This window comes from Lolium rigidum, chromosome 2 (genome assembly GCF_022539505.1).
Source record: "Lolium rigidum isolate FL_2022 chromosome 2, APGP_CSIRO_Lrig_0.1, whole genome shotgun sequence".
Classification (NCBI taxonomy): domain Eukaryota; kingdom Viridiplantae; phylum Streptophyta; class Magnoliopsida; order Poales; family Poaceae; genus Lolium; species Lolium rigidum.
Genome location: NC_061509.1, coordinates 45,356,530 through 45,427,432, shown reverse-complemented (window position 1 = coordinate 45,427,432; position 70,903 = coordinate 45,356,530). Strand labels below are relative to the sequence as shown.

The 70,903-nt window shown below is 46.5% G+C and overlaps 4 protein-coding genes across 4 annotated transcripts in view; 2 read left to right on the top strand and 2 right to left on the bottom strand.

The window, feature by feature from the left end:
- The window catches only part of LOC124686346, a 4,483-nt gene extending 1,452 nt beyond the window's left edge, over positions 1 to 3,031 (bottom strand). Inside the window, exon 1 of the mRNA XM_047220311.1 lies at positions 2,688 to 3,031. Coding sequence (XP_047076267.1) covers positions 2,688 to 2,939 — 252 coding nt within the window. The 5' untranslated portion in view covers positions 2,940 to 3,031. The remainder of the gene's footprint in view (positions 1 to 2,687) is intronic.
- A 17,310-nt stretch (positions 3,032 to 20,341) lies between these two features.
- On the bottom strand, positions 20,342 to 20,977 carry LOC124686345 (18.9 kDa heat shock protein-like). Its single transcript, XM_047220309.1, has one exon. The coding sequence runs from the start codon at positions 20,935 to 20,937 to the stop codon at positions 20,389 to 20,391; it is 549 nt and encodes a 182-aa protein (XP_047076265.1). The 5' UTR covers positions 20,938 to 20,977; the 3' UTR covers positions 20,342 to 20,388.
- A 24,296-nt stretch (positions 20,978 to 45,273) lies between these two features.
- Positions 45,274 to 46,381, top strand: LOC124689643 (probable xyloglucan endotransglucosylase/hydrolase protein 30). Its single transcript, XM_047223139.1, has 2 exons — positions 45,274 to 45,469; positions 45,585 to 46,381. Exons 1-2 carry the CDS (start codon positions 45,274 to 45,276, stop codon positions 46,379 to 46,381), a joined length of 993 nt encoding a protein of 330 aa, XP_047079095.1.
- Positions 46,382 to 48,920: 2,539 nt separating this feature from the next.
- LOC124686344 lies at positions 48,921 to 51,627 on the top strand. The gene is made up of 2 exons (XM_047220308.1): positions 48,921 to 49,191; positions 50,986 to 51,627. Exons 1-2 carry the CDS (start codon positions 49,061 to 49,063, stop codon positions 51,434 to 51,436), a joined length of 582 nt encoding a protein of 193 aa, XP_047076264.1. The 5' UTR covers positions 48,921 to 49,060; the 3' UTR covers positions 51,437 to 51,627.
- The last annotated feature ends 19,276 nt before the right edge of the window (positions 51,628 to 70,903 follow it).

Sequence of the window (70,903 nt, the reverse complement as noted above, 5' to 3'; positions counted from 1 at the left end):
TTTGCAGGCATTATTAACAATCAACAGTAGAAATAGCAGCCAGGTGCCAGATATGCAAACTCTACTATGCATCAAACTTTGGAGAGGTGTCTAGGCTGCAAACTCCAATATGTATCAAACTTCGGAGAGGTGTCCAGGCACTGTCTGTAATGCATTTCGAAATTATGTACATTACACAAATATCCAGGCCAGATTTCCATGGAGTGTGGTACAATAGGAGTGCACTATCCAGGCCTAGTGCTAGGTCTTCAAATTCATCGTGTAATTGGTAACAGTAAGAGTAGTGCATATGCCTACCTAAAACTGACCATGACGTAACTTACACCCAATAAAAACCAATGTTCGGGAATTCAGTAACTGGTAACGGCTCGCCACTGAGTAGCGATTAATCGGTGAATCGGCCGATTAACTGGAGTAATCGGTTGACCATTAATCGGTTGAGAAATCAGGGCTGCTGTAGGTAGAGGCGCAGATCGGGGCTGCTGCAGGTCTGGGCGGCAGGTCAGGGATGGAGGGCGACGGGGAGCAGCTGAATGGGAGGGAATGGGAAGGGAGAAGGGAGGGTGGCGGTGGCTGGAGCTGCCGGAGATGGCTGGCGGTGGCTGGAGCTGCTGGAGATGCCAGCCGCCAAGGGCAACGTAAGGGGCGGGAGGAGAGCCCCAAACCCTAGAGATTTGGGAGTGTCGAGTGGGAGGTACTCGGTGGGGGTCCCGGGCCAGATATTGGCCTCGCCCATACCCTTTCAGTTAAATGGTCTTGCTAGTCTGACAGCCGATTAACTGCCAGTTAGTCGGGGTGACCTCACCGAATACATGCTATTCGCTTCAGTAAGCCTCCGAGTAGCGATTAACTGCCCATTAATCGGTGAATCGGCCGAATTCCCGAACAATGATAAAAACAAACTCTTATTTTATGATAGAGTAGGCTAAGTGATAATACTACTAGATTTAATAAGACAAAGGATTTGCATCCCGAAGTGACTCTTCAAAGATAAAGTAGAACCAATACATACTCTCTCCGTTTTTACTTACTTCGCGTTTTTGGTTTAGTCAAAGTCAAACTTTGCAAAATTTGACCAAGAATATAAAAAATATCAATATCCTTAATCCCAAATACTTCTAATATAAAGATCTACTTATGAAGGTTCTAATAAAATAGATTTAATGTCTTGGTAGATGGAAAGATTCCTTTCTCTCTCCTTTTATCTGAATCTCAAAACAAAACGGACACCCACACCCATGCGTGTAAGTACAAAAGTATTTCCCTTTGTATTGTAGATGTCGATATTTTTTTCATAAATATTTGATCAAAGATTGACTTTGACTAAGCCCAGATCACAAAGTAATTGTGAACGGAGGGAGTACAGCAAAAATTTATACATGCAGCAAACTTTAATGTGCTTCTTGGCAAACTCACACCAATACTAAAAATGACAATAGTAAACCCATCATGACTTAATTACTCCACAAAGTATATGTGCAATAACAATAACATAATACCTACAGAGACAAGAAGAATGCCTAAAGAAACAAGCCAACAGGCACCGCCAAGTGAGCATTTTCAACAAAATAGCACATAGAGCTGGTAATTCTGAATGGCTACGAATCCAACGAATTTCGACGGTACTCAGCACATCAAGATTCAGGTTCTTAAAACATGTAAGAGAGTGGGTACACAATGAAGAAATAACAATGAGAATTAGATGGTGCAAAATATGCTTTGCCAATCAAATGAATTTTCATTATAAAGAAATAGATGGTGCCTTAGTATCTTACTTGCTCAGTTTCAGAGAATAAGGCGCCCTCGTTTTGCGTGTTTTTTCTTTGACTAAAAATTACTCTAAATATACAAATATTTTTGGTTTAAAATTAGCATCATTATGAAGTGTTTTTCAATATGAATCCAACAATATCAATTACGTACAATACAATTAAGATTTTTTTGCTCAATTTGTTTGGTCAAAGTTCGTCTTGAAATGCGTGTGCGCCTTATTCATTGAAACGGAGGTAGTATGCACTATCCGCATCTCAACTACTTTATTTTCCAGTGACGAGGCCATATAGCTCCTCACCCATCCATCAAGGGCACAATATCCTATGATTCCTACTTTATAAAATCTTGGTGCTAAAACCCATGAACCATCTATCGAAAACACTACATGGTCCAAAATGTAAATCATATAAGTTCTAACACATGTGATCCACATCACTTACTGTTCAGGAGAGCTCCTATCCCACCCTCCATAACTGTTAGGAACAGAGTTCACCACTATATGGTAGCAACTCCCATTCTCCACCTAGCAATGCACTAGGTGGAGCATTCTTTCCTACTCTGTTGCAGCTTCCCTCTATTGCTCTAACAACATCAATGTGCAAAACCAACTAACTCGATGTTCGACTAGATTCAATAACGGCACGACCATCTAATCGCAGCGTATGTGACACTGTGATGGTCAAGATCCTCAGGGGGGACTAAAATCTCCATTCCTCGAACCATACATCTCAATCCAGTGAGCAACTACACCAGGATCGAGACATTTCAGGAAGCAAAACAGTACAAGAGAACTAGGAGTGAGAGCTTCTCCCAAGATCTCACTCGCTAGTGAATCTTAGACCTAGAAGGAGAAGCGACACTAGAGCTGCAGCACACGCATCACTGTGTATAGAGGTGAGAAGCAATCGGATTACCTGGACGCCGCCGTCCCCCGGATGGCAGGGCACCAGCACGGGCCCGGGTGCCGGCCGGTCGACGGGGACGGGCACCTGGACGCTGAAACCGCGCCTCGTGGCGTGGCCGGCGGCCGCCGCCGCCGCCGCCGCAGCGGCAACCTTTTCGTGCGGGACGTCGCCGCCGCCGCTGTAGCCGCCGGCGGCGTCGGGGTGGTCGGCGTCGTCCCTGGAGCCGCCGAAGATGCCGGCGATCCGGCGGAAGAAACCCATCGGCGGCGGGATCCCCTCGGAGAAGAGCAAGGGGCGGGGGAGGGCGAGCGGTTGATCCGACGGCGGCCGGGCGCGAATGTCAATGGCTGGGCTTGGGTCGGTGAAAGATGGGGATATGCCTCCTTTTGCTGCTCGCAAGTTTGGGACTCTTCGCTCACCACGTGGGGAAGCAACCTTTTCTCTTCTTCTTCGACAAGTTCAAAAGAAACTCCTTTCTCTTCTTGTTGTATATATACAATAGAGAAAAAACATTTTCTTGTTCTATGCTTTAATGGTTTGCCTACTTCCACATCTCACTTTTCAATATCTACTTGGTTTCATGTTAATTTCTCGCCGCCTCCTTCTACCCTACTGGCCTTGAACCTAGTTTCAAATATTAGCTACCAAAATCTTGTGGTATTCAAATTTAGGGTACATTTGGTTCATGACATGGTAGGTCCTACCAAAATTTGGAAGCCGTTGGCGGAAATTCCTTGGCCAAAAAGTTGGTATGTTTCTTAAAGAGAATGTGAGAAAAGTTGCCAAGATCCACATACAACCAAAATTTTAGGGCAACCAACCAAAGTAAAACCTGTTAGATGTATATATCTCGTCTATTGTAGTTTCCCCATATGTTAGGGGGCTTTCGCATATGTGCACTCGTACATGTACTATATATTGTGGCTTTTGGCCTCCCGATAATACAACAAGCATATTACTCTAACATGGTATCGAAGCAAAATTGATTCTCTAGTCCCGGCCCGACGTTGCTTGTCCGTCGTCCAGTCCTCCGGCCGATCTCCTCCGTGGTCACGCTCGCCCGATCTCGGTTGATCTGGTTGATCTCCTCTGCTCGGTGCGCCGATTCGCCCCGATTCGCGGCCCGCCTCGTCCCCGCTCGGTGCGCCGATTCACCTCTGCGCCGATTCGCCTCGATCTCCTCGATCTCTCCCGATTTGCCCTTCGGGCCGCGGGACTTCGCCGGGATCCCGCCCGACTTAGCTGCGCTTCGATCCGCCCAAGCCGCCCGACTTCTTACCGTGCTTCGATCCGCCGGGACGCTCTCGCTCTTCGGTCTACTTGGAATTCGGCCGGGAGCTCGCCCGCCCGCTCTGCTCTTTGGCCCGCTCTGCTCTCCCCGATGCTTCGATCCGCCCGGCGCCGCCCGCCTGCTTTCTGCTCTTTGGCCTGATTTGTTCCGTGCTACGGTTGACTTAGTTCCAAAAAAAAAAAAAAAAAAAAAAAAAAAAAATCAAAAAAAAAAAAAAAAAAAGCTGTTGTTACCCGATGTCTTCTTCCGCTGATCGTCCTCGTCCTCGCCCAGCTCCTTCGGTACTTGGTATTTGTCCGCCGCCTCCGTGTATGACGGCTACCCATTCTTCGTCGCCGTTTGCGGCCTCTTCACGCGGCTCTGCCCGCGCTTCACCGACTCCGTCTACGTCGGCTCGCCGCTCTATACCGACTTTCGCGGTCTCTTCCCGCGGCTCTGGCCGTGCTTCGCCGACTTTGTCTCCCTCGGCCTGCCGCTCTACATCGACTTTTGCGGCCTCTTCACGCGGCTCTGCCCGCGCTTCGCCGACTCCGTCTATGTCGGCCTGCCGCTATACATCGACTTTTGCGGCCTCTTCACGCGACTCGTCCGCGCTTCGCCGACTTCGTCTATGTCGGCCTGCCGCTCTACATCGACTTTCGCGGCCTCTTCACGCGGCTCTGCGCCGCGCTTCGCCGACTTCGTCTGTGTCGGCCTGCCGCTCTTCATCGACTTTCGCGGCCCCTTCACGTGGTTATGATCGCGCTTTGCCGATTCTTTCTTCATCGGCGTGTTGCTCTCCGTCGCCCCCTTTGGTGGCCTCTGTGCGTGTGGGTGATAGCTCCTCGTCGGCACCTGATTGTACGTCGACCTCTCCAGTCGCGCCTCTCTCTGCGCATGAGATAGCGCAGCTTCACCGCGTGCTTGATGCTTGGGATTCCAGTTTACGTCAGCAGCCTCGCGGTTCGAGTCTCCGCCCTCGTCCTCATTGCACCTACTGTGGCAAGGTTGGCCACACTTCCTCCACCTCGCCGGACGCGGGATCCCGGCTTACGTCGGCCAGTTCCAGGATCGTCGGCAGGCTGGCTCTTCGAGATCTTCTCGCGGTTGCACTCTCTCGATCGGGACATTCTCGGGGGTCTTCGTGGTCTCGCTCGCTACTACGGACTCTTCCTCGCCGGGCGCCGCCGGTTACGTGACCGGCTCTTCGGCACTGCGCGACCACCACTTTCTACACGATCGGTACGTCCCCGTGGTATCCGGATTCGGAGCTTCCTTTCATATGACCTCCGAGTCTTCTATTCCGTCTCGCTCTTCGGTCTCTTATTTCTCCTGTCCGTGTTGTCACGGCTGATGGTACCTCTATTCCTCGTTTCTAGTACGATGCACCCTTTCTACTCCCTCTTTCTCTCGTCCCCGATGTTTCTCATGTTCCTCGCCTTCGGATGAACCTTTTCTCTCGCTAGCCAGCTCACCGATTCTGGTTGTCGCGTCATTCTTGACGCCGAGTCTTGTGCGGTTCAGGATCGTCGCACACGAGCCCTGGTTGGAGCTGGCCCTCGTAGCCGTCGGTCTCCGGGGCTTTGGGAGTTAGACCGGCTTTGTGTTCCTTCCGTTGCCACTTCATCCGCCAGCTTCTCCTCCGGTTGTTGCCTCTGTCACCGGCTCTTTTCAGCAGTGGCATCATCGTCTTGGTCACCTTTGTGACTCTCGCCTGTCGTCTTTGGTTCATCGTGGCCTTCTAGGGTCCGTCTCTCGGAGATGGGTCATTACACTTGTCGGGGTTGTAGGTTAGGCAAACAGATTCAGCTTCCCTATCCTACTAGTGTGTCCGTCTCTCGGCGACCGTTCGATTTAGTCCATTCGAGATGTTTGGGGTCCGGCTCCCTTCGCTTCGAAAGGGGGCCATCGATACTATATCTTATTCATTGATGATTTTTCACGGTACACCCGGGTGTTTTTCATGCACTCTCGCAGTGAGGTGCTCTCTATTTATCGGCGTTTTGCGGCCATGGTCCGCACTCGGTATTCCTCACCCATTCGCGTGTTCCGTGCTGATTCTCGCTGGTGAGTATATCTCTCAGAGCACCTTCGTGGTGTCCTTGGCCGAGGAGGGCACCCTCGCTCGATTTTCTTGTCCCGGCGCGCATGCTCAAAATGGTGTCGCCGAGCGTAAGCATCGTCATCTTCTTGAGACCACCCGTGCTCTGATGATTGCCTCTTCTCTTCCGCCACATTTCTGGGCTGAGGCTGTCGCTACGTCGGCCCACCTCATTAACATTCAGCCTTCCGCTGCTCTACAGGGTGGCATTCCTCTCGAGCGTCTCTCTGGTGTTTCTCCAGACTACTCGACTCTCCGTTCATTTGGTTGCGTCTGCTATGTCCTTCTGCCTCCTCGCGAACGCACCAAACTGACCGCTCAGTCTGTTGAGTGTGTTTTTCTCGGATACAGTGATGAGCATAAGGGCTATCGCTCGTTGGGACCCCGTTGGTCGTCGGATGCGCATCTCTCGTGACGTCACATTTGATGAGACGCGTCCCTTCTATCCTCGCCCCACCTCGGGTACTTACCCGGTGGATGATATCTCTTTTCTTCTTTTTCCGGATGCACCCCCTGCTGTCCCTCCTCCCCTCCCTCCTACTTATGATGCGCCCCCTTCGGCGCCATCCTCTCGTTCGTCTAGTCCACCTAGTACTCCCCGTTCTCCGGCTTCGGCTCCTTCCGATGTTGTCCCTTCTTCCTCTTCTTCTGATGACTTGTCTTCTGCAGATGAGCTTCCCCCTTCCCGGCCTGTTCGTCAGCGTCGTGCTCCAGTTCGTTACTCTCCTAGTCAGTATGGTCTCTCTGTTGTTTCCGAGCCGACTTCTTATCGGGATGCCGAGCGTCATCCTGAATGGCAGCTTGCCATGGCCGAGGAGATCGCTGCGCTTGAGCGCACTGGCACTTGGGATCTTGTTTCTCCCCCTTCTGGTGTTCGTCCCATCACGTGTAAGTGGGTCTATAAAATCAAGACTCGCTCGATGGATCTCTTGAGCGCTATAAAGCGCGTCTTGTGGCTCGTGGTTTTCAGCGGGAGCACGGCCGTGACTATGATGAGACTTTTGCCCCTGTGGCTCATATGACTACTGTGCGTACCCTTCTTGCTTGTTGCTTCGTTCGCTCGCTGGTCCGTCTCCCGGCTTGATGTTCGAATGCTTTTCTTAATGGTGAGTTGAGTGAGGAGGTTTACATGCGGCCTCCTCCCGGGTATTCTGTTCCCGGATGGGATGGTTTGTCGTCTTCGACGTTCTCTCTATGGTCTCAAACGGGCCCCTCGTGCCTGGTTTGAGCGCTTCGCCTCTGTCGTGACCGCTGCTGGTTTCTCTCCCAGTCTTCATGATCCAGCACTTTTCGTTCACACTTCTCCTCGTGGACGTACTCTTCTTCTTCTCTATGTTGATGATATGATCATTACCGGTGATGATCCCGAGTATATTGCCTTTGTCAAGGCTCGTCTTCGTGATCGGTTTCTTATGGCTGATCTTGGTCCTCTTCGCTATTTTCTTGGCATTGAGGTTTCCTCCACTTCGATGGTTTTTCTATCTCTCAAGAAAAGTACATTCGGGATCTTCTTGCTCGTCGTTGCTCTTGGGGATGAGCGCACGGTTGATACTCCTATGGAGCTTAATGTTAAGCTTCGTCCTACCGATGGTGATCCTCTTCCCGATCCCACCCGTTATCGCCATCTTGTTGGGAGTCTTGTTTATCTTGCTCGTCACTCGTCCTGATATTTCTTATCCTGTTCATATTCTCGAGTCGGTTTGTCTCAGCTCCTACCACTTGTTCACTATAGTCATCTTCTCCGTGTTCTTCGTTATCTTCGCGGCACGATCACTCGTCGCCTTTTCTTTCCCCGTTCCAGCTCTCTCCAGCTCCAGTGCTATTCGGATGCTACATGGGCGAGTGATCCTACAGATCGTCGTTCGCTTTACGCTTACTTGTGTGTTTCTTGGTGGTTCGCTTGTTGCTTGGAAGACGAAGAAACAGGTCGCAGATTTCCGTTCGAGTGTTGAGGCTGAGTTGCGGGCTATGGCTTTGTTGATTGCTGAGGTGACTTGGTTACGGTGGTTGCTTGCAGATTTTGGGGTCTCGTTACGACACCCACTCCACTTTTTCCGACGAGTACAGGTGCTATCGGTATTGCACGTGATCCGGTCAAGCATGAGCTGACCAAGCATATCGGTGTTGATGCTTTTTACACACGTGCACGAGTACGGGATGATGTTGTTGCGGTTCATTATGTGCCTTCAGATTTGCGGTTGGCGGATTTCTTTACGAAGGCACGGACTCGAGTGCGAGCATGATTTCTTACTCTCCAAACTCGGTGTTGTCGATCCACCATGAGTTTGAGGGGGGTGTTAGATGTATATATCTGTCTATTGTAGTTTCCCCATATGTTAGGGGGCTTTCTGCATATGTGCACCTGTACATGTACTATATATTGTGGCTTTTGGCCCCCTGATAATACAACAAGCATATTACTCTAACAAAACCCAAGATGTCATATGCTGCCAAAAATTGGCAGGGAAAAGTTAGGCACCAACCAAAAACACCATTAATCTCATTGTCTCATACATCATTTTCAGCTCTGGATTGTACACGAGAACCTAGGGAACAAGGGGAATTATTGTTTCGCCGTATAATACAAGCCTATTTGAGTGTACTACAAAAAAAAACACAAGAATTTTCATATACACTTTTTTCATGTAATTTTGAAGTTCTTTTACTGGGTCCAACCTCACATAAATTTTCTTATGTCTCTATAACTATTATGACAAAGCCTAATTTGTTGACACCATTTTCTCATATGGTGAACCAAACAAGTTCTATTGCATATTCGTGAATTTTGATTTTTTTTTTGTAAGTCAAACATAACACTAGATCTAACTTTTATACTTCTCCTAATATTTTCATCTTTGGAATCATGTGAATCAAATAGGCCATATAACTTGTTTATTATTTGCATCGCCAAACTTGGAAACCAAACTTGGTGGCGAAGGTATCGTAAATTCGTAACAAACATGATGACCATGGTGGATGAATGCATTTGATGCAAATTCCATGTTTGGGGCCGATTTATTTGGTCCACTCATAAATTTTACTAGATGATACCCCGAGCGTTGCGGCGGGATTTGAAGGTTAAAAATATTTGAAAGACAAATAAGAAATATTTTAAAACAGTTAATTTACGACACCTTCAAAATAAACCAATTTTATGATATCAATAAATTCATGATCGATGAGAACATGTCAAAAATTGTAAGCGGAGTATAAAACAACTCATTACAAATGAAAGGTACTTATACACATCAAGTAAGAATAGTACCACATTGGATGTTAAAAATGTTTGTAATACTATATCGGCTGCAATATTTTACACAATGGTTGGTCAATTTGTTTCAACCATTTTGAAAAGACACACGTACGATTCAATTGCAGTTAACATAATATAAATTTCAAGGCACGGGAAAGTAGTTTGTCCAAAGCTAATTGTTTATCTGTATCCTTACAACTACTATGATATGAAGGCTGACAGTAAAAAAAAACAAATTTGCAAACAAAAAAAGTTAGACTGAAGCAATTCTACATTAATCAAAGGTAGACAATTTATAACGATAATTACATGGGAACCTGTTACATATTCTATAATTTTAGATTTCGAAATTTCAAATGACTTTCACGTTTTTGAAAGAAAGAGACTGCCATTGCAGAGCACAGACAAAAAGCGTGCGCCTCGATCTTCCTCTAGATATATGCCCGCATGTTGTGCAATCGTGCGCCTCTCTGCTCACAAATACAACACAAACCTGCATTAGAAGATATGCCAGGGAGGGAAGCATGAGTAATAAAGGTACGGGGCTGGGGAAAAAACTCTATAAACCATACCAAAATAATAACCTGAATGTATAGATATTGGTGAGTTACAACAATAGAAACAGCGGATGGGTAGGTAGATGCTGACCGAGCGATTTATCTGATCTAGTGCTAGCTCTTGCCACTTGGGCACATCCATCATCTTCAGTTTTCGGCAACATCTAATGAAACATTGAGAATTAGAATTTTGTAGATCAAATCGAAACAAATATTAGTAAGACATGTTGGAGCAATAATCTATGTTCAAAATCAATCAACTTAAGTTGCAGCAGCACCAATCATTCACCAATTAGGAGCGGTAATTGAGAAAAAATGAGTTCAGGCATCCACTTACCTCATGTATATTAAGGAAGATCAGGGCCAAGGATTTAAAGGGACGACATAGTAGAAGCTATCTAGGAGGTCTTGCACAAATATATGCCAGATCTGATTCCCCGGCCAGGTTGGGGATTCTGAAAGCTATCCATCTTTGCAAACGGACATACGCAAATTGCAAAGAAACAACTACTATTGTTGTGGTCTGTAGCCAATAATATGTTCGAACATATGCATTTCACGGAAGGTAAGCAATAAATTAGTATAACATTATTACGAAAATAAAAAAGTGCATGCGCTCTTGACGGAATGTAACCAATAAATTAGTATAACATGATTGCGAAAATAGAAAGTGCATGCGCTAAGGCAATCAACGGAAATTTGAGAGGAGGTTAGAGGATGCGTACCAACCGAATAAGGCGCTATGTATTGTGGATGATTATCAGCAGATGGAGAAGCCAATCAACGGAAATTAACACCCATCGACCAGACTGAGAAGGCAAGAAATCCCAAGTAACCTGAAAGAAATCCCAAGAAATCCGGAGCGCGTGAGGTAGCAGCAGCCAAAATCTTGCAGGTGTAGTTGCAGCGGGATTTTTTTGCCATTTGCAAATAATAATGCCGAATATGCAAATCACATGAAACTGAAAATAGAAAAAAGGAGTCATGGGCAGACATCAGATATTTCTGAGCATTCAAGGTCATCTTTAATTCTTTATAGATAATCTATATAACAAATAGGAACCATATGAAGGTTCACCCGATTTGTACATGTTGAAAAGTAGCAGCATGATCCACACAATAAAAAAGTAGCAACATGCTTGGTAGCTCTATGCTTTGATCTTTATTTGAAATCATGTTAACATCACCTACGTTACTGTAAAGGATAGAGGGGGGTAGTCTGAACCTTCATATAGAACAAAAAAATGCCACCAATAGAAAGGGTATAATGATCGGGTCACATATACAATCTTTGGTATATGAAAAACTCTTATAATTTTAAGCTTCCTGGATGTACGCATTGAACTGAACAGGAGTACTATAACAAACTATGTGTTAGGTCCAGTAGAGATCAAAGAGTGTTAGAAGATAACCCCGGAATAAAATAGCATAGAATGGAAAAAAACATGATTTGAGAAAAGAAAACGTTATATAGGCAGGGCCATGACATCTTTTGTATGCATTTTTTAAGATGTTGGCTGATGGGTTAAGCAAGTAATCAGTTATCACCCTTGTGATCTGCAATGTATACTCAACCGTTGGCTATTTATATCTGAAACGGAATATATGATTTACAAAGATATCATGTATAAAATTAGAATTATCAGTTACCTTCACATTTGATGAACATCAACTTGCAAGAATTAATTGTAGCACAACAACAACAACCTTTCCAGAGAACAACGATCATCGTTCGATAACTGCATGTTTTTGTGTTGTTTAAATTATCTCCATACACCATACTGCATATCCTCGAGTGGTGTTCTTAGAAATCCATAAATATGGTCCAAACATGAACTCCGGTCATATGGGAAAATGCAGAGAACTATGGATAATTTTTTTTGGAACCAATGACTGATGAAAACACCTAAAGAGTTGCATATTCAACCTGATCAAGCATGGTATTGAACAAAAGTGTGGCATGGAACCATCAAGAGTTAGGACTTCACTTGCAGTTCATTAAACATTTCAGGTTCACCTGAAGACAGTACATACCAGTGACATTCGGCAGTTAAAGGAAGTAGATACCACCGAAGAAGAGGTTCACAGCTCAAAGTCTAACCTCATTGAGCTCGTAGATGAAGTCAAACATGCAGCAGGTGCGGATACACAATAGGTATTGGTATCCAAGTTGTGGTGTACTTTATAGCCATGACGCGTCTTAGGTTCAGCTTCCATCCCTACACTTTACATTTAAGAGAAAAAAAGGAGTTGATAAATTAGACCATATATAGAAGCATAGTGCAATCAATAGGTTCTGTATGTTTGCGCACATACTGCAAGTTTTCGGTGTGACCCATAAAAATATCCATGACCATGGCTACTAAAGGTAAAATACGATTTCGTTCTTGATCTAAAGGAAGAAAAATTTCCCTCATTTTATAAATGGGAGAAGAACCACAGCCAGAAAAGATGGATCCCAGAAGCAATAACGAAATATACTTTATACTTACCTGCCCAAATTTGACCAGTTATCATAATCTCATGGCCTCGTTCGCATTTCATCAAAGAGTTTGGCTGCACGCTGTAGACCCTAGAAAAGAAGCAAATGACGTGTACAGAGTAGTCATCAAGGGAGAGTGCGTCCAACGACAACATCATGGACGGGTTTGTAGAAAATCTCCAATAATCTGGGAAAACCAATCGAGCAAGGATAGAGAACAAACTTAACCCAGCGACCACAAATACTAAGATATACCTTACCCGGCCAGGAGGTGTTGATTGTTTTGATGGCGGAAAGGGATTGATATACCGCAGATGCAATAATTAATAAGACATCGCAGAAACTGATCCGCTGCCGGCGGCGTCCTGCTTGCTTGCTGGATGAAGCCGGAGGTGGAGCTGGGCGGCAAAGTCGAGCTGGAGGATCCGGGGACGGGAGAGGAGGCGGTTGACGACGCAGACGTTGGGATGTGCTGCAGATCGATCGGGCGGTGGCCGGAGGCGAGCGGCGGCGGTGAAGCGGATCTCGCCGGGATAAGGCGGAGAGGCAGCGGCGGCGGAATAAGTTGGAGCGGAGGCGACAACCGTTTCGTGGAACGGAAGAAATTGCGGGGCAACGCTCCCATGTTTATTGATTCGCGGGGAGGAGCAGGGATTGCTAATTGGAGTGGCGTGGCTTCACAGGAGGACAGGAAAATGGGGTCAGCTATTTAGAAAGAGAAGATTTTGTGTTCACCAAACTATACCACAATTTTGGCCAAGTTAACTATTGCAAGTTGGTGAGACTTGGCAATATGGCATATTGCATCCAACCACACTCAACCATCAAGCTTTTAATAACCATATAGATATGATATGTTTTTACCATAGCTACTGCTACACGCATATATAGGTTTTCTACAAATTCTCTTGTAGCTATAGTTTTTTTTTTTTAAACGAAAGGCCAACGGCCCGGCTTTAATTATATATAAATTCACACACGGCAAGATAATATCTTGTACAAGCAGGTCTAAAACTAGTTACACACACTACAACCATACAAGACTATAAGGTTCCAAGCACAGCACCAAAAATACCCACAAGATAGTCAAAATGCGTATGTGCACTCCTAAGCCCTTATCCTACCTTGTAGACTCTGAACCTCTTCCAGCATCGCATCCAACAACTTCCTGTCCCTCGATCTGACTAGTATCCTCCAGCTCTGCATATAGATAGACATTTTGAACATTCCGTCAGTTAGGATGCTGATAACTTTCCTGTCAATAGTTATCTTATTATGTGTACTCCAAAGCGTCCAACTTTGTGCCGCAAATGTGAAACAAGCACTTCTACGAAGGGGTCCCGAGGACGGTGATAAAAAAGTCCCTAGCCCCCTAATGGGTTCCAATTCCACTTTAGGAGCTCCCACACTCCCATATGAATTTTCGTAAGTGACAGTGAAAATATATGTGGTTTCAATCCTCAAGATCTCTAGAGAGCACAACTTCCGTCCGGGGGCGTTCCGTGTGGCCGCCTGTTCGCACGACGAAAGTCTACCCCTAATCAGGTGCCACAAAAAGACTTTGATTTTAGGGTGCACCTTTGTGCGCCACACTTCCTTAAAGTGTGTGACAGCCGCCTCTTGTGACAATCTAAGGTACACAGATTTTGTAGAGTAGCCACCCGAGACTTCGAGGGCCCATGAGACCACGTCTTCATCTATGGAGTAGATAAAAAAATTCTACAGAGATTGTCCCATTCGACCGTCTCTGCCAACCCAAAGGCACGTCTAAACCGGATACGTTGTCCCTCATTGTTCGAACCCAGGAAACGGTCATTAAAGGGTTATCGCAGTAGACGAACAAGCTTGTCGCGGAGAGGGTCCAACCCTATCCACCAGTCAAGCAAAAAATAGGTCACTCTCCCATTGTGGACATGATGCACTCCCCACTATGAACTGCCACTTATTTTTCTAGATGGTATTCTAAAATTGAGAGCCCTGTGTCGGAACTACCTAGGAGAACAAGTCATTATTTCCTAAATATCGGAACCGAATAAGGCATGCCCATAGACCAAGGTTTTAAATAGCGCGCAATTTCGCCGGTTTTAGCGCGCAATAGCGAATTTGGACTCTCCATGCTACATTTGACGAGAAAATGGTCGCTACAGCGCTAAACACGAAATAACATGCTAAATCGCGCTAAAACACATAACATATAGCGGCGCTAAAACCTTTGGCTGCAAAAAACAAAGATCCAAAACTGCAGGCTAACCTATCGGCCCAAAAGTCCAATTTCCCCACCAAATATCTTAAGCACATATACCTCATACGGCAAAATCTAGCCTAAATCCCAGTTTAGCAGTTTCTAGCGTGACGTCGGCGTCCGTTGCTTCCTCCCACAGGGTGCCGTCGGCTACTTCCTCCGGCTCGAATGTCGGAGACGCCGCAGGCAAATCATCCACCAGGTTAGAGATGACTAGAATCTCCTCCTCATCCTGATTTGTAGATGCGTAGATGTATTGAACTATTGATCCGTAGATGACTAGATTGGTAGTGCACAAGCTATAATCCAATTTGTAGATGAAGCCATGCATTCTTCTTTTCGATTGAGTGCTTTCACCTCTTGTTGCCTCCTTGTCTCTTAAATCATAATATTAGTATATCTTAAAATATGGTGTCTTTAATTTGGTCCTGGGAATCTACTTTGAACGATGTTGGACAAGGTTTTAATTGCTAAAATCCTTAACAATTGCATGTCTTTTTGCAAAACGCGATATAGCGCGCTATAACGTGCATAGCGTTTGGAGAAGGTCCTCGCTAAATGAAATAGCGCGCTATTTAAAACCTTGCCATAGACTCTCAATGTTTCGATGTGGTTTCCAAACCCATTTGATCAAGAAATATTCATGTACTTTGTATTAAGAATTCTCAGCCCACAAACTCCCCGTGGCTTACATATCGTGGCTCATTCCACCATATGGTATTTCCTCTTGGCACCCACTCTTCCCAAAAGGAGCCGGGTCACGATTTGCTTAGCGCCCATGTGTAGTGTCGTGTAGCAGGTAGAGTACCATATCAAACATCGGAAGGCTCGAGAGACAGGAGTTAGTCAGCGCCAGTCTACCGACAGCCACAAGAATAGTCCCTGCCAGGAGTCAACCCTATGCCCTACCTTGTATGTCAAGAAGTTCCAGATCAACATTGTTTTCTCACTAATTAGTAAGCCTAGAGACGACATAGGTAGGCTTCCAAGTTTGCAACTCAACCAATTAGCTCCGCTAAGTTTTCCTAGCTCAGTGACCCTAGTCAGCACTGCTTCACACTTCGTGAAATTGATCTCCAGACACGATATGCCCTCGAAACACAAAAAGGATCGACTTGAGGTTTGCAATCCCCCTAAGGCAATGGCTCAACTAGGAACATGGTATCATCCACATATTGCAGATGGGTCACTCCCCCGGGAATGAGGTGGGAAACAACTCCGTGCATGAGTCTAGACTCATTGGCTTTGATGAGAATAGCCGCCAAAGAATCAACCATAAAATCGAAAAGGATGGGAGATAACGGGTACCCTTGCCGCACTCCCCTCGCATTCCGAAAATATGGTCTGATCTCACCGTTGACATTCACAACTGTTTGCCTCCCTGACACGAGCTGCATCCGACGGTGGACGATCACTGCCGAGTAACCCTTTCCCAGGATTTCCTCCTGCCATACACCTTCTCGAAGTTGGACTTGAGTAGTATGCCCCCAAGTTTGTAACTTGAAGCTCATGGCAAATTTCGTGGAGTGCTAAGACCCCTTCATGTAAGAACCTACCCTAATAACCGTGGTTTGACTATGGTCGACGATCATGTCGCTAGAGGAGCAAGACATTGTAACAAATTTCAAAATCACATTAATACGTTCTATGGGCCTAAACTGATTGACATTGTTTGCCCCTTTAACTTTATGGATTAGGGAGATGATCCCATAATTTAGACGAGCAATGTCCACCCCAACTAGGGCAAAATCGTCGAGAATCTGCATGATTAGACGGAAGGCTCGAAATGAGCCCGGCTTTGAATTAACAAAGCCATCAACCTGGCTAGGAGTTACACCGAGAGTTACAACACACACGCACCAAGCGCACACCACAAATCACAACAAAGGACAACACAGAGAGGGAAGCCGAAGCACCCATTGATCCATGAAGAGGGAGCCTTGTCGTTTGTTGCACCGGAGCGATCGCGACCGTGTCCACGCCAACGCACCTCCACCGCACCAAGAAATGCACACAAGGGGAACTCAACGACGGGCCGGCCATCTAGCGCAGCTTGAGGAACCAAAGGAGGGGGGTCTTGCGGCGACGCCTCCAAGAAGGTGAATGACGCAAGAATGCGTCACCGTCGTCGGCAGAGACGAAGACCCGCAAAGTTTTCACCCGCACCCGAGAACCACCACCCATGGAGCTCGGGCTAGGTCCGGACCAAACATACAACATCATCCCCTGGCGTTGGGATAGACACACCGGCAACAGCTGCGACCAGACGCCGACCTAGCCGAGCCCCCCAAGGCGCTAGGAAGGAAGTCAGCTACTGCATCGAACCGTGTAAAAGTAGCCAAGCTGACGTTGCAAGAGGGCTGCGACACCAACGAGAGGACACACGGTGCTCCACAAGACACTGCTAGAGAAGCTTACACGAAGCGAGATCTCCAAGGGGCAGACTGAGGCGGAGGGACGAAATCCATCATTTCAATCAGGAGGGCCATCGTCGGGATGCCTTCAACAAGGGAACGACACCCGCAGGTGACGCCGTCACGGCGCAGAGCCGAGCCATGCGCAACTATCGCCGAGGTCCAAACCTAGATAGAAATTCCGGACGCCGTCGCGAGGACGTAGAATGAACAAGGCGGAGATCACAACCGCGCCACCAACCTAAGTCGCGCTATGAGCTAGCCCCGCCTAGATTCATCCGCAGGAAACACGTGCCGGGCCGGCGAATCCGGCCAAACCCGGATCTAGACGTCCAAGACCCTAGATTGGCGGCACCACGATGCACCATCCCCAACGCGCGAGCACACCCGCACAAGCACGACCAAATTGGTCGGAGGGGAGAACGGACCGCAGCCGCCGGGAGTAGCTGCAGTATCGAGCCGGCCCAAGGACCACGTCCTAGATAGCTAGCAAGGGCGTCGCCCCGCCGACTGCAACGCCGCCTACACCGACGAAAGACAGCCGGCCGAGAGGCAACGGAGGTGGCGCACCGGGCACACAGCTCGCGCACCCCGTGCCACCCTCGCATCGAGAGGATCCGGCCGGACCTCTACTGTGCCCAGACCGGCCTCCGGCCAACCCGGAGACCGGATCTAGCCGCGCCGACACCACCATCGACAACCGCCGTGCGAGCACACCGAACGCGCCGGAGGTCCCGATGGGGAAGACACCTGTGTGGGAGCAGCTAGGCCCGCCCGGCCCGTACCTAGGCCCGCCGGGCCGATGTCTACGGGAGCTTCTATTCTTGTAGACAAGTGTTGGGCCTCCAAGAGCGAGAGGTTTGTAGAACAACAAGCAAGTTTCCCTTAAGTGGATTACCCAAGGTTTATCGATCTCGTGGAGGAAGAGGTCAAAGATATCCCTCTCATGCAACCCCGCAACCACAAAGCAAGAAGTCTCTTGTGTCCCCAACACACCTAATAGGTGCACTAGTTCGGCGAAGAGATAGTGAAATACAGGTGGTATGAATAAGTAGTAGCAACGGCACCTGAAAAGTGCTTTGCCCAGACAAGAAACAAGCAATGAGTAACGCAGCAAGTAGTAACGCAAGAAAACAAGAAACAAGCAGCGATAGCAGTATTTAGGAACAAGGCCTAGGGATTAGACTTTCACTAGTGGACACTCTCAACATTGATCACATAACAGAATAGATAAATGCATACTCTACACTTTTGTTGGATGATGAACACATTGCGTAGGATTACACGAACCCTCAATGCCGGAGTTAACAAGCTCCACAATAATGCTCATATTTTAGTAACCTTTAGTGTAAGATAGATCAAAAGACTAAACCAAGTACTAGCATAGCATGCACACTCGTCACCTTCATGCATATGTAGGAGGAATAGATCACATCAATATTATCATAGCAATAGTTAACTTCGCAATCTACAAGAGATCATGATCATAGCATAAACCAAGTACTAACACGATGCACACATTGTCACCTTTGCACACGTGCAGGAGGAATAAAACTACTTTAATAACATTGCTAGAGTAGCACATAGATAAATTGTGATACAAACACATTGCAATCATAAAGAGATATAAATAAGCACCTCACTATGTCATTCAACAGTGAATAAGTATTCTCAGTGAAATATAGCCTAAGAGACCCACACGGTGCACACACTCGTCACCTTTACACACGTGGGACAAGGAGTCTCCTGGAGATCACATAAGTAAAACTCACTTGACTAGCATAATGACATCTAGATTACAAGCATCATCATATGAATCTCAATCATGTAAGGCAGCTCATGAGATTATTGTATTGAAGTACATAGGAGAGAGATGAACCACATAGCTACCGGTACAGCCCCGAGCCTCGATGGAGAACTACTCCCTCCTCATGGGAGCAAGCAACGGTGATGAAGATGGCGGTGGAGATGGCAGCGGTGTCGATGGAGAAGCCTTCCGGGAACTTCCCCGCTCCGGCAGGTGCCGGAACAGAGACTCCCGTCCCCCGCATCTTGGCTTCGCGATGGCGGCGGCTCCGGAAGGTTTTCCGTATCGTGGTTCTTCGCATCGTGGTTTTCGCGACGGAGGCTTTATATAGGCGAAGAGGCGGCGCAGGAGGGTCGAAGGGGTGGCCACACCATATGGCGGCGCGGCCAGGCCCGGGCCGCGCCGGCCTATGGTCCGGGGGCCCGTGTGCCCCCTCCGGTCCTTCCCGGTGTTCGGATGCTTCCGGTGAAAATAGGAACCTGGGTCTTGATTTCGTCCGATTCCGAGAATATTTCGTTACTAGGATTTCGAAACCAAAAACAGCAGAAAACAGAACCGGCACTTCGCATCTTGTTAATAGGTTAGTTCCGTAAAATGCACGAAGATGACATAGAGTGTGCATAAAACATGTAGGTATCATCAATAATATGGCATGGAACATAAGAAATTATCGATACGTCGGAGACGTATCACCGGCCCGGATCTGGCCGCCCACAGCAGCGTGCCAGGCAGCACCGGCGGACAGGGGCGGAGGAGCCACCCCACGTCCCACCACCGCGCGGCCAACCGCGGCCGGAGCCGCGACGGCCGTGGCCGGAGCCGGCGCCTTCCACCGCCGCCGCATCGAGCCCGCCCCGACGGGTCTTCCGTGCGCGCGAGGAGAGGGAGGCCGCCGCCGCCAGCACCGCCCGGGCTTTGCCCGGCGGCTCCCGCCGGCGGCGGCGACGAGGGAGGGAGGAGGAGGGGCCGCGCGGGCGTGGGTGGTGGCGCCCCGGCCGCCCTCGGGGAGGCGACGGGAGCGGGGGAGCTTGACCGCGTTCTCCCTTGGTGACCAGCAGCTAAAGATCCACTCGATCTGAGAATCTGCAGGATTGGTCCCTTAAGAATTTCCCATCATTTCGTAAAGAACGCAACTATAGGTAAGTACGTACGTAGGAGTAGGAGTAGTATGTGTCGTATGTAACATATACTTCATCGGTTCCAAATTAATTGACTCAAATTTTCAAATTAATTTACTCGAATTTAGTTAGATACAAGCCAAATCTGAGTCAATTAAATTAGAGACCACCTCGGTCTCTACATGCATCAACAACATACACCGTCGTATAGGTATAGCACGGTGCAAATTCATTCATCGATTACAAGACATAAACATATCACAAACTAACTCAAGAGAGCGTAGCATGTCTCTGAATTCACAGATCAGGATTTGTAGATAGATTGTCACGTCCCCTGCTCGGCCCTATCCCCAACATCGTTCTCTTCAGTGCGGCAAGAAATCAAGCATCAGCAGTAGTAGTGATACTCAATTAGTACGTACTCCGTATACTAATTTATTAAGTCGACAGGTGCATAGTCGATCGATCAGTTGGTGATGGGGATGATCCTGCCGTGGGCCTTCCTGCCGTCGTCCTTGGGGATGGTGACGGTGAGCACGCCGTTGTCGATCGAGGCATGCACCCCGGCGCCGTCGGTGTCGGCGTCGGGCGGCAGCCGCACGGTGCGCACGAACCGCTCGGCGCTCCGCTCCACGCGGCGCCACCGGTCGCCCTTCTCCTCGGCGGCGCGGGCGCGTTGCCCGCTGATACGGAGCACCCGCTCCTGCTCCACCTCCACCTTCACCTCCTCCTTCCGCAGGCCCGGCACGTCCGCCATGAACACGTGCGCCGTCGGGGTCTCCTTCCAGTCCATGCTCGCCGTCGAGAACGGCGTCGGATGGCCCAGCACCGGCCCCGTGAACGCCGACAGCGTGATGGCGTCCATGAACGGCTCCAGGATGTCGATGCTCATCGGCTCCACGGCCTCGCTGCCGGTCCGGCCGTTTGTCTTCTGGCCCGCCGCTTGCTGCTGCTGCTGCTGCGGTGACGGCGGCGGCTGCTGCTTCCGGCCCAGCATGCTGGAGATCATCGACATGCTAACTGGGTGGAGCTAGCTAGCGGCTTAACTGATGATTTCAGCTATCTTCTTCTTCTAGCTCTTGACAGTTGTTGATTAGCTTAGGTTACTTGCCATGTCTATTTATAGTGGCCATTGCCTGGCACTGGCAGCATGGGCATGCATGAATATTTGTTGCTATGTATAGATGCCATCGATCTTCTAGGAGCTTGTGGAAAGTGGAAACTAGTGGATTCGTTATTCGATAGCTACGTGCACTCATCAAGGAATTTTTCCCAAAGTTCATACGAATCACTTGCTTTGAAGAGAATAGAATAAAACACTGTGATCATCCCATGCCTTCTATGCTTTTGTAACAAACTGGCTAGTATTTCCCATACCTTGTATTCCTTTCGCGAAAAAAAAAAAAAACAGATTAGCCCTGTTGTTCTTTCGACATCGGACATGTCCCTGTAATCGATAACTTGAAACCTGGTTTCTCCCTGATCATTTTTTCCTGAGTGAATTCCAGTTTTTACCCCATAATTTATCATTTGTGACACTAATTACCCCATTTAACAAGTTTTATCCAAATCATCCCATTTAGTGAAAGTTTTGCCAGTTTTTACCCCTCTTACAGATTTAGAGTGTTTTGACAGGCAGTTCACTCATGTAAATTGTTTGTAAGCTTTGTATCAAGGACTTTTCATTTGATTCCATACACTCTTTTCAATTTCCAAGTGAAATATGATAATCTAATTCAACTTCATTATTGAGATCTCTTATATTGAGATCTCTTATATTGAGATCATCGGAAAATCAATACTCCCATCCATGAGTGCTCATACAATCTAACATATACAAAAGTATCTAACATCTACCACATGTACTAGCTTCATTACATGCATCGAGCCACAATCATTATTCACCGAAGTACATAGCAGCAGCATGAGAAGCTGAAATGAAAACCAACAGCTAGCACAAGCAGCATTGCAATGATAGTGCCGCGCTTGACAGCTATCAGATCACTGTTGTTGCTGACATAGGCATCCCAAATGGGCCTGCCGAAGAAGGTACCTGGAGATTACTGAAGGCCCACTGATACGTCTCCAACGTATCGATAATTTCTTATGTTCCATGCTTGTTTTATGACAATACCTACATGTTTTGTTCACACTTTATGATGATTTTATGCGTTTTCCGGAACTAACCTATTGACGAGATGCCGAAGTGCCAGTTCCTGTTTTCTGCTGTTTTTGGTTTCAGAAATCCTAGTAAGGAAATATTCTCGAAATTGGACGAAATCAACGCCCAGCATCTTATAATTGGACGAAGCTTCCCGAACACCCGAGAGCCACCAGAGGGAGGTGATGCGTGTGGTTGGCACGTCCGTTGGGAACCCCAAGAGGAAGGTGTGATGCGCACAGCGGCAAGTTTCCCTCAGTAAGAAACCAAGGTTTAATCGGACCAGTAGGAGTCAAGAAGCACGTTGAAGGTTGATGGCGGCGAGATATAGTGCGGCGCAACACCAGGGATTCCGGCGCCAACGTGGAACCTGCACAATACAACCAAAGTACTTTGCCCCAACGAAACCAGTGAGGTTGTCAATCTCACCGGCTTGCTGTAACAAAGAGTTAACCGTATTGTGTGGAAGATGATTGTTTGCAGAAAACAGTAGAACAAGTATTGCAATAGATTGTATTTCAGTAAAGAGAATTGGACCGGGGTCCACAGTTCACTAGAGGTGTCTCTCCCATAAGACGAACAGCATGTTGGGTGAACAAATTACAGTTGGGCAATTGACAAATAAAGAGAGCATGACCATGCACATACATATCATGATGAGTATAGTGAGATTTAATTGGGCATTACGACAAAGTACATAGACCGCCATCCAACTGCATCTATGCCTAAAAAGTCCACCTTCGAGGTTATCATCCGAACCCCTCCAGTATTAAGTTGCTAACAACAGACAATTGCATTAAGTATTGCGCGTAATGTAACTAGTGACTACATCCTTGAACATAGCACTAATGTTTTATCCCTAGTGGCAACAGCACATCCATAACCTTAGAGGTTCTTGTCACCCCTCCAGATTCACGGAGACATGAACCCACTATCGAGCATAAATACTCCCTCTTGGAGTTACTAGCATCAACTTGGCCAGAGCATCTACTAATAACGGAGAGCATGCAAGATCATAAACAACACATAGATATAACTTTGATAATCAACATAACAAGTATTCTCTATTCATCGGATCCCAACAAACGCAACATATAGAATTACGGATAGATGATCTTGATCATGTTAGGCAGCTCACAAGATCCGACAATGATAGCACAATGGGGAGAAGACAACCATCTAGCTACTGCTATGGACCCATAGTCCAGGGGTAGACTACTCACACATCACACCGGAGGCGACCATGGCGGCGTAGAGTCCTCCGGGAGATGATTCCCCTCTCCGGCGGGGTGCCGGAGGCGATCTCCTGGATCCCCCGAGATGGGATCGGCGGCGGCGGCGTCTCTGGAAGGTTTTCCGTATCGTGGCTCTCGGTACTGGGGGTTTCGTCACGGAGGCTATTTGTAGGCGGAAGGGCAGGTCAAGAGGCGGCACGGGAGCCCCACACCACAGGGCCGCGCGGCCAAGGGGGGGCCGCGCCGCCCTAGGGTGTGGCCCCTCCGTGGCCCCCTCTTCATCTCTCCTTCGGACTTCTGGAAGCTTCGTGGAAAAATAGGCCCCTGGGCTTTGATTTCGTCCAATTCCGAGAATATTTCCTTACTAGGATTTCTGAAACCAAAAACAGCGAAAAACAACAAGCGGCACTTCGGCATCTTGTTAATAGGTTAGTTCCAGAAAATGCACGAATATGACATAAAGTGTGCATAAAACATGTAGATACCATCAATAATGTGGCATGGAACATAAGAAATTATCGATACGTCGGAGACGTATCAGCATCCCCAAGCTTAGTTCTCGCTCATCCCGAGCGGGTAAAACGATAACACGGATAATTTCGGAGTGACATGCCATCATAATCTTGATCATACTATTTGTAAAGCATATGTAGTGAATGCAGCGATCAAAACAATGTATATGACATGAGTAAACAAGTGAATCATAAAGCAAAGACTTTTCATGAATAGCACTTCAAGACAAGCATCAATAAGTCTTGCATAAGAGTTAACTCATAAAGCAATAATTCAAAGTAAAGGCATTGAAGCAACACAAAAGAAGATTAAGTTTCAGCGGTTGCCTTCAACTTGTAACATGTATATCTCATGGATATTGTCAGCATAGAGTAATATAATAAGTGCAATAAGCGAGTATGTAGGAATCAATGCACAGTTCACACAAGTGTTTGCTTCTTGAGGTGGAGAGAAATAGGTGAACTGACTCAACATTGAAAGTAAAAGAATGGTCCTCCATAGAGGAAAAGCATCGATTGCTATATTTGTGCTAGAGCTTTGATTTTGAAAACATGAAACAATTTTGTCAACGGTAGTAATAAAGCATATACATCATGTAAATTATATCTTATAAGTTGCAAGCCTCATGCATAGTGTACTAATAGTGCCCGCACCTTGTCCTAATTAGCTTGGACTACCGGATCATCACAATGCTTTGTTTCTACCAAGTGTCACAAAGGGGTACCTCTATGCCGCCTGTACAAAGGTCTAAGGAGAAAGCTCGCATTGGATTTCTCGCTATTGATTATTCTTCAACTTAGACATCCATACCGGGACAACATAGACAACAGATAATGGACTCCTCTTTTATGCATAAGCATATAACAACAATTAATAATTTTCTCATTTGAGATTTGAGGATTGTTGTCCAAAACTGAAACTTCCACCATGGAGCATGGCTTTAGTTAGCGGCCCAATGTTCTTCTCTAACATATGCATGCTTAACCATAAGGTGGTAGATCTCTCTTACTTCAGACAAGACGGACATGCATAGCAACTCACATGAAATTCAACAATGAATAGTTGATGGCGTCCCCGATGAACATGGTTATCGCACAACAAGCAACTTAATAAGAGATAAAGTGCATAATTACATATTCAATACCACAATAGTTTTTAAGCTATTTGTCCCATGAGCTATATATTGCAAAGGTGAATGATGGAATTTTAAAGGTAGCACTCAAGCAATTTACTTTGGAATGGCGGAAAATACCATGTAGTAGGTAGGTATGGTGGACACAAATAGCATAGTGGTTGGCTCAAGTATTTTGGATGCATGAGAAGTATTCCCTCTCGATACAAGGTTTAGGCTAGCAAGGCTTATTTGAAACAAACACAAGGATGAACCGGTGCAGCAAAACTCACATAAAAGACATATTGAAAACATTATAAGACTCTACACCGTTTTCCTTGTTGTTCAAACTCAATACTAGAAATTATCTAGACCTTAGAGAAACCAAATATGCAAACCAAATTTTAGCATGCTCTATGTATTTCTTCATTAATGGGTGCAAAGCATATGATGCAAGAGCTTAATCATGAGCACAACAATTGCCAAGTATCACATTACCCAAAACATTAATAGCAATTACTACATGTATCATTTTCCAATTCCAACCATATAACAATTTAACGAAGGAGAAACTTCGCCATGAATACTATGAGTAGAAACCAAGGACATACTTGTCCATATGCTACAGCGGAGCGTGTCTCTCTCCCATAAAGTGAATGCTAGGATCCATTTTATTCAAACAAAACAAAAAACAAAAACAAACCGACGCTCCAAGAAAAAGCACATAAGATGTGATGGAATAAAAATATAGTTTCAGGGGAGGAACCCGATAATGTTGTCGATGAAGAAGGGGATGCCTTGGGCATCCCCAAGCTTAGACGCTTGAGTCTTCTTGATATATGCAGGGGTGAACCACCGGGGCATCCCCAAGCTTAGAGCTTTCACTCTCCTTGATCATGTTGCATCATACTCCTCTCTTGATCCTTGAAAACTTCCTCCACACCAAACTCGAAACAACTCATTAGAGGGTTAGTGCACAATATAAATTATCATATTCAGAGGTGACACAATCATTCTTAACACTTCTGGACATTGCATAATGCTACTGGATATTAGTGGATCAAAGAAATTCATCCAACATAGCAAAAGAGGCAATGCGAAATAAAAGGCAGAATCTGTCAAAACAGAACAGTTCGTATTGACGAATTTTAAAATGGCACCAGACTTGCTCAAATGAAAATGCTCAAATTGAATGAAAGTTGCGTACATATCTGAGGATCATGCACGTAAATTGGCTTAATTTTCTGAGCTACCTACAGGGAGGTGGACCCAGATTCGTGACAGCAAAGAAATCTGGAACTGTGCAGTAATCCAAATCTAGTACTTACTTTTCTATCAACGGCTTAACTTGGCACAACAAAACACAAAACTAAGATAAGGAGAGGTTGCTACAGTAGTAAACAAGTTCCAAGACACAAAATAAAAACAAAGTAATGTAGGTAAAAACATGGGTTGTCTCCCATAAGCTCTTTTCTTTAACGCCTTTCAGCTAGGCGCAGAAAGTGTGTATCAAGTATTATCAAAGGGTGGTACTTCGTTATCATGAGCTCCCCCATCCATAGTGGTACTAAGGGCTTTGTCAATTTTAGGCCTATAATAATACTTCTTTGGTCTAGGCACTTTAGAGACATACATAAACTTTTGCTCCTTACCCACATAAGCTTTCTCCTTATATTTAAGAGAAGAAAATGTTGAACCCAAGGTTCCCATAGCTTTTTCAAGTTCGTCAATCCTATTGATTTGATCATCATGGACAGCATTAGTTCCTAGGACACTAATTCTTTCATCAATTCCTCCTAAGGATTTATCAAGTTCATCAGTTTTATCAAGTAATATTTCCAATTTAGCTTCAATACTTGGAAAATTCTTCTCTATGGTTTCCAATCTTTTCATAACATCTTCAAGAGAGATTTCAATTTTAACTTTATCAACAGGGGGTATTCCAAATAAACTCTCAATAATGCAACTAGCTTCTAATGCAGGAGTACTTAAGAAGTCACCTTTTGCGAGACTATCAAGAACATATCTATTCCAGCTAGAGATACCAACATAAAAGTTCCTGAGTAAAATAATGGTGGAGTGTTTCTTAGTGCATCTATTATGGGCATCACTAATTCTATACCAAGCATCTCTCAAACATTCTCCCCCTCGTTGTTTAAATGTACGAACTTCAACTTCAGGGTTACTCATTTTAGTAGTAGTAAATAAAGCAAACTAGATAAAGTAAATGCAAGTAAACTAATTTTTTTTGTGTTTTTGATATAGCAAACAAGATAGCAAATAAAGTAAAACTAGCAACTAATTTTTTTGTATTTTGATTTAGTGCAGCAAACAAAGTAGTAAATAAAACTAAGCAAGACAAAAACAAAGTAAAGAGATTGAGAAGTGGAGACTCCCCTTGCGGCGTGTCTTGATCTCCCCGGCAACGGCGCCGTAAATTTGCTTGATGCGTGTGGTTGGCACGTCCGTTGGGAACCCCAAGAGGAAGGTGTGATGCGCACAGCGGCAAGTTCCCTCAGTAAGAAACCAAGGTTTAATCGGACCAGTAGGAGTCAAGAAGCACGTTGAAGGTTGATGGCGGCGAGATGTAGTGCGGCGCAACACCAGGGATTCCGGCGCCAACGTGGAACCTGCACAATACAACCAAAGTACTTTGCCCCAACGAAACAGTGAGGTTGTCAATCTCACCGGCTTGCTGTAACAAAGAGTTAACCGTATTGTGTGGAAGATGATTGTTTGCGAGAAAACAGTAGAACAAGTATTGCAGTAGATTGTATTTCAGTAAAGAGAATTGGACCGGGGTCCACAGTTCACTAGAGGTGTCTCTCCCATAAGACGAACAGCATGTTGGGTGAACAAATTACAGTTGGGCAATTGACAAATAAAGAGAGCATGACCATGCACATACATATCATGATGAGTATAGTGAGATTTAATTGGGCATTACGACAAAGTACATAGACCGCCATCCAACCGCATCTATGCCTAAAAAGTCCACCTTCGAGGTTATCATCCGAACCCCTCCGATATTAAGTTGCTAACAACAGACAATTGCATTAAGTATTGCGCGTAATGTAACTAGTGACTACATCCTTGAACATAGCACTAATGTTTTATCCCTAGTGGCAACAGCACATCCATAACCTTAGAGGTTCTTGTCACCCCTCCAGATTCACGGAGACATGAACCCACTATCGAGCATAAATACTCCCTCTTGGAGTTACTAGCATCAACTTGGCCAGAGCATCTACTAATAACGGAGAGCATGCAAGATCATAAACAACACATAGATATAACTTTGATAATCAACATAACAAGTATTCTCTATTCATCGGATCCCAACAAACGCAACATATAGAATTACGGATAGATGATCTTGATCATGTTAGGCAGCTCACAAGATCCGACAATGATAGCACAATGGGGAGAAGACAACCATCTAGCTACTGCTATGGACCCATAGTCCAGGGGTAGACTACTCACACATCACACCGGAGGCGACCATGGCGGCGTAGAGTCCTCCGGGAGATGATTCCCCTCTCCGGCAGGGTGCCGGAGGCGATCTCCTGGATCCCCCGAGATGGGATCGGCGGCGGCGGCGTCTCTGGAAGGTTTTCCGTATCGTGGCTCTCGGTACTGGGGGTTTCGTCACGGAGGCTATTTGTAGGCGGAAGGGCAGGTCAAGAGGCGGCACGGGGGCCCCACACCACAGGGCCGCGCGGCCAAGGGGGGCCGCGCCGCCCTAGGGTGTGGCCCCTCCGTGGCCCCTCTTCGTCTCTCCTTCGGACTTCCGGAAGCTTCGTGGAAAAATAGGCCCCCGGGCTTTGATTTCGTCCAATTCCGAGAATATTTCCTTACTAGGATTTCGAAACCAAAAACAGCAGAAAACGAGCAATCGGCACTTCGGCATCTTGTTAATAGGTTAGTTCCAGAAAATGCACGAATATGACATAAAGTGTGCATAAAACATGTAGATAACATCAATAATGTGGCATGGAACATAAGAAATTATCGATACGTCGGAGACGTATCAGGAGGCCACAGGGCCACCAGATGACAGGGCGGCGCGGCCCAGGGGGCACGCCCCCCTATGGTGTCACCGCCTTGTCAGCCCTCCGACTCCGCCTCTTCGCCTATTTAAAGGTCCCTGACCTAAATCTTCGAGACGGATTGACGAAACCCGAGAAAACCTTCCAGAGCCGCCGCCATCGCGAAACTCCAATTCGGGGGACAGAAGTCTCTGTTCCGGCACCCTGCCGGGACGGGGAATTGCCCCCGGAGTCATCTCCACCGCCGTCTCCACCGCCATCTTCACCGCCATCGCTGTCTCCATGATGAGGAGGGAGTAATTCACCCCCGGGGCTGAGGGCTCCGCTGTATCTATGTGGTTCATCTCTCTCTTTATGTGATCTAGTTGAATATCATCTATGTGCTACTCTAGTGATGTTATTAAAGTACTATATTCCTCCTCCATGATGTAATGGTGACAGTGTGTGCATCATGTAGTACTTGGCGTAGTTTATGATTATGATCGCTTGTAGATTATGAAGTTAACTATTACTATGTTGGTATTGATGTGATCTATTCCTCCTTTCATAGTATGAAGGTGACAGTGTGCATGCTATGTTAGTACTCGGTATAATTGTGTTGATCTATCATGCACTCTAAGGTTATTTAAATATGAATATCGAATGTTGTGGAGCTTGTTAACTCCGGCATTGAGGTGCTCTTGTAGCCCTACACAACTAGTGGTGTTCATCATTCAACAAGAGAGTGTAGAGTGGTTCTATTATGTGATCATTGTTGAGAGTGTCCACTAGTGAAAGCAGGATCCCTAGGCCTTGCTTCCAAGCATCGAATCTCCGTTTGTTTACTGTTTTATTGCATGTTTACTCACTGCCATATTTTATTCAGATTGCTATTACCACTCATATACATCCATATTACTTGCATCTCACTATCTCTTCGCCGAACTAGTGCACCTATACATCTGACAAGTGTATTGGGTGTGTTGGGGACACAAGAGACTTCTTGCATTGTGATTGCAGGGTTGCTTGAGAGGGATATCTTTGACCTCTTCCTCCCTGAGTTCGATAAACCTTGGGTGATCCACTTAAGGGAAAACTTGCTGCTGTTCTACAAACCTCTGCTCTTGGAGGCCCAACACTGTCTACAGGAAAAGGAGTGTGCGTAGACATCAAGCTATTTTCTGGCGCCGTTGCCGGGGAGGAAAGGTAAAAGGTACTCACACTCCGGATCTCGGCTACTAAGCTATTTTCCGGCGCCGTTGTAAGTGCTCGAAGCTATTTCCTTTAGATCCTACAATTGCATCTTTTTGTTTCTTGTTTTACACTAGTTTGGCATAATGGAAAGCAACAGTGAGCTTTTAAAATTATTTCCTGAGTTAAGACATGGATGGTTTGATGCGAAAATTAAAAAACCTATGGAACATATTAGTATGAATGCTTTGAACACCATTGTTGCTAATGATATGGAAAATTCTAAGCTTGGGGAAGCTGGTTTTGATGAGCATGATCTTTTTAGTCCCCAAGCATTGAGGAGAAAATTTTCTTTGATGATACTTTGCCTCCTATTTATGATGATTATAATGATATTGGTCTTTTGGTGCCGCCTGTTATGGAGGATAAATTTGATTATGATTACAATATGCCTCCTATATTTGATGATGATAATAATAATGATAGCTATATTGTTGAATTTGCTCCCACTACAACTAATAAAATTGATTATGCTTATGTGGGTAGTAATAATTTTATGCATGAGACTCATGATAAGAATGCTTTATGTGATAGTTATATTGTTGAGTTTGCTCATGATGCTACTGGACATTATTATGAGAGAGAAAAATATGGTTGTAGAAGTTTTCATGTTGCTAAAACACCTCTCTATATGCTTAAAATTTTGAAGTTGAGCTTGTCTAGTTTTCCTATGCTTATTGCATTATGCCTACATAACTTGTTTATTTACAAGATTCCTTTTCATAGGAAGCATGTTAGGCTTAAATTTGTTTTGAATTTTCCTCTTGATGCTCTCTTTTGCTTCAAATACTATTTCTTGCGAGTGCATCATTAAAACTGCTGAGTCCATCTTAATGGCTATAAAGAAAGAACTTCTTGGGAGATAACCCGTGTGTTTATTTTGCTACAGTAATTTTGTTTTATGTTTGTGTCTTGGAAGTTGTTATTACTGTAGTAACCTCTCCTTATCTTACTTTATTGCATTGTTGTGCCAAGTAAAGTCTTTGATAGCAAGGTTGATACTAGATTTGGATTACTGCTGTAGAAACGATTTCTTGCTGTCACGAATTTGGGTTGAATTCTCTGTAGGTAACTCAGAAAATTCTTCCAATTTACGTGAGTGATCCTCAGATATGTACGCAACTTTCATTCAATTTGAGCATTTTCATCTGAGCAATTCTGGTGCCTCTTAAAAATTCGTCTTTACGGACTGTTCTGTTTTGATAGATTCTGCCTTTTATTTCACATTGCCTCTTTTGCTATGTTGGATGGATTTCTTTGTTCCATTAACTTTCAGAAGCTTTTAGCAATGTCCAGAAGTATTAAGAATGATTGTGTAACCTCTGAACATGTTAATTTTTGATTATGCACTAACCCTCTAATGAGTTTGTTTTGAGTTTGGTGTGGAGGAAGTTTTCAAGGGTCAAGAGAGGAGGATGATACAATATGATCAAGAAGAGTGAAAGCTCTAAGCTTGGGGATGCCCCGGTGGTTCATCCTTGCATATTTCAAGAAGACTCAAGCATCTAAGCTTGGGGATGTCCAAGGCATCCCCTTCTTCATCAAAAATTTATCAGGTTTCTTCTCTTGAAACTATATTTTTATTCGGTCACATCTTATGTACTTTACTTGGAGCGTCTGTGTGCTTTTATTTTCGTTTTTGTTATTTGCATTCTCTGAATAAATGCTTGTGTGGGAGAGAGACACGCTCCACTGGTTCATATGAACACATGTGTTCTTAGCTTTTAATGTTCATGGCGAAGGTTGAAACTGCTTCGTTAATTGTTATATGGTTGGAAACAGAAAATGCTACATGTAGTAATTGGTATGATGTCTTGAATAATGTGATACTTGGCAATTGTTGTGCTCATGATTAAGCTCTTGCATCATATACTTTGCACCTATTAGTGAAGAAATACATAGAGCTGGTTAAAATTTGGTTTGCATGATTGGTCTCTCTAAGGTCTAGATATTTTCTGGTAAAGGTGTTTGAACAACAAGGAAGACAGTGTAGAGTCTTATAATGCTTGCAATATGTCTTTTATGTGAGTTTTTTTGTACCGGTTCATACTTGTGTTTGCTTCAAACAACCTTGCTAGCCTAAGCCTTGTATTGAGAGGGATTACTTCTCATGCATCCAAAATCCTTGAGCCAAAAACTATGCCATTTGTGTCCACCATACCTACCTACTACATGGCATTTCTCTGTCATTCCAAAGTAAATTGCTTGAGTGCTATCTTTAAACACTTCAAAAGTTATTACCTCTTATTTGTGTCAATGTTTTATAGCTCATGAGGAAGTATGTGGTGTTTATCTTTCAATCTTGTTGGGCAACTTTCACCAATGGACTAGTGGCTTCATCCGCTTATCCAATAATTTTGCAAAAAGAGCTGGCAATGGGATTCCCAGTCCCAAATTAATTAACTTTCATAATTTTACAAATAGACACTCCTCCATGGTATGTGATTGTTGGACAGCACCCGAGGATTTGGTTAGCCATGGCTTGAGAAAGCAAAGGTGGGGAGGAGTGTCATCTAAATAAAACTAAAATAAAAATGCACTCCTTCATGGTATGAGATTGTTGGCAGGCACCCGAGGATTCGGTTAGCCATGGTTTGTGAAAGTAAAGGCTGGAAGGAGTGCCACCCAAAAATAAAAATGTTTCATGGGAGCCGCTCTTTGAAGGTTTGTCTGGCAAGGGGGTTAGAGTGCCCACTACCATTCGTTGACAACAACATACACCTCTCAAAACTTTACTTTTATGCTCTCTTTATGTTTTCAAAATAAAAGCTCTAGCATAAATATAGCAATCAATGCTTCCCTCTGCGAAGGGCCATTCTTCTACTTTCATGTTGAGTCAGTTTACCTATTTCCTTCTGTCCTAGAAGCAAACACTTGTGTTAACTGTGCATTGATTCTTACATACTTGCATATTGCACTTGTTATATTACTTTATGTTGACAATATCCATGAGATATGCTTGTTATAAGTTGAAAGCAACCGCTGAAACTTAATCTTCCTTTGTGTTGCTTCAATACCTTTACTTTGAATTTATTGCTTTATGAGTTAACTCTTATGCAAGACTTATCGATGCTTGTCTCGAAAGTACTATTTATGAAAATTCTTTGCTATATGATTCAGTTGTTTAATCATTGTCTTTACCATTGCTTTGAATCGCTGCATTCATCTCATATGCTTTACAATAGTATGATTAAGATCATGTTGGTGGCATGTCACTTCAGAAATTATCTTTGTTATCGTTTAGCTACTCGAGGACGAGTAGGAACTAAGCTTGGGGATGCTGATACGTCTCCAACGTATTGATAATTTCTTATGTTCCATGCTTGTTTTATGACAATACCTACATGTTTTGTTCACACTTTATGATGATTTTATGCGTTTCCGGAACTAACCTATTGACGAGATGCCGAAGTGTCAGTTCCTGTTTTCTGCTGTTTTTGGTTTCAGAAATCCTAGTAAGGAAATATTCTCGGAATTGGACGAAATCAACGCCCAGCATCTTATAATTGGACGAAGCTTCCAGAACACCCGAGAGCCACCAGAGGGGGGCCACAGGGCCACCAGATGATAGGGCGGCGCGGCCCAGGGGGGCGCGCCCCCCTATGGTGTCACCGCCTCGTCAGCCCTCCGACTCCGCCTCTTCGCCTATTTAAAGGTCCCTGACCTAAATCTTCGAGACTGATTGACGAAACCCGAGAAAACCTTCCAGAGCCGCCGCCATCGCGAAACTCCAATTCGGGGGACAGAAGTCTCTGTTCCGGCACCCTGCCGGGACGGGGAATTGCCCCGGAGTCGTCTCCACCGCCATCTTCACCGCCATCGCTTTCTCCATGATGAGGAGGGAGTAATTCACCCCGGGGCTGAGGGCTCCGCTGTAGCTATGTGGTTCATCTCTCTCTTTATGTGATCTAGTTGAATATCATCTATGTGCTACTCTAGTGATGTTATTAAAGTACTCTATTCCTCCTCCATGATGTAATGGTGACAGTGTGTGCATCATGTAGTACTTGGCGTAGTTTATGATTATGATCTCTTGTAGATTATGAAGTTAACTATTACTATGATGGTATTGATGTGATCTATTCCTCCTTTCATAGTATGAAGGTGACAGTGTGCATGCTATGTTAGTACTCGGTATAATTGTGTTGATCTATCATGCACTCTAAGGTTATTTAAATATGAATATCGAATGTTGTGGAGCTTGTTAACTCCGGCATTGAGGTGCTCTTGTAGCCCTAAACAACTAGTGGTGTTCATCATTCAACAAGAGAGTGTAGAGTGGTTCTATTATGTGATCATTGTTGAGAGTGTCTGATACGTCTCCGACGTATCGATAATTTCTTATGTTCCATGCCACATTATTGATGTTATCTACATGTTTTATGCACACTTTATGTCATATTCGTGCATTTTCTGGAACTAACCTATTAACAAGATGCCGAAGTGCCGGTTGCTGTTTTCTGCTGTTTTTGGTTTCAGAAATCCTAGTAAGGAAATATTCTCGGAATTGGACGAAATCAAAGCCCAGGGGCCTATTTTTCCACGAAGCTTCCAGAAGTCCGAAGGAGAGACGAAGAGGGGCCACGAGGGGGCCACACCCTAGGGCGGCGCGCCCCCCCCTTGGCCGCGCGGCCCTGTGGTGTGGGGCCCCCGTGCCGCCTCTTGACCTGCCCTTCCGCCTACAAATAGCCTCCGTGACGAAACCCCTAGTACCGAGAACCACGATACGGAAAACCTTCCAGAGACGCCGCCAACGCCGATCCCATCTCGGGGGATCCAGGAGATCGCCTCCGGCACCCTGCCGGAGAGGGAATCATCTCCCGGAGGACTCTACGCCGCCATGGTCGCCTCCGGTGTGATGTGTGAGTAGTCTACCCCTGGACTATGGGTCCATAGCAGTAGCTAGATGGTTGTCTTCTCCCCATTGTGCTATCATTGTCGGATCTTGTGAGCTGCCTAACATGATCAAGATCATCTATCCGTAATTCTATATGTTGCGTTTGTTGGGATCCGATGAATAGAGAATACTTGTTATGTTGATTATCAAAGTTATACTTATGTGTTGTTTATGATCTTGCATGCTTTCCGTTACTAGTAGATGCTCGGCCAAGTAGATGCTTGTAACTCCAAGAGGGAGTACTTATGCTCGATAGTGGGTTCATGCTCGCATTGACACACGGGACGGTGACGAAAGTTCTAAGGTTGTGTTGTGCTTGTTGCCACTAGGGATAAAACATTGATGCTATGTCTAAGGATGTAGTTGTTGATTACATTACGCACCATACTTAATGCAATTGTCTCGTTGCTTTGCAACTTAATACTGGAGGGGGTTCGGATGATAACCTGAAGGTGGACTTTTTAGGCATAGATGCGGTTGGATGGCGGTCTATGTACTTTGTCGTAATGCCCAATTAAATCTCACTATACTCATCATGATATGTATGTGCATGGTCATGCTCTCTTTATTTGTCAATTGCCCAACTGTAATTTGTTCACCCAACATGCTGTTTGTCTTATGGGAGAGACACCTCTAGTGAACTGTGACCCCGGTCCAATTCTCTTTACTGAAATACAATCTACTGCAATACTTGTTCTACTGTTTTCTGCAAACAATCATCTTCCACACAATACGGTTAATCCTTTGTTACAGCAAGCCGGTGAGATTGACAACCTCACTGTTTCGTTGGGGCAAAGTACTTTGGTTGTGTTGTGCAGGTTCCACGTTGGCCCCGGAATCCCTGGTGTTGCGCCGCACTACATCCCGCCGCCATCAACCTTCAACGTGCTTCTTGGCTCCTCCTGGTTCGATAAACCTTGGTTTCTTTCTGAGGGAAAACTTGCTGCTGTGCGCATCATACCTTCCTCTTGGGGTTGCCCAACGAACGTGTGAAATACACGCCATCAAGCATATTTTCTGGCGCCGTTGCCGGGGAGATCAAGACACGCTGCAAGGGGAGTCTCCACTTCTCAATCTCTTTACTTTGTTTTTGTCTTGCTTAGTTTTATTTACTATTTTGTTTGCTGCACTAAATCAAAATACAAAAAAAATTAGTTGCTAGTTTTACTTTACTTGTTATCTTGTTTGCTATATCAAAAACACAAAAAAATTAGTTTACTTGCATTTACTTTATCTAGTTTGCTTTATTTACTGTTGCTAAAATGGCCAACGCTGAAAATACTAAGTTGTGTGACTTCACAACCACAAATAATAATGATTTCTTATGCACACCTATTGCTCCACCTGCTACTACAGCAGAATTCTTTGAAATTAAACCTGCTTTACTGAATCTTGTTATGCGAGAGCAATTTTCTGGTGTTAGTTCTGATGATTTTGTTGAACTATGTGAAATGCAAAAATATAAAGATGTAGATGGTGATATTATTAAACTAAGATTGTTTCCTTTCTCATTAAGAGGAAGAGCTAAAGATTGGTTGCTATCTCTGCCTAAGAATAGTATTGATTCATGGACTAAATGCAAGGATGTTTTTATTGGTAGATATTATCCCCCTGCTAAAATTATATCTTTGAGGAGTAGCATAATAAATTTTAAACAATTAGATACTGAACATGTTGCTCAAGCTTGGGAAAGAATGAAATCTCTGGTTAAAAATTGCCCAACCCATGGATTGACTACTTGGATGATCATCCAAACCTTCTATGCGGGACTAAATTTTTCTTCACGGAATTTATTGGATTCAGCTGCTAGAGGTACCTTTATGTCCATCACTCTTGGTGAAGCAACAAAGCTTCTTGATAATATGATGATCAACTACTCTGAATGGCACACGGAAAGAGCTCCACAAGGTAAGAAGGTAAATTCTGTCGAAGAAACCTCTTCCTTGAGTGATAAGATTGATGCTATTATGTCTATGCTTGTGAATGATAGGACTAATATTGATCCTAATAATGTTCCATTAGCTTCATTGGTTGCACAAGAAGAACATGTTGATGTAAACTTCATTAAAAATAGTAATTTCAACAACAATGCTTACCGGAACAATTCTAGTAACAACTATAGGCCATATCCTTATAATAATGGCAACGGCTATGGTAATTCTTATGGGAATTCTTACAACAATAATAGGAATTCACCCCCTGGACTTGAAGCCATGCTTAAGGAATTTATTAGTACGCAAACCGCTTTTAACAAATCTGTGGAAGAAAAGCTTGGGAAAATTGATATACTTGCTTCTAAAGTCGATAGTCTTGCTGCTGATGTTGATCTTTTGAAATCGAAAGTTTTGCCTAATGAGAATCATCATAATAAAATTACTACTACAGCAAATGCCATTCAAGTTAGAATTAATGAGAATATAAGATTAATGGCTGAACTGCGTGCTAGGTGGGATAGAGAAGAAAATGAAAAACTAGCTAAAGAGAAGAATGTAGCTAAAGTTTGGACTATTACCACCACTAGTAATGCTAATGCTACACATGTTGCTGCACCTCCTACTAATAATAATAAAAGAATTGGTGTTAGCAATGTTTCCACTTCTAATGCAAAGCGCGAAAACTGCACTGAAACTGCTAAAACTGCTGAAATTGCTCGTGATAAAGCTGCTGAATTTTTTTCAACATTGGGGATGATGATCCCATTGCTTTAGATTATAATGGTTTGAATTTTGATGATTGCCACATCTCTGAAGTTATAAAGTTCTTGCAAAAACTTGCTAAAAGTCCTAATGCAAGTGCTATAAATTTGGCTTTCACGCATCATATTACAAATGCTCTCATAAAAGCTAGAGAAGAGAAACTAGAGCGTGAAGCCTCTATTCCTAAAAAGCTAGAGGATGGTTGGGAGCCCATCATTAAGATGAAGGTTAAAGATTTTGATTGTAATGCTTTATGTGATCTTAGTGCAAGTATTTCTGTTATGCTTAAGAAAATTTATAATATGCTTGACTTGCCACCACTGAAAAATTGTTATTTGGATGTTAATCTTGCTGATCATTCTAAAAAGAAACCTTTGGGTAAGGTTGATAATGTTCACATTACCGTTAACAATAACCTTGTTCCCGTTGATTTTGTTGTCTTGGATATTGAATGCAATGCATCTTGTCCCATTATATTGGGAAGACCTTTTCTTCGAACTGTTGGTGCTATCATTGATATGAAGGAAGGTAATATAAAATATCAATTTCCTCTCAAGAAAGGTATGGAACACTTCCCTAGAAAGAGAATGAAGTACCCTTTTGATTCTATTATGAGAACAAATTATGATGTTGACACTTCGTCTCTTGATAATACTTGATATACACTTTCTGCGCCTAGCTGAAAGGCGTTAAAGAAAAGCGCTTATGGGAGACAACCCATGTTTTTACCTACAGTACTTTGTTTTTATTTTGTGTCTTGGAAGTTGTTTACTACTGTAGCAACCTCTCCTTATCTTAGTTTTGTGTTTTGTTGTGCCAAGTTAAGCCGTTGATAGAAAAGTAAGTACTAGATTTGGATTACTGCACAGTTCCAGATTTCTTTGCTGTCACGAATCTGGGTCCACCTCCCTGTAGGTAACTCAGAAAATTAAGCCAATTTACGTGCATGATCCTCAGATATGTACGCAACTTTCATTCAATTTGAGTATTTTCATTTGAGCAAGTCTGGTGCCATTTTAAAATTCGTCAATACGAACTGTTCTGTTTTGACAGATTCTGCCTTTTATTTCGCATTGCCTCTTTTGCTATGTTGGATGAATTTCTTTGATCCACTAATGTCCAGTAGCATTATGCAATGTCCAGAAGTGTTAAGAATGATTGTGTCACCTCTGAATATGTCAATTTATATTGTGCACTAACCCTCTAATGAGTTGTTTCGAGTTTGGTGTGGAGGAAGTTTTCAAGGATCAAGAGAGGAGTATGATGCAACATGATCAAGGAGAGTGAAAGCTCTAAGCTTGGGGATGCCCCGGTGGTTCACCCCTGCATATATCGAGAAGACTCAAGCGTCTAAGCTTGGGGATGCCCAAGGCATCCCCTTCTTCATCGACAACATTATCAGGTTCCTCCCCTGAAACTATATTTTTATTCCATCACATCTTATGTGCTTTTTCTTGGAGCGTCGGTTTGTTTTTGTTTTTTGTTTTGTTTGAATAAAATGGATCCTAGCATTCACTTTATGGGAGAGAGACACGCTCCGCTGTAGCATATGGACAAGTATGTCCTTGGTTTCTACTCATAGTATTCATGGCGAAGTTTCTCCTTCGTTAAAATTGTTATATGGTTGGAATTGGAAAATGATACATGTAGTAATTGCTATAAATGTCTTGGGTAATGTGATACTTGGCAATTGTTGTGCTCATGTTTAAGCTCTTGCATCATATGCTTTGCACCCATTAATGAAGAAATACATAGAGCATGCTAAAATTTGGTTTGCATATTTGGTTTCTCCAAGGTCTAGATAATTTCTAGTATTGAGTTTGAACAACAAGGAAGACGGTGTAGAGTCTTATAATGTTTTCAATATGTCTTTTATGTGAGTTTTGCTGCACCGGTTCATCCTTGTGTTTGTTTCAAATAAGCCTTGCTAGCCTAAACCTTGTATCGAGAGGGAATACTTCTCATGCATCCAAAATACTTGAGCCAACCACTATGCCATTTGTGTCCACCATACCTACCTACTACATGGTATTTTCCGCCATTCCAAAGTAAATTGCTTGAGTGCTACCTTTAAAATTCCATCATCACCTTTGCAATATATAGCTCATGGGACAAATAGCTTAAAAACTATTGTGGTATTGAATATGTAATTATGCACTTTATCTCTTATTAAGTTGCTTGTTGTGCGATAACCATGTTTACTGGGGACGCCATCAACTATTCATTGTTGAATTTCATGTGAGTTGCTATGCATGTTCGTCTTGTCTGAAGTAAGGGCGATCTACCACCTTATGGTTAAGCATGCATATGTTAGAGAAGAACATTGGGCCGCTAACTAAAGCCATGATCCATGGTGGAAGTTTCAGTTTTGGACATATATCCTCAATCTCAAATGAGAAAATTATTAATTGTTGTTACATGCTTATGCATAAAAGAGGAGTCCATTATCTGTTGTCTATGTTGTCCCGGTATGGATGTCTAAGTTGAAGAATAATCAATAGCGAGAAATCCAATGCGAGCTTTCTCCTTAGACCTTTGTACAGGCGGCATAGAGGTACCCCTTTGTGACACTTGGTAAAAACAATGCATTGTGATGATCCGGTAGTCCAAGCTAATTAGGACAAGGTGCGGGCACTATTAGTACACTATGCATGAGGCTTGCAACTTATAAGATATAACTTACATGATGCATATGCTTTATTACTACCGTTGACAAAATTGTTTCATGTTTTCAAAATCAAAGCTGTAGCACAAATATAGCAATCGATGCTTTTCCTCTATGAGGACCATTCTTTTACTTTCAACGTTGAGTCAGTTCACCTATTTCTCTCCACCTCAAGAAGCAAACACTTGTGTGAACTGTGCATTGATTCCTACATACTTGCTTATTGCACTTATTATATTACTCTATGTTGACAATATCCATGAGATATACATGTTATAAGTTGAAAGCAACCGCTGAAACTTAATCTTCTTTTGTGTTGTTTCAATACCTTTACTTTGAATTATTGCTTTATGAGTTAACTCTTATGCAAGACTTATTAATGCTTGTCTTGAAGTGCTATTCATGAAAAGTCTTTGCTTTATGATTCACTTGTTTACTCATGTCATATACATTGTTTTGATCGCTGCATTCACTACATATGCTTTACAAATAGTATGATCAAGATTATGATGGCATGTCACTCCGAAATTATCCGTGTTATCGTTTTACCCGCTCGGGACGAGCGGAACTAAGCTTGGGGATGCCGATACGTCTCCGACGTATCGATAATTTCTTATGTTCCATGCCACATTATTGATGTTATCTACATGTTTTATGCACACTTTATGTCATATTCGTGCATTTTACGGAACTAACCTATTAACAAGATGCCGAAGTGCCGCTTCTGTTTTCTGCTGTTTTTGGTTTCAGAAATCCTAGTAAGGAAATATTCTCGGAATTGGACGAAATCAAAGCCCGGGGGCCTATTTTTCCACGAAGCTTCCGAAGTCCGAAGGAGAGACGAAGAGGGGCCACGAGGGGGCCACACCCTAGGGCGGCGCGGCCCCCTTGGCCGCGCGGCCCCGTGGTGTGGGGCCCCCGTGCCGCCTCTTGACCTGCCCTTCCGCCTACAAATAGCCTCCGTGACGAAACCCCCGGCACCGAGAACCACGATACGGAAAACCTTCCGGAGACGCCGCCAACGCCGATCCCATCTCGGGGGATCCAGGAGATCGCCTCCGGCACCCCGCCGGAGAGGGGAATCATCTCCCGGAGGACTCTACGCCGCCATGGTCGCCTCCGGTGTGATGTGTGAGTAGTCTACCCCTGGACTATGGGTCCATAGCAGTAGCTAGATGGTTGTCTTCTCCCCATTGTGCTATCATTGTCGGATCTTGTGAGCTGCCTAACATGATCAAGATCATCTATCCGTAATTCTATATGTTGCGTTTGTTGGGATCCGATGAATAGAGAATACTTGTTATGTTGATTATCAAAGTTATACTTATGTGTTGTTTATGATCTTGCATGCTTTCCGTTACTAGTAGATGCTCCGGCCAAGTAGATGCTTGTAACTCCAAGAGGGAGTACTTATGCTCGATAGTGGGTTCATGCCCGCATTGACACCAGGACGATGTGATGAAAGTTCTAAGGTTGTGTTGTGCTTGTTGCCACTAGGGATAAAACATTGATGCTATGTCTAAGGATGTAGTTGTTGATTACATTACGCACCATACTTAATGCAATTGTCCGTTGCTTTGCAACTTAATACTTGGAGGGGTTCGGATGATAACTCGAAGGTGGACTTTTTAGGCATAGATGCGGTTGGATGGCGGTCTATGTACTTTGTCGTAATGCCCAATTAAATCTCACTATACTCATCATGATATGTATGTGCATGGTCATGCTCTCTTTATTTGTCAATTGCCCAACTGTAATTTGTTCACCCAACATGCTGTTTGTCTTATGGGAGAGACACCTCTAGTGAACTGTGGACCCCGGTCCAATTCTCTTTACTCGAAATACAATCTATCGCAATACTTGTTCTACTTGTTTTCTCGCAAACAATCATCTTCCACACAATACGGTTAATCCTTTGTTACAGCAAGCCGGTGAGATTGACAACCTCACTGTTTCGTTGGGGCAAAGTACTTTGGTTGTGTTGTGCAGGTTCCACGTTGGCGCCGGAATCCCTGGTGTTGCGCCGCACTACATCCCGCCGCCATCAACCTTCAACGTGCTTCTTGGCTCCTCCTGGTTCGATAAACCTTGGTTTCTTTCTGAGGGAAAACTTGCTGCTGTGCGCATCATACCTTCCTCTTGGGGTTGCCCAACGAACGTGTGAAATACACGCCATCAGTGTCCACTAGTGAAAGCAGGATCCCTAGGCCTTGCTTCCAAGCATCGAATCTCCGTTTGTTTACTGTTTTGTTGCATGTTTACTCGCTGCCATATTTTATTCAGATTGCTATTACCACTCATATACATCCATATTACTTGCATCTCACTATCTCTTCGCCGAACTAGTGCACCTATACATCTGACAAGTGTATTGGGTGTGTTGGGGACACAACAGACTTCTTGCATTGTGATCGCAGGGTTGCTTGAGAGGGATATCTTTGACCTCTTCCTCCCTGAGTTCGATAAACCTTGGGTGATCCACTTAAGGGAAAACTTGCTGCTGTTCTACAAACCTCTGCTCTTGGAGGCCCAACACTGTCTACAGGAAAAGGAGTGTGCGTAGACATCACCCACGACCCGAAGATTACGAAGCCCGGAAGCCCAATAAAGCGTCAACTATGGAAGATAGAGATGTATTAGGAATATAGACTTGTAACTATACGGGATGAACTCAAAGAGTCTCCCGCTGTTTGTTACTTGTACATCACGAAACCCTCGGCTCCGCCTCCTATATAAGGGAGAGTCGAGAGAGAAAGAAAGGATCGATTCATTGTCAACACAACCCTAGTTTTAGCAGTCGAGCACCTTTTCGGCTGAAACCTTCGAGATCTACTTGCCCTCTACTTTCCACGAAACCCTAGTCTACAACTTGTAGGCATTGACAAATTAATACCTTGTTAGTTGCGGCTGCCACTTCCAGTTTGAGCACCCGATGTCGTCCTCGGTTGAGCATCTAAGGCTAATGACGTCATTGTAGTCATTGGAGAACCAAATATTAATGCCGTTGTTGTCACTTGAGCACGCGAGGTTGTCGCCATTGTCGTCTGGATTGCGGAAAAATAGAAATTCCATATGCGTGGCATGCCACATGTATTTGTCGGCCCATCAAACGCTACTAACATTTAAGAGGGGTAAAACCTAGCAAAACTCTCACTAAATGAGGTAATTTGGATGAAAAATCGTTAAACGGGGTAATTAGTGTAAAAATGACAAGTCAGGGGGTAAAATTTTGAATTCACTCTTTTTCCCTCTTAATGAATCACAAGGCGGTGGGAATTGTCCTGTGCACGGGTTCACTGCGTGTCATTGTATTTCATTCGGTTGGACAAACTTAAACACAATAAAAGTTGATGAAACTTGGTAGACCAGTGTGGCATAAATCTTAAAGCAGCAAATCGACGACACATACATGTAACCGCGCATGGGATAAACTCATTTCTCATATCATATGCAGTCCTCATTTATGGTTCGAAAAGAAGAAGATGGGTTAGCCCATTTCAAACGAAAAATAACACTTTCATCCTGATCATGCAACCTTTGTTTTTTTTTGACTTATATTACCCTACTTTGCGAGAATTTTAATGGATTACCACATTTTTTGTGACATATATAACCCTTGTTTGTGAGAATTCTGGTGGATTACCTAAGAAACTTTGGATGTGTTTTTACTCCCATCTTATCATTTTGGATGTTCTCTTAGAAATGAATGAGATTTTAGGACAATGTGGCACGACAAAAATGTATGCGTAAATCTCAGAGGGCGTCACCAATAACTATGTCCAGCATTCTCTTCTCCATACGCTCCATTCCTTGTCATCCTCTTGACTTGAGGAACCGAAGCGAGGACCCTGAATTCTATGAGGGCCCGTTCGGTTTCATCTGATTTGAGGGGGATTGAGGTGTATCGAGGTGGTTTAAATCCCTAGCAAGTCAAAATACCACTCAATCCACTCCAATGCACCCTAATCCACCTGCCTAGGGGATTAACCGAACAAGGCCTAAGTGGGGAAGGGATTTCTGGGGAATAGCCATGCACGCACCGTGTGCCACTTGCCAATGCAGCATGCTACTCTGAGTACTCTCAATCCCTCGGGCGATTCATAGTAAAAGTGATCTTAAATACAAGTTTTTTTTTTTTTTTTGAGAAACACAGTACAAACGCAGGCGCTCACATACACACGCATACACTCACCCCTATGAACGCACACACGCACACCCTACCCCTATGAGCACCTCCGGAAGACTGAGCCGGCGGATTGGATCTTGAAATTGACGAAGTCACCACGAGCGCCTCGCTGTCGACGGGAACGTCGCCTCCCACTTAATGAATATTCCGCCTTTATGAGACACACGGATGTCAAACCCGGGTTTGAACTCGGTGAGCTGAGAATACAACCACCCTCCTAACCACCCAACCTCAGGTTAAGGGTCACTACACCCCATGTTTTGCAAAATTGTGGATATATTTGCAAACCCAAGACGAGTTTTTAGGCGAGTACACCCTATTTTGCAAATTTGTGAGGCTATTTGCAAATGTAGAACTAGTTCGTGTGCCCCATGTATTTAACTCTTGAAAATTCGATCTGATAAACCGACGCGGAATTGATTTACTATTTAAGGTAAATATACTCGCATGCTGCTATTCTGGCGCAGTGATTTTCTTGGGCCGGTCACGGACGGTCTCCCCTCCTTCGCTCGCTCCACCATTAGCGACGACGTTCGGCCACCGATACCTAGCTAGCTAATTAAGCTTCCGTTGAGAGGAGAGAGACGCGGTGGCGGCCCGCCGGCGGCATGCTTCGTCTAGCGTCGATCGTGCTGGCGGTGGTCTTCTTGGTCTTGCCGGCAGCGTCGCCGTCCGCGGCGGCAGCGGTGGACGTGACGGCGACGGTGCCCTTCCAGAAGGTGTACACGCCGCTGTTCGGGTTCGACAACATCCTCCGCTCCTCCGACGACCGCACCGTCAGCCTCCTCCTCGACCGCTCCACCGGTTCGTACCATAATACTCTCTGGGCTTAATTTCATCCATTAATATGGTCAATCGATCCATTATATTAATTGATAAACGCGTTCTTGCTTGCATGAATGAATGAATTGCTGGGCAGGGTCTGGGTTCATCTCTTCGTCCATGTACCACCACGGCTTCTTCAGCGCCTCCATCAAGCTCCCGTCCGACTACACCGCCGGCGTGGTGGTGGCCTTCTACACCTCCAACGGCGACGTGTTCCAGAAGACGCACGACGAGCTGGACTTCGAGTTCCTGGGCAACATCCGGGGCAAGCCGTGGCGGATCCAGACCAACGTGTACGGCAACGGCAGCGTGAGCCGTGGCCGGGAGGAGCGCTACGTGCTGCCCTTCGACCCCACCACCGAGTTCCACCGCTACTCCATCCTCTGGACCCGCGACGCCGTCGCCTTCTACGTCGACGACGTCCCCATCCGGCACGTCAGCCGCTCGCGAGCCGGCGGCGACTTCCCGTCCAAGCCCATGTCCATCTACGGCACCGTCTGGGACGGCTCCAACTGGGCCACCTCGGGGGGCCGCTACCGCGTCAACTACCAACACGGGCCCTTCGTCGCCTCCTTCACCGACCTCGCCCTCGCCGGCTGCCCCGTCGACCAGATGCTGCCCGCCCATGGCTGTGCCGAGGCGGTGGCGGCGTCGGACCCCGCCGTGATGACGCTCGCCAAGCTGCAGGCGATGCGGCGGTTCAGGGAGCGCAACATGGTTTACTCCTACTGCTACGACAAGAGGCGGTACCCGGTGCCCTTTGCGGAGTGCGACACCGTCGAGTCGGAGAGCAAGAGGTTCAAGGATAGTGGACACCTCCGGCTTGCGCTCAGGCGCCGCCGCACGGGACGTCGGCCGGGGAGGGCCGGCGGTGCCAAGGCCGACATGTAGCATAGATCAAGAAATCATATTTGGGTTAGAGACGGAACTTGATTATCGGTTTGCTAAATCAAAAGGTCGATCATCTGAGATCTTCTTAGCTCTGAGTCGGGGGCACTGAGACTAACGAAGGGTGATTAGATTACACGGCCAGTATAATGACTTAAACACGATTCAAACTTTTTAAATTAATAAAGCCGTTGCCGGATGCTGAAAAACAGCATACAAACATCGATGAACAAGCAAACGAAAGATTACAGAGAAAACAACTTGCCATCAAGAGCGGAGGGGAAACAACGCCTATGTCTTTAACTATATAGTTAGTTAAACTTTAAGCAAAAACCGGTGCAATACAAGAAAATAGGGCCCCTATATACTACATGAATAATAGAGATGATTTTTTATATTCTAATAGCAACTTGAAGAAGACATTACATAAGTACAAATTAGTCATGATTTTATCCGTGACAATGTCCAAGTCAAAAAGCAGCTACATTTATCCAATAAAATAGTAGCTCGGCCAAAATAGCATCGCAAACTCATTTGGGCTTATATGAACTCCTCTTTTCGCTTTCTTCTTTTTCCACAAGAGGAACACAAATGCTACATGAACTATGACATGAAACCAATCAAAAGTTCAAACAAATGTACCTGGAGGAGAGATGAATTGAATGGAACTCGTGCTTAGTAAATTCATGCAACACCATTTTTTTCGATATGGGAGCAGCGCCCTAGTCCCTGCATCAGTCGATGCACATGGCCAAAATTTTATTTCAAAGTACAGGTACATTAGTATTTAAAAGTTTACAATGACGGAATAGATAAGGTCGATACATGAATCAATCATAGGAAAATGAGGCACATAAACAGATTAGCCATTATCTATTCAATTAATATGCTGCCATCCAGTAGCCTGAAAAAAGAAGTCCCGAGCAACCATCAATAGCCGGTTGTATCCAGTATCCATATCCTCCCGTTGATCCTCCGGGAGAAGGAAAGCCCATAGCTGGACCCAATGAACAACTCGCCGAATAACCTACAAAAAATTAGTGCCCTTTTGTTCATTAAAAATAATATCATTTTGAGTTCTCCAAATAGACCAACAAAGAGCTGAAACGCCAATACGAATAATATCTTTGTTAACCTTTCGCACTTCATTTAACCAATTACCAAACATATTAGTGATATTCATCGGTGGTGGAATATTGTAAGCTAGATAAACCATGAGCCATACAATTTTGGCAAAAGGACAGGCAAGAAACAAATGGTTGACTATCTCAGCAGAATCACAAAAACAACAATTTTGACACTCATTCCACTTCCTCTTAGCTAGATTATCTTTAGTCAGGAGTACTTTATTACTAAGGAACCACATGCAAACTTTGATTTTCAAGGGAATCTTTAATTTCCACATGTATTTTCGAAGAAATCTAGTATGATCATCCATCAAATCTAGATACATCGATTAAACAGTAAAGAAACCATAATCTGTAAGTCTCCAAACAAACCTATCAGACTCAATCGATAAAGTGACCGAAATTAACCGCTCACATAGATGCAGCCATTGACTCCACTTGTGGTCATTTAGACCCCTTCTAAATGAAATATTGATAGGTGTATGAGCGAGTACCGTGGAAACCGAAACACTTTTATGTTGCACAATATTGTACAGAAAAGAATATTGTTGTGCTAGAGGCAAATCCCCCATCCAGACATCCTCCCAAAAACGCACAGTTGCGCCGTTTCCAATTTTAAAATACCCATCTAATGAAAAAAAATCATGTTTCACACCCATCAGACCTTTCCGAAAAGGAGAATCTGTGGGCTTGACCTCAACTTGCGCCAACGTTTTATTTTTAAGATATTTATTGTGCAATTATTGCCGCCACAGTCCTTCCTCAGTTATGAGCTTAAACAACCATTTACTGAGTAGACATCTGTTTCTTAAACTCAAGCACTTCAATCCCAAGCCCTCCTTGCTCTTTTGGTCCGCACACCATATTCGACTTTGTTAATCTATATTTCTTCTTGTTCTCATCAGATCGCCAAAAGAAATTGGAACGATAATATTCTAACCTTTTCCTAACCCCTTTTGGAATCTCCAGAAAAAAAGAGCATGACCATTGGTAAGCTTGTTAAAACTGGATTTGTAAGTACAAGCCTATCTCTGTACGATAGCATTTTGCTACACTAACATCCAAGCTTCGCATTACGAAACAAAACAAAACGATACTTCAGTTGTAAATTGGTTTGCAACTGAAACTGTTCAAGTTACACGTGAGATGCAACTAAAGAAACGCCTCCAAACTAATACTATTAAACTTGCTTTCTGATCATGCCGATTGTGAGAAGTGGTCACATCCAAAAGAAATTCCTGCGCTTGGACTCGGACCGAGCGGGTCCGGCAACCGGCTGCGCTTCAGCTCACCAGCAAGAAAGGAAGAAAAACGTCGCATCGCATCACGGCTGACGTGGCAGCGAGCAAGCACAAGACCAAACCCCTCTCGCAAGGCTTCGCAGCACGGACTTGGCTTGAGCAGAGCACCCAGCATCTTCGTGGAAGGAATTATACCTTCTCGTCCTTGGCTTACTTATTTACCGCTTTGCCCCTCCTCCACGAATCGAAATCGGTCCCCTTCCTTCCTTTCCACCCAAATCGCCAAATCGACTCGCCGCCGCCGCCGGAGAGTGATGGTGCTGTGGGAGCTGACGGCGATCACGGCCTACTTCCTCGGCCTCAGGCGGACCTACCGCCTCGCGCTCCGCGGCCAGCGCCGCCTCATCGGCCCCAACCATCCCAGGGTCAGGGACTTCGTATACAGGTAGGTAATCCCCACCGCCCCAACCCACCCTCTGGCCTCTGCTCCCCTACCGACGGACGGACGGCTCTGTGTTTGTCTGTTCCCTCCCAGCGCCTCTCCTTCGTTCAGCGCCTAGCTAGCTCCCCTTCGTGGTTCATTGGGCATGCTCCCTCCCCCTGTCGTGTCCGTCGGTCAAACCAACCAATGCTTAACCCGTGCCCTTGTCGTGTGCTGGACCAGCAAACCATACTGTGAAAACCAAGAACGCTGGAAGCAGCACCGGAGCAAGAGTTTGCTTCAGGTTTGTTTTTAGCAGCAGCTTGAGCTGAAGAAATACATAGCAAAGCTGCTAACTGTTTGCGGTGCCTTGCTTAGGGACTAGCACGCTAGGACGTGCTTCTATCTCCTTGTATGCAGGCCATAATGTCACCGATTTACAGCTTCGCGTGTGCGACCGTAGCTCTATTAACACAAACAAGCTGTCCAGCATCAGATCCCAGACATGAAGGTAGGCACATCCGGCTTCCCTGTTTCCGGGCAAGGGAGCGTAAGTGCTGTGTTCGGGTTTGCTGCTGTCTCTGTGGGGTAAACTTGTAACTGGGAGGTTGCGTTTATGGTTTTATATCACAAATTTACATGGTAAAGCTGTCTACAATGTCGTGAGAGGTGTACCTGATGCCGGATGCCAGTGATACAATTGACTTTACTGCATTACACGTTCGAGCCACTTCTCATTTGGAGTTGAGCAAAGCTGTACGCGCTTGCGATTTGCGTGCGTAGTCTTGAGTTCATTTTGTTGAGGAGTATCACGTCTAGGTCTCTAGGAGTCCATAGTTGTCTAGATTTGCTATTGTGTACCGCAAGTCAGATGTACTACATATTGTGGCCTTTGGCCCCATGTTAATACAATCTGTTGTTTGTCTAACATGGTATCAGTGCCCGGTTAGGGTTTTCTGCACGTCGTAACTCCGTGCTGCTTTTTGGATCGGAAAACTTGTTGTTGTTGTTGTTGTTGTTGTTGTTTATTTCTTCCGATCGATTCCGTCGCTGCTTGACGATTCCACCATTGTTGTTGGTCGACTGCCCCTTGCTGCGCCAGATGATACCACTAGCTCCACCTTGCTTTTGCTATAGATCACAACCCACATTCCTTGGTAGATTGATTTTGCTCTTGATTCTGCTGCTGCTGTCGTCATCTCGATACTTTTGTCTTGCTTTGCTACCTGCTTACCTTAGACTACCGTTGAAACATAAACATTAACAAACAAACCTTGCATGAGACTCGTTTCACCTTGTAAGTTGTTATTATTGTTCACGTCTATTGAGCCTGAGCTGTCTCTGAATACTTGCGACCAGGTAGTTATGATCACACTGCCTTTCTCTCATTCCATCCAGTCTCCTGTGGCTTTGTGGGATTCAACCGCTGTATGAAAACCACAATTTCAGCAGCTCTGTTTAATCTTTTGATCACTGGTCTTTATTCAACTTCGGGATTTCTGAATCTGGTTTCATGTCTTGATCCTGTATTGTTTTGTAAACCTGATGCTGTCTGCCGCACTAAATCTGGTCATAGCTGAGCTGTTTTTGTAAGAATTAAAGAATTCAGATAGCCAGTTCTGATAGATAAATAAACTTGTTCGGTTTAAAAATAGGATCATTGAACAGAACTGGTGGTGAAGTATTTCTATCAACCCTCGAGATGAATTTGCTTAATGATTATTAGTGTAATTTGGGACTAAATAGCCCTGATGTCACTTTACAATGCTAGCCAAAAATCATGATTGGTCTGATCCTTTTCTCCTCTACGTAATCCAGGCGAACACGTAGTATTTTCGACGTTGCAGTCTCAGTGCACAAGAAAATTCAGGAGAGGGACTTGGAAGTTGGTCGGAATGTTGGGAACGCGATCCTTCGCTGGCTCGACCGCATGAAGCCGTCGGCGCAGATTCGCCCCCATCCTCCAGGCCTACCGAGCGGCAGCTCAGAGCAGTACAGGCATCTCTCCACCATGAACAAGGCCGCGGGAGCCCAGAAGCCTGCATCCAAGACTTCAACGCATGATTCCAGCGGGAAGATGCTGTTCTCTCCCCTGAACATCCGACCCAAGTCTTTCCCTATCCTCCCCACGATGATGCAGTCCACCAGAATCAGCGCGAGCAGCCAGTGCAGGCGCATCTCCTCCTTGCCGTTCCCGTCCGTCACTGCCAGAAGGAAGGACATGATGGAGGGCGTTTTCAGGAAGGACATTGCGCAGATGATGGTGTAAGGAGGTGCCTGTAGCTAGCTGTTCTGTTTTCTTTTGTAATCTGAACATTGTTACTACTTGACTGGAACTTGGCCGAGAACAGATCTCTCACTAAAAGTCTTGTAATAATGGTGGAGTGCTGAACATAATCTTTGTTGCTCTGCCAGCTTCGGCCAATGCTATATTTTCTGACCAATCATCAGACTGTAGTACTCCCTCGGTCCACAAAAGAATGTCTCAGCTTTATCAAAATATGCATGTATCTAGACGTGTTTTAGTGTGTAGATACATGTAAATTTAGACAAAGTTGAGACATCCTTTTGTGGACGGAGGGAATATTATATTCGATAATGCACACAGGTTGACGCAGTACATGTTCTCTTCCGTGTCACACTTTCATAATAACAGTGTGAGAATTAGAGCATCAGGTCAGGTCACCAGCATATTAATAAAACTCTGATAATTGGAGTATCAGGTTAGATCACCTACAAAAGAACCATGTCACAATTTCTTGGGAAAATCCGTGCTTAATCAAGGTTATCTCACCACTTCATGAAAAAACAGTCATGACAACAATCTATCCACCTAGTGACCCAATTCATCCGTCTGAACAGAAAATGATACTACCATCATCAGTTTGGACATGGATATCCCCAACCCGTCCCTCCTTAACCTGAGACTAAATGCAGCCTCAGTGCTTGTGGGTCGCAGGATCGACGGCCAGTGGGTGGCTGATGTTGTTGGAAAAGTTGGATCAATGTGTATGGACGACAAGATCAAGTAATAGCAAAATCATGCCATACATTCAAAAGTGGGCTCAGTGTCTGTGGAAGCTAGGATTGCGCGACAACATTAGTCTGACAGCTAGTTCACTTCCATATAAGCGGTATCCGGCACGCCTGGTCCGACGTGTGGTGTGCTTATCATGTCTATTTACCTGGCTAACTTTGATCTCCCTATTGCCTCCTAATCCTAAGCCTAAAATTGCCCTCTTGAGGGATTCTGCTTTAGCGGACACCATGCATTGTATACCTGTATGGAAACATATGAAAAACTGAAATACATCGTGCAAGTTGTTTTATTATATAGTAGTATGTCATTCATCAATAGTGTTGCCATGATGTGCAAATTTATTGGCTCATGTGAAGATATGCATCAAATAGATTTATGATGTAAACCTACCATTTCGAATATGCGGGTATACCTTGCTAAATATAGCTTTTTTTTAGATGAACTCCTGCGATCTAGTATTAAATCAAGAAATAATCCAGTACAATCTGGCTCCTAATAAAATCTGGTGCAACACCAAACTACAAATTATAACTTTTATTTTCTCAGCCTTCTCTAGCTAATAAATGTGCCGATTCATTCACGGAGTGTCACACTGCTCTAACAAAAGCATCGCCAATTCGCCAGCCCTATGAAGAAGGAACTTCATTTTGTCGAACAACGGACCGTGAAGAGATTGGTCTTGTTTAACCTTGTTCAACTTGGCAGCCATTCCCGAACTGTTTGCTTGCACGCAGGAGATCTCGAAGACACGCCATGAGCTCGGCACATTCAGCATCCAACAGATGGGGGGAAAATGGCTTTCTCCACTGACGAAGTCACCACGGTGATGTCGGATGACCATGCCCCCTCTTCTGAAACCTTGCTAAATGTAGTTGCATATGATAGTACCATGCCTTATAGATGTATACTATAGAGAGCACACGGGAAACACACGAAATACTCTGTTCCCCTCACAATATTTCCCAAAACACATAAATTGCAAGCATTTCCACGCATTGACCACTCCTCCGCGGAAGTGTACCTCCATAAGCACACATGCATGAAACATCGTAACTCCTCGCAGAGCAAAGTTTAGTAAAACCCACTGAATCCACCAAAGATAAATATCCAACATCGAAATAAAAAGAAGTTACAACGAGTATTATAGATTCTTTCTTTGTGACAATCACAACATTTCATAGTTGTATGAAATTCCACCATCATTGATACAAATAAACAACCCCCCTCTTGACCCAAAGGTGCTAGCTAGGTGACCTTCATGTCGTCATCAACATATGTTGGTCGGGTGCCAAAGTATCTTCCACACAAACCTGGTCTCCTTGAGAAGCTAATAAAAAAAGACATGTATATATATGCTTACTAAAAATGTCACGTGAGCAATGTATAGCGTATAAAGTCTAGTGCGCCATTTTAGCACATGATCTCCCTGGAGCTCGTTTTTTCAAACTTCAATTTTTTTTAAATTTGAAGCAACGAAAAGTTTCAACAAAAAAATCAGCGTTTAGTTGATGATTTATTCTACCGCTGTATAAATTTTTAATATAAAATACCTTGTATTCTATCCTCGGCAAAATGACAAAAATATAGATTTGGAAGCATGAACGGTACCTCTTTCTAGTCTTCTAAAAATGGCCCAATTTGTCGGAGGTGGCGTTTTGGCTCATAGGTGCGAGTAAAAAACAAATTTAAAATTGTTAAAAAATTCTGAAATAAAATTTCAGGTGTGACATTCTGTGTTCGTGCACAAATTTTCGTGGGAAAACAACATTTTATATGCCATGTATTAAAAGGATAAAAAAATGTGAGGTCGTGTTGCAGCATTAAAATTTATCTATTTTACATGAGAAAGAAAATATATTCTTTTTTCCCGAAAATTGCATGCGAACATAAAATGTCTACATATACATGCAAAAAATTATTTTTATTTTTCTACACTTTAAATGTATTTTCACACACCAAGTTCATATGCAGAGTTGGATTTCCCCCAATTTATCTTTCTTTCCTAAGCCTGGAATACAAGGTAGAAGATGTGAAGCGAAGGGCAATCCGAATTGGGATAGGACTCGGTGGCAACCCAAATGTTCGGCATGTGACAGTCAGACTTGGAACCCGATTCGGCCGGCCGGAATCCCTCTCGTCAAATAGTTGGATCAATCGTTGGTCTTCGAGTGCGAGTGCAATGGACGACGACGCCATGGCCGCGAGGCCGAGCAAACGGACGCGCACCTCCACGCCGGCGCGGGGCTGGTCGAACCTCTCGTCGGAGATCGGCGGCGTCATCCTGAGCCGCATGCCGTCATTGGCCGACCGCGCCCGCTTCTGCTGCGTGTGCCGGCAGTGGCGCCACGCCGCCAAGCAGCAGCGGCGGATCCTCCCGCGGTCCCGCCGGCGCTGCCGTGGCTCACCACCTCTCACAAGTGCGTCTTCGTCGGCTTCCCCGACGGCGCCCGCCTCAGCCTCCCCGTCCACATCCACGCCCGCTCCTGGGAAGCCTTCGACCGGTGGATCCTCTGCCGCGCCCGCGCCGGCCACCTCCTCCTTAGGAACCCACTGTTGTCGGAGGAGACCAGCATGGTGCTCCCGCCCGCTCGGGTAGGCAGGATCGTCGTGTGCCCGGGCGGCGAGCTCGTCGCCGCCATGGGCTACTTCGACGGCCACCACACCATCGCCTTCTGCCGGCCGGGCGCGCGCTCGTGGTCGCCAGCGCCGCCGCCTCCCGAAGGCGCGGATGATCTTCTGGAGATTGCGCTTCACCGCGGGAAGCTGTACGCGCTGTACGACCGCGGCACGCTCTGCGCCTACGACCTGGCCGCCGCCGGCGAACCCGGTGCCAGCGTCCGGCTCTGCATCGTCGGCGCCGACGTGCCCAAGTCCGAAGCCGAGGCGCGGTTCCTGATGTTCGACGAGTGGGAGAGGCACTACCTCGTGCCTTCGCCTTCCGGCGGCGGCAGGCTGCTGCTGGTCCGCAGCAAATGGGGCGAGTCATTCGAGGTGTTCGAGGCGGACGAAGCCTGTGGGCGGTGGTCGGAGGTGACGAGCCTGGAGGACGACGAGGCGCTGTTCGTCGGCGCGCACGGCTCGAGGGGCCTGCGGACGGCGTCATCAAGCGACAGCGGCGGCGGCGGCGTGCGAGGGAACCGCATCTACTTCGCGGACGAGACGTATCGACGGCGAATCGTATTCGCCGGCGACAACCCGGCTAGCTTGGGCGTCTATGACATGGACACAAAGACCACCTCCGGGATTGGTCTGCCGCGCGGTTCATTCTTCGATGACTGCAAACCCACTGGGTCATGGCTCTTCCCCTCCACTGCTGATTTGAGACCGTGGATTGTACCGTAATACATTTTGTATAGATTAAATTTGGAATCAAATAACCTCAAAAGACAGAATAACAGAGTAAACCAACATCACTGTGCAACTTGAAATTTCTAGCACATACGCATTAGAGCATCTTCCCAGCCGCCTCCCCAAAGCGTCTCAAACGGCGATGTAGAGCGTTTAGGGAACGCGTTTTCTTCGTACCTATCGCTTCCCAGCCGAGTCCTCAAACAGAGTCCCTAAACATAAATTCAAATAGTTCACATTTAAAAGAGTTCGCCGAAGTCATCGCGATCGAAATAGCCGCGATCAAAGTATTGGACGCGCGATCATATTACAGACCGGTGGTGCAAGCTAAACATAAATTAGAAACATACATGCGTCCAACACGGCCTTATGGTGTGCACGCGCCACCACCAACTTCTTCTCCTGATCCACCACCCGCCCCCTCCCCCCGCTCCGCTATCGACAACTTGCACCGCAGGCAGTCTTGCTCCCACCTTTCATCGGTCCGGCCTTCCGGCTTCTTCCTCGCCGTTGTCGCCTTCCGCGGCTTCGCGAAGGGCGCCTTCGGCCCTTTCGTCGCTGCCACATTGCCCGGCGGCTTGGTGGTCGTTTTGTTGGCAATTCTTCTGGGGCCTGTCGGCGGTGCCATGGATGGGAGAGGGTAGCGGCGGCGGGAGGGAGAGAGTGCGGCGGTGGGAGGGAGAAATGAATCGGCGGGAGAGGCGGTGAACTCTTTTGGGAGGGCAGAAGTGTGCGGTAGGAGGGCGGCGGGAGAGGCGCGATGTGGCGGGAGGGGAGTCGAATTTTTATGTGTCGCTAACACGTTGGGTCTGCCACTCCCCGCCTCGCTTCTCGTTGTGTCCGGCGCGCCCGGAGCGTCCCATGTGGACCGGGACGGGCTCGGGACGCCGTACACCGTATTGAGCCACGCCGGACGGGAGGAGGCTTTAGGGTGCGCGGAAATTGGCCGGCGCGCTCCAAATACCTTTGAGGGATGCTTTGGAGGACGCAGCTGAAGATGCTCTTACATCGAGAAGATAGAGCATCCTCCTGAAATTATTAAGAATTTCATGTATCTCTTCCCATGTCTAACCTTAATTTCTCTTTGTACCCTGTCATTTCTATGACTTTACCGAGTAAAATGATATGACCAATTTCATTTAGAGCATCTTCAATCGCGTCTCCCAAACCATGTCTAGTTAAAGCGTTGGATCGGTCGTTTATGAGACACTATCTAATAGGTAGATACGTCCAAATTTTAACAAAATCGAGACACTTTTGATGAGACGGAGGGAGTATAGAAGTTGTAACAAAGGAAATGCATAACTAATACCAAGCTCATATGTGCTTGTTATCCCAGTCACTCATGTGTCTCGAGATTGGTTCCAACCTATGCATATGTTTTTTTTTGCGGGAATAGAAAATGGCATTAAAGCTTGAGTCTTACAAAGAGGGACAGAAGAAAGCAAAAAAATACACATAGGTCCCTCCAGACCCCGATGTCAACGCCGACAAGGACGAGCCGGTGGCGCGCCGGATCCGCCGCTGCTCCTCTAACGCCTTGGAATGGAAGCAGCCCCCACGCGGCCGGGAAGTCGCCGGACAATGGCCCCTGAGGACCTACATCCGAAGCCGTCGTCTTCATCGCCAAGCTCCACGCCATCTTCATCTTCAAGATCAGCTGGTACCAGATCGGCCGCCTCCGATCTGCACGGGGGAAGAAGAACTCGGCCGATCCGCAGAACGCCGAGCTCGAGGAAGACACACGCACGCCGCCGGAGCTCCAGGGAACACCACCGACGAAGGAGAGAGGCGCCGTCTTCAAAACCCGCATCGCCGGCGTCTCCTCCTCCACAACGCCGACGAGCGGAACCCTAGGAGAGCCTACACTATGTACAAACAGGGAATCGGCGATTCGCCGTCCTCCCGCCGCCGGAGCGGCCGCCGGAGGGCGGAGAATCACCGACCCCTTGCTCGCGAGGTGGAACCCCTGGTGGATCTCAAGAAATCGCCCTGCTCACTGTAGCGGGAGAGGGGAACGGTCCAAGCTCCGTTCCGGGGTAACCTATGCATATGTTGATCTACTTACGGTGTAGCTCTATGTTACTTTGTTTACAAATTCAAACACTGTGTAGTGGCTCACAATTTTGAATACTATTGTGATCTGTGGGGGGGCGGAAGAAGGGAAGAGATCGTTCGTGGAGGTGGTCAAAATGGCGGGTGGTGGTCGTGGTGCGGGCAGATTTGGTGGCGCGGGGACTGGTCGTGGTCCTGGTGGTGGGCGTGCACCCCCAGCAGCGGCGGCGACAACATCAGCGGCTGCCTCACTGGGTGCTGCTAACGAGCCAGCTAGTGTCAAGTCAGAGTTCCCCCCACCGATGATGCAGCAGTTGGGAGCTGGTCAAGGTATGTTTCCGATGCTACAGCCAAACATGTGGAGCATGCCGATGAGCCAGTGGTCACAGTTCTTCGGCAACCAGCAGATTCCTCAAGCTGGTTTCAATCCGTTGATGATGATTCCTCAGGGGATTCCCCCTAGCCTCCCACTATCCAACAACCAAGGCAGTAGTGCTAGCATGGTCCCTTCACAGCAACCGCAAGGCTCTGGTGCTGGGAAGAACAAGAAGAAGAACCAGAAGAATGCTGCTTCAGATGGATCAAAACAAAGTGGTGATAGGGGTGGTGCTAATCTTCATCTATCTGTGGCTGGTGGTCCTAGGCCTATCCTGGATCCCAAGTTCAAGAATGTAACTTGCTACAACTGTGGAGAATTGGGGCACTATGTTGGCCTATGCACTAGAATCAAGAGATGTTTTATTTGCAGCAAGACTGGACACCACATGGATAATTGCCTCATGCGGTATTCTCTTCTTCCAACTGCCCAGTACTGGGGGAGTGCAAACCCTGGGCTGGGGTTTTTCCATGTGGAAGTGGAAGGTCCAGAAGCTGTGCAATGGTTGAACATGGATAATGTAGGTGTGGTGGTGGTTAAAGAAGGAGAAATTTCAGCTGATGAGCTTGAGAAATGCTTCAATGATATGTGGAAAGCAAATTGGTTTTGGCAAGATTAGACAGATTGGCCCCAAGAAGTTCTTAGTTAGGTTTCCTCCTAGCAAAAGGATTAAGGATTTGGTGGAGTACCCCTCCATTAACCTAAAGAAAGATGGAGTGGTGATCTACTTTGTGAACTGGGAAGGTGAAGCTGAGCCATTTGAAGAATTCCAGGAAATATGGGTCAAAATCTTTAGTATCCCTGCCAAGTGGTTGACTTGGAAAACTATCTGCCAAATCTCCACCTCTCTGGGTGTGCTTGGGAACATTGATTGGCAGGGCATTTTCAGAAGCTTCTACAAGGAGGTCAGGGTTAAGGTGGCTGTGAGAGACAACACCAAGATCCCATCAAACAAGCTATTTGAAATGGAGCAGTGCTTCTTCCTCATCAATTTCATTGTAGAAAATGAAGGGGAAGCCATTGATGTGGATGATGATGATGATGATGAAGATCCTGGACAGGACAATGAACGTGATGCAGTTGATGATGACAATGAGATTGGAGATGACTTCAAGAGCTTGGACAAGGGCAAGAATATTGGAACTAATAGTAAGATGGAAACTGAACCCTCCATACCTACTGGTGGAAGAAGTGATGTTCAATCTGCTGTTCATCAAAAGCTGGAATCATCTGTTCAGGACAAGGTGTGTGGCAAAGAACCAAGTGTACAAAGTCAGTAATGCTCTAGTCCTGAGGGGAGTTGAAGAAAATATTGGGAAGAACCTTCTTTAGCACTTTGATGATGAGAGTGATGAAGAAGCTGATGATGGTGTTCAGAAAAGTGATAAGGTGGTGTCCAACAATCCTGTTCATGTGATGCCTTCCATGGCTTGGAAGGAAAAGAAAAATTGGGGGCTTGTACAAGCTACAAGGATGAGTTCCAGGATTACAAGAGATGGCAAGTCAGCTATCGAGAAAGCTCAAGATCTTAAGAAGGCCAAGAACCTGGAGATACCTAAAGGTAATAAAATCCATGGTTTCTCGAATTCTTTTGCTGCCCTTGATAATCCAACTTTATATGAGAATGCAAAAAATGCTGGCATTAGCCTGGGTCATAAAAAACTTAATGTTGAATCTGTTATTGATGAGATTAAAAAAGCTGAAACTAAAAGGCTTGTTGAATTTCATAACTCCAACCCTGAGAGTTTTCTTCCTAATGACATTAGTCTATCTTTGGAAGAACTGAGGGTAGGATTGGAAGATAAGGATGTTGGAGATATGCCCAAGAGACAATAATAAAATGGTTATTATAATATATCTTTGAGTTTATGATAATGTTTACATACCATGCTATAATTGTATTAACCGAAACATTGATACATGTGTGTTATGTGAACAACAAGGAGTCCCTAGTAAGCCTCTTGTATAACTAGCTTGTTGATTAATAGATGATCATCGTTTCATGATCATGAACATTGGATGTTATTAATAACAAGGTTATGTCATTATGTGAATGATCTTGTGGCGAGCGTCTACGCACGCGCGACCGTCGTCGGCGGGTAGCTCTCCGCTCGTCCGCTCGTCGGAGCGCCGCTCGTCGGTGGCCGTCGGCGGGTGGGGATGAGCGGAGTGGGAGGGGAATTGGGGTTCGTATCGCACCGGAGTGGGCGGGGAATTGGGGAATTGAGAGAGCTCGTACGGGATTTGACTGAAATGTCCCTCCTTTCCAGCTTAGGTTAGTGGCGTTTCGGACATTTGCCCTCCTTTCCAGCTTAGGTTGTGGCGGGCGGATTCAAAACATTTCGCTGGAGCTGGCGGGAGAGTTTTGGGGTTTTGGAGGGTTTTGGGGTTTTGGGGTTTTGGAGGGAATTTTGGGGGCTTTTTTGTGCAAAACAATAATAATTAAATGCGCAATAATGCATATAATTTGGTGTAGGTTAAAATATTTTTAAAAACAGAATATCATGTAATTAAACGTGTGTCACCTTCATTCCTTTAATGATAATAATATAGGGATATATGAAACTCCTAGAATCCTTATTAATTAAATTATATAAAAAAAATCGAGAAAATGTTTGGTTAATTAGGTCAAATAATATATGTCTCTTGCACACACTAATTATATGCTTATCATAAGGCATATGCAAGCTTTATCCCATTCTATATACATCAAGATTCCGAACGTGGCAGTTCGATCGTGAAGGATTCTCCTAGCTAGAATGTCGTCTCCGCTCGACTTTTTGGCTCCGTTTAATTTGCCAAGCTGCGCAAAACGGGGCCGCGCGGACATGCGGTATGGCCGTACCGGGCGCGCGCATGCACCCGTCCGCCAACGCGCGAAACGGAAAACATTTAGCACATAAAATGACGCGTCCTAGACCTAAAAACATTTTTCCCTCCATTTATTGAGCTAAGGAAAGTGTGGCCCCAGTTCAAATCCTCCCGGTCAGTTTCCAGTGGATTCGGCGGGACACCGCAGGAAGCGGGAGGGATTCCCAGATGGCTACCGCGTGCATACAGCATGTGATAGGTGGTGCGTAGGAGGTATCCTACCGCTGCGTGGAGGTCTCGCGCAATACTAAAATGCGCACCTTGTAGCTCCTTCACAAAAAAAAGCCCTTACGGCACCCCGAAAATGGGAAAACCGTCGCCCGTGGTTCGGATTGGAAATCCGCGACAGGGGCCTTGCTTCCCATCCTAAGTTCCACGCACGTGCCAAATATGGCCTCGTTCCGACAAACTATGTGGTGAAACGGGCCGTTTCCTACTCATTTCCCCTAAAAGCCATAGAACTCCGAACGTGATAGCCCTATTCGTGAAGGGTTTTTCAAGATAATTGCCGTATCCCAATTCCGTCTTTTGAAGTGGTTACTAGGACACATAAAATGACGCCACGCGGCTCCGCTCGATTTTTTGGCTCCGTTTACTTTGCCAACTGCGCAAAACGGGGCCGCCGGGACATGCGGTATGGCCGTACCGGGCGCGCGCGTGCACCCGTCCGCCAACACGCGAAACGGAAAACATTTAGCACAAAAAATGACACGTCCTAGACCTAAAAACATTTTCCCCTCCATTTATTGAGCAAAGGAAAGTGTGGCCCCAGTTCAAATCCGGTCAGTTTCCAGCGGATTCGGCGGGACACCGCATGAAGCGGGAGGGATTCCCAGATGGCTACCACGCGCATATGGCATGTGATAGGTGGTGTGTAGGAGGTATCCTACCGCTGCGCGGAGGTCTCGCGCAATACTAAAATGCGCACCATGTAGCTCCTTCACAAAAAAAAGCCCTTCCGGCACCCCGAAAATGGAAAAACCGTCGCCCGTGGTTCGGATTAGAAATCCGCGATAGGGGCCTTGCTTCCCATCCTAAGGTCCACGCACGTGCCAAATATCGCCTCGTTCCGACAAACTATCCGGTGAAACGGGCCGTTTCCTACTCATTTCCCCTAAAAGCCATAGAACTCCGGACGTGATAGCCCTATTCGTGAAGTGTTTTTCAAGATAATTGCCATATCCCAATTCCGTCTTTTGAAGTGGTTACTAGGACACATAAAATGACGCCACGCGGCTCCGCTCGATTTTTTGGCTCCGTTTACTTTGCCAACTGCGCAAAACGGGGCCGCCGGGACATGCGGTATGGCCGTACCGGGCGCACGCGTGCACCCATCCGCCAACATGCGAAACGGAAAACATTTAGCACATAAAATGACGCGTCCTAGACCTAAAAACATTTTCCCCTCCATTTATTGAGCAAAGGAAAGTGTGGCCCCAGTTCAAATCCGGTCAGTTTCCAGCGGATTCGGCGGGACACCGCATGAAGCGGGAGGGATTCCCGCATGGCTACCGCGCGCATACGGCATGTGATAGGTGGTGCGTAGGAGGTATCCTACCGCTGCGCGGGAGGTCTCGCGCAATACTAAAATGCGCACCATGTAGCTCCTTCACAAAAAAATCCCTTCCAGGCACCCCGAAAATGGAAAAACCGTCGCCCGTGGTTCGGATTGGAAATCCGCGACAAGGGCCTTGCTTCCCATCCTAAGGTCCACGCACGTGCCAAATATGGCCTCGTTCCGACAAACTATGTGGTGAAACGGGCCGTTTCCTACTCATTTCCCCTAAAAGCCATAGAACTCCGGACGTGATAGCCCTATTCGTGAAGGGTTTTTCAAGATAATTGCCGTATCCAATTCCGTCTTTTGAAGTGGTTACTAGGACACATAAAATGACGCCACGCGGCTCCGCTCGATTTTTTGGCTCCGTTTACTTTGCCAACTGCGCAAAATGTGGCCGTCGGGACATGCGGTATGGCTGTACCGGGCGCGCGCGTGCACCCGTCCACCAACGTGCGAAACGGAAAACATTTAGCACATAAAATGATGCGTCCTAGACCTAAAAAAATTTTCCCCTCCATTTATTGAGCAAAGGAAAGTGTGGCCCCAGTTCAAATCCGGTCGGCTTTCAGGCGGATTCGGCGGGACACCGCAGGAAGCGGGAGGGATTCCCAGATGGCTACCGCGCGCATACGGCATGTGATAGGTGGTGCGTAGGAGGTATCCTGCCGCTGCGCGGAGGTCTCGCACAATACTAAAATGCGCACCATGTAGCTCCTTCACAAAAAAAGCCCTTCCGGCACCCCAAAAATGGAAAAACTGTCGCCCATGGTTCGGATTGGAAATCCGCGACAGGGGCCTTGCTTCCCATCCTAAGGTCCATGCACGTGCCAAATATGGCCTCGTTCCGACAAACTATGTGGTGAAACGGGCCGTTTCCTACTCATTTCCCCTAAAAGCCATAGAACTCCGGACGTGATAGCCCTATTCGTGAAAGGTTTTTCAAGATAATTGCCGTATCCCAATTCCGTCTTTTGAAGTGGTTACTAGGACACATAAAATGACGCCACGCGGCTCCGCTCGATTTTTTGGCTCCGTTTACTTTGCCAACTACGCAAAACGGGGCCGCCGGGACATGCGGTATGGCCGTACCTGGCGCGCGCCTGCACCCGTCCGCCAACACGCGAAACGGAAATCATTTAGCACATAAAATGACGCGTCCTAGACCTAAAAACATTTTCCCCTCCATTTATTAAGCAAAGGAAAGTGTGGCCCCAGTTCAAATCCGGCCGGTCCCGACGGATTCGGCGGGACACCGCGAGGAAGCGGGAGGGATTCCCGGATGGCTACCACGCGCATATGGCATGTGATAGGTGGTGCATAGGAGGTATCCTACCGCTGCGCGGAGGTCTCGCGCAATACTAAAATGCGCACCATGTAGCTCCTTCACAAAAAAAAGCCCTTCCGGCACCCCGAAAATGGAAAAAACCGTCGCCCGTGGTTCGGATAGGAAATCCGCGATAGGGGCCTTGCTTCCCATCCTAAGGTCCACGCACGTGCCAAATATGGCCTCGTTCTGACAAACTATGTGGTGAAACAGGCCGTTTCCTACTCATTTCCCCTAAAAGCCATAGAACTCCGGACGTGATAGCCCTATTCGTGAAAGGTTTTTCAAGATAATTGCCGTATCCCAATTCCTTCTGTTGAAGTGGTTACTAGGACACATAAAATGACGCCACGCGGCTCCGCTCGATTTTTTGGCTCCGTTTAATTTGCCAACTGCGCAAAACGAGGCCGTCGGGACATGCGGTATGGCCGTACCGGGCGCGCGCGTGCACCCGTCCGCCAACGCGCGAAACGGAAAACATTTAGCACATAAAATGACGTGTCCTAGACCTAAAAACATTTTCCCCTCCATTTATTGAGCAAAGGAAAGTGTGGCCCCGCCTCAAATCTGGTCGGTCTACGCGGATTCGGCGGGACACCGCAGGAAGCGGGAGGGATTCCCAGATGGCTACCGCGCGCATATGGCATGTGATAGGTGGTGCGTAGGAGGTATCCTACTGCTGCGCGGAGGTCTCGCGCAATACTAAAATGCGCACCATGTAGCTCCTTCACAAAAAAGCCCTTCCGGCACCCCGAAAATGGAAAAACTGTCGTCCCGTGGTTCGGATTGGAAATCCGTGATAGGGGCCTTGCTTCCCATCCTAAGGTCCACGCACGTGCCAAACATGGCCTCGTTCCGACAAACTATGTGGTGAAACGGGCCGTTTCCTACTCATTTCCCCTAAAAGCCATAGAACTCCGGACGTGATAGCCCTATTCGTGAAGGGTTTTTCAAGATAATTGCCATATCCCAATTCCGTCCTTTGAAGTGGTTACTAGGACACATAAAATGACGCCACGCGGCTCCGCTCGATTTTTTGGCTCCGTTTACTTTGCCAACTGCGCAAAACGGGGCCGCCGGGACATGCGGTATGGCCGTACCGGGCGCACGCGTGCACCCGTCCGCCAACACGCGAAACGGAAAACATTTAGCACATAAAATGACGCGTCCTAGACCTAAAAACATTTTCCCCTCCATTTATTGAGCAAAGGAAAGTGTGGCCCCAGTTCAAATCCGGTCAGTTTCCAGCGGATTCGGCGGGACACCGCATGAAGCGGGAGGGATTCCCTGATGGCTACCGCGCGCATACGGCATGTGATAGGTGGTGAGTAGGAGGTATCCTACCGCTGCGCGGAGGTCTCGCGCAATACTAAAATGCGCACCATGTAGCTCCTTCAGAAAAAATCCCTTCCCAGGCACTCCGAAAATGGAAAAACCGTCGCCTGTGGTTCGGATTGGAAATCCGCGACCAGGGCCTTGCTTCCCATCCTAAGGTCCACGCACGTGCCAAATATGGCCTCGTTCCGACAAACTATGTGGTGAAACGGGCCGTTTCCTACTCATTTCCCTAAAAGCCATAGAACTCCGGACGTGATAGCCCTATTCGTGAAGGGTTTTTCAAGATAATTGCCGTATCCAATTCCGTCTTTTGAAGTGGTTACTAGGACACATAAAATTACGCCACGCGGCTCCGCTCGATTTTTTGGCTCCGTTTACTTTGCCAACTGCGCAAAATGTGGCCGTCGGGACATGCGGTATGGCTGTACCGGGCGCGCGCGTGCACCCGTCCACCAACGTGCGAAACAGAAAACATTTAGCACATAAAATGACGCATCCTAGACCTAAAAACATTTTTCCCTCCATTTATTGAGCCAAGGAAAGTGTGGCCCCAAGCTCAAATCCGGTCGGGCTTCCGAATCCGGCGGGACACCGCAGGAAGCGGGAGGGATTCCTAGATGGCTACCGCGTGCATACGTCATGTGATAGGTGGTGCGTAGGAGGTATCCTACCGCTGCGCGGAGGTCTCGCGCAATACTAAAATGCGCACCATGTAGCTCCTTCACAAAAAAAGCCCTTCCGGCACCCCGAAAATGGAAAAACCGTCGCCCGTGGTTCGGATTGGAAATCCGCGATAGGGGCCTTGCTTCCCATCCTAAGGTCCACGCACGTGCCAAATATGGCCTCGTTCCGACAAACTATGTGGTGAAACGGGCCGTTTCCTACTCATTTCCCCTAAAAGCCATAGAACTCCGGACGTGATAGCCCTATTCGTGAAGGGTTTTTCAAGATAATTGCCGTATCCCAATTCCGTCTTTTGAAGTGGTTACTAGGACACATAAAATGATGCCACATGGCTCCGCTCGATTTTTTGGCTCGGCCTTAATTTGCCAACCGCGCAAAACGGGGCCACCGGACATGCGGTATGGCCGCACCGGGCGCGCGCGTGCACCCGTCCGCCAACGCGCGAAACGGAAAACATTTAGCACATAAAATGACGCGTCCTAGACCTAAAAACATTTTTCCCTCCATTTATTGAGCCAAGGAAAGTGTGGCCCCGAGTTCAAATCCGGTCGGCTTCCAGCGGATTCGCAGGACACCGCGAGAAGCGGAGGGATTCCCAGATGGCTACCGCGCGCATATGGCATGTGATAGGTGGTGCGTAGGAGGTATCCTACCGCTGCGCGGAGGTCTCGCGCAATACTAAAATGCGCACCATGTAGGTCCTTCACAAAAAAAAGCCCTTTCGGCACCCCGAAAATGGAAAAACCATCGCCCGTGGTTCGGATTGGAAATCCGCGACAGGGGACTTGCTTCCCATCCTAAGGTCCATGCACGTGCCAAATATGGCCTCGTTCCGACAAACTATGTGGTGAAACGGGCCGTTTCCTACTCATTTCCCCTAAAAGCCATAGAACTCCGGACGGGATAGCCCTATTCGTGAAGGGTTTTTCAAGATAATTGCCGTATCCCAATTCCGTCTTTTGAAGTGGTTACTAGGACACATAAAATGACGCCACGCGGCTCCGCTCGATTTTTTGGCTCTGTTTACTTTGCCAACTGCGCAAAACGGGGCCGTCGGGACATGCGGTATGGCCGTACCGGGCGCGCGCGTGCACCCGTCCACCAACGCGCGAAACGGAAAACATTTAGCATATAAAATGATGCGTCCTAGACCTAAAAACATTTTTCCCTCCATTTATTGAGCCAAGGAAAGTGTGGCCCTGGCTCAAATCCGGCCGGCTTTCCGACGACTCCGGTGGGACACCGCAGAAGCGGGAGGGATTCCCGGATGGCTACCGCGCGCATACGGCATGTGATAGGTGGTGCGTAGGAGGTATCCTACCGCTGCTCGGAGGTCTCGCGCAATACTAAAATGCGCACCATGTAGCTCCTTCACAAAAAAGCCCTTCCTAACACCTCGAAAATGGAAAACCGTCGCCCGTGGTTCGGATTGGAAATCCGCGACGGGGGCCTTGCTTCCCATCCTAAGGTCCACGCACGTGCCAAATATGGCCTCGTTCCGACAAACTATGTGGTGAAACGGGCCGTTTCCTACTCATTTCCCCTAAAAGCCATAGAACTCCAGACGTGATAGCCCTATTCGTGAAGGGTTTTTCAAGATAATTGCCGTATCCCAATTCCGTCTTTTGAAGTGGTTACTAGGACACATAAAATGACGCCATGCGGCTCCGCTCGATTTTTTGGCTCCGTTTAATTTGCCAACTGCGCAAAACGGGGCCGCCGGGACATGCGGTATGGCCGTACCGGGCGCCGCGTGCACCCGTCCGCCAACGCGCGAAACGGAGAACATTTAGCATATAAAATGACGCTGCCCTAGACCTAAAAACATTTTCCCCTCCATTTATTGAGCAAAGGAAAGTGTGGCCCCGCATCAAATCCGGCCAGTTCTGCCGGATTCGGCGGACACCGCAGAAGCGGGAGGGATTCCCGCATGGCTACCACGCGCATATGGCATGTGATAGGTGGTGCGTAGGAGGTATCCTATCGCTGCGCGCTGAGGTCTCGCGCAATACTAAAATGCGCACCATGTAGCTCCTTCACAAAAAGCCCTTCCGGCACTCCGAAAATGGAAAACCGTCGCCCGTGGTTCGGATTAGAAATCCGCGATAGGGGCCTTGCTTCCCATCCTAAGGTCCACGCACGTGCCAAATATCGCCTCGTTCGACAAACTATCCGGTGAAACGGGCCGTTTCCTACTCATTTCCCTAAAAGCCATAGAACTCCTGGACGTGATAGCCCTATTCGTGAAGGGTTTTTCAAGATAATTGCCATATCCCAATTCCGTCTTTTGAAGTGGTTACTAGGACACATAAAATGACGCCACGCGGCTCCGCCGATTTTTTGGCTCCGTTTACTTTGCCAACCGCGCAAAACGGGGCGCGGGGATATGCGGTATGCGTCGCACGTGCGCACGCGTGCACTCCATCCGCCAACATGCGAAACGAAAACATTTAGCACATAAAATGACGCGTCCTAGACCTAAAACATTTTCCTCCATTTATTGGAGCGAAGGAAAGGGCGGCCTCAGCTCAAATCCTCGTCCGTCGTGATTCGGCGGGACACTGCATGAAGCGGGAGGGATTCCCGCATGGCTACCGCGCGCATACGGCGATGTGATAGGTGGTGCGTAGGAGAGTATCCTATCACTGCGCGGAGGTCTCGCAGGCAATACTAAAATGCGCACCATGTAGCTCCTTCACAAAAAAATCCCTTCCGGACTCCTCGAAAATGGAAAAACCGAGCTCGTGGTTCGGATTGGAAATCCGCGACGGGCCTTGCTTCCCATCCTAAGGTCCACGCACGTGCCAAATATGGCCTCGTTCCGACAAACTATGTGGTGAAACGGGCCGTTTCCTACTCATTTCCCCTAAAAGCCATAGAACTCCGACGTGATAGCCTCATTCGCGAAGGGTTTTTCAAGATAATTGCCGTATCCAACTCCGTCCTTTGAAGTGGTTACTAGGACACATAAAATGACGCCGACGCGGCCCGCCGATTTTTTGCCCGTTTACTGCCAACTGCGCAAATGTGGCCGTCGGGACATGCGGGATGGCTGTACCGGGCGCGCGCGTGCACCGCCCACCAACGTGCGAAACGGAAAAACATTTAGCGCATAAAATGACGCGTCCTAGACCTAAAACCATTTTTCCCTCCATTTATTGAGCGCAAGGAAAGTGTGGCCCCGGCTCAAATCCCGGTCAGCTTCAGATCCGAACCGCGGGACACCGCGAGTAGCGGGAGGATTCCTAGATGGCTACCGCGCGCATACGACATGTGATAGGTGGTGCGTAGGAGGTATCCTACCGCTGCGCGGAGGTCTCGCGCAATACTAAAATGCGCACCATGTTGCTCCTTCACAAAAAAAGCCCTTCCAGGCACCCCGAAAATGGAAACCGTCGCTCGTGGGTTCGGATTGGAAATCCGCGATAGGGGCCTTGCTTCCCATCCTAAGGTCCACGCACGTGCACAAATATGGCCTCGTCTCCGACAAACTATGTGGTGAAACGGGCCGTTTCCCTACTCATTTCCCCTAAAAGCCATAGAACTTCCGGAACGTGATAGCCCTATTCGTGAAGGGTTTTTCAAGATAATTGCCGTATCCCAATTCGTCTTTTGAAGTGGTTCACTAGGACACATAAAATGATGCCATGCGGCTCCGCTCGATTTTTTGTCGCTTAATTGGACGTCTAACCGCATAAAACGGTAGCCACACGGGACATGCGGTATGGCCGTACTGGGCGCGCGCGTGCACTCCGTCCCCCAACGCCGAAACGGAAAACATTTAGCACATAAAATGACGCGTCCTAGACCTAAAACCATTTTTCCCTCCATTTATTGAGCCAAGGAAAGTGTGGCCCCCGTTCGAATCCGGTCAGCTTCCAGCCGGATTCGACGGGACACCGCAGAAGCGGGAGGATTCCTGCATGAGCTACCGCATGCATATGGCACGGATAGGTGGTGCGTAGGAGGTATCCTTCCAGCCGCGCGGAGGTCTCGCGCAATACTAAAATGCACACCATGTAGGTCCTTCACAAAAAAGCCCTTTCGGCACCTCGAAAATGGAAAACCGTCGCCCGTGGTTCGCGATCGAAATCCGCATAGGCCTTGCTTCCCATCCTAAGGTCCACGACGTGCCAAATATGGCCTGCTCCGACAAACTATGTGGTGAAACGGGCCGTTTCCTACTCATTTCCCCTAAAAGCCATAGAACTCCGACGATGATAGCCCTATTCGTGAAGGTGTTTTTCAAGATAATTGCCGTATCCCAATTCCGTCTTTTGAAGTGGTTACTAGGACACATAAAATGACGCCACGCGGCCCACTCGATTTTTTGCCTTCGTTTATTTTGCCAATCGCGCAAAACGGGGCCGTCGGGATATGCGCATGGCCGCATCGGGCGCGCGCGTGCGGCACCCGTCCACCAACGCGCGAACGGAAAACATTTAGCACATAAAATGACGGCCGTCCTAGACCTAAAACATTTTTCCTCCATTTATTGGAGCCAAGGAAAGTGTGGCCCCAAGCTCAACCGGTCGGCCTCCGGCCGAATTCGGTGGGACACCGGCAGAAGCGAGGGACTCCTGCATGGCTACCGCGCGCATGGCGCGTGATAGGTGGGCGAGCAGGAGGTATCCTCACTGCCAGCTCGGTGAGGTCTCGCGCAATACTAAAATGCGCACCATGTAGTCTTCACAAAAAGCCTCCCGCACCCCGAAAATGGAAAAACCGCTCGCCCGTGGTTTGGATTTGAAATCCGCGACAGGGCCTTGCTCTCCCATCCTAAGGTCCACGCACGTGCCAAATATGGCCTGCTCCGACAAACTATGTGGTGAAACGGGCCGTTTCCTACTCATTTCCCCTAAAAGCCATAGAACTCCGTACGTGATAGCCCTATTCTGAAGGGTTTTTCAAGATAATTGCCGTATCCCAATTCCGTCTTTGAAGTGGTTACTAGACACATAAAATGACGCCATGCGGCTCCGCTCGATTTTTTGGCTCCGTTGAATTTGCCAACTCGCGCAAAACGGCCGCCGGGACATGCGGTATGGCCGCACGCGGCGCGCGGCGCATAGGCACCTGTCCGCCAACGCGCGAAACGGAAAACATTTTAGCACACAAAACAGACGCGTCCTAGACCTA

Bases quoted from the DNA above. Each gene is read 5' to 3' on its own strand.
- LOC124686344 (XM_047220308.1), top strand. From the start codon at position 49,061: ATGGTGCTGTGGGAGCTGACGGCGATCACGGCCTACTTCCTCGGCCTC. The intron at 49,192-50,985 runs GTAGGTAATCCC...TACGTAATCCAG, and splicing joins GTCAGGGACTTCGTATACAG to GCGAACACGTAGTATTTTCG.
- LOC124689643 (XM_047223139.1), top strand. From the start codon at position 45,274: ATGCTTCGTCTAGCGTCGATCGTGCTGGCGGTGGTCTTCTTGGTCTTG. The intron at 45,470-45,584 runs GTTCGTACCATA...ATTGCTGGGCAG, and splicing joins CCTCCTCGACCGCTCCACCG to GGTCTGGGTTCATCTCTTCG.
- LOC124686345 (XM_047220309.1), bottom strand. From the start codon at position 20,937: ATGTCGATGATCTCCAGCATGCTGGGCCGGAAGCAGCAGCCGCCGCCG.